Below are 72,089 nucleotides of genomic sequence, written 5' to 3'. Positions count from 1 at the left end.
CTGCTGTTCTCAGCAATTTGAAGTTGTTTAAAAAATAGAGAGAGCGCCTCTGAAGTTGTGACTGCTGTCGTGTTTGTACATTGATCTTACATCAATGATGTCGTTCACAACAACACAAGGAGATGAGATGTGTTGTGGGTGTATGGATTGTTTTTGCTAGTTTTATCTTCGTAGCTTAGTTGTTGTTTCAAGTGGCCACCTCAACATTGTTCAGGACAGGGCGGTTGCATGTTAAGGGTATGAATGAGTGGTCCCAAACGCATTATTTGCCAAACAAATGTTCCTTCTCCTCACAATGACAGCATTTCACTCATATTCATGTACATTTTTGGGATATTCTGCGTTTAACAGCGGATTTCGTTATATTGGCCAATTCTGTTACTTCATGCACTGTTACTCCAACGGGGAAATCATATGCCTTATTTTTTTGTTGAGTTTAATGATTATTGATTAGCGGTGTTGGGTTAGCACGGTGGAAGAGGAGTTAGTGCGTCTGCCTCACAAAACGAAGGTCCTGAGTAGTCGTGAGTTCAATCCCGGCCTCGGGATCTTTGTGTGTAGAGTTTGCATGTTCTCCCCGTGACTGCGTGGGTTCCCTCCGGGTACTCCGGCTTCCTCCCACCTCCAAAGACATGCACCTGGGGATAGGCTGATTGGCAACACTAAATTGGCCCTAGTGTGTGAATGTGAGTGTGAATGTTGTCTGTCTTTCTGTGTTTGCCCTGCGATGAGGTGGCGACTTGTCCAGGGTGTACCCCGCCTCCCGCCCGATTGTAGCTGAGATAGGCTCCAGCGCCCCCCGCGACCCCGAAGGGAATAAGCGGTAGAAAATGGATGGATGGATGGGTTAGTTACTGAAAACCAGTAACTAGTTGCAGTTACTAGTTACCTTATTTCAAAAGTAACTCTGTTACTAACTCAGTTACTTACACCAAAAAGTAATGCGTTACTGTGAAAAATAACTATTTAGTTACTTCTTTTCTTTTTTTTCTCCTTTTTTTATGGCTCCCATTAATGCCCTTTTAGCCTTCATTTCAGTATTGTTATTGCACTGGAGAATAATACAATCTGTTGATCAACTTGGCATGCATTTTCATCACTGAAGTCTGCAAAGCAATGTGGTCTACATACAACACACAAAGACAAAGATATGTTACAAAGGGCCAATTTATTTCAGGCCAGAACAAATTGACAAAACTATTTTAAATAGCTGCAACATAACATACATAAGTAACAAACCGCATAATAACAACATAGCTGTAAAGCTGGCTTCACCCAAGGAAGGCATACATGACATACACAAATCCTAACCAGGCATTTTTCTCTCTCAAGGAATTGTGAAATAAAATCATGTCTTCAGGAGTGCAACACTGTACTGAAGCCCAGAACACTCTACGCATTTCCCCAGTTTTAGTTTAGAGATAGGGAAAGATTGGCCTGGCCCACTAGGATCCCTCTTTATGTTTGTGAACTTTATAGTCTATACATTTAGAGTGATGTGATAATCAAACACTCTAGAAGTCTAGAATGAAAGAGTATATAAGAGAATTAACAGAGTGTGTGTACCTTCAGTGCTGAATGATGAGCAGAGGCAGAGTTTGGAGTGTTTTCTTTAGCTCGCTTTCCATTTTTATGTACTCACTGTCCAGGTGTCATTTGCCGTTTGACGCCCAGTATCATGCTAATTAGCTGCCTGAAAGCGGGTGACTCCACTGTAGAAATAGCCTGCATGTCTTCTAGCACATACGCTGCAATGGCTCTATCAATGTTGTCCTGGCTCGCAGTCCCTCCGTTAAAATCCAGCCACTGTTGCTTAGGTGGAGGTGGAGGTGAAGTGTGTCTCTCTTTACTAGCTTTGTCGAAGCATGTTGCTTTTGTAGGTGTTTCAGCAGATTTGAATTGCTGTTTTGTAAGAATTGATGGAAATAGAAATAAAACCTCATCAATAAGCACTTTGTTAACCATACAAGCAATGTTTCAGGTAACATATTAACATTCTTAATTATCATACAAGTGTAACAATAAGTTAAGGGGCCTCAGAACGGATAGTCTTAACTTTAACAAATGATGAAGTGTACAATCTTTAAATTTCAAAACATTTTCTAAAATAAATAATGTAAATAAAAACAAAATCTTATCATGAAATCTTTATTAATCGTAACATAACACTTTAACATTCCTAACTATTATACAAGTGTACAAATAAATGAAGGTGCAATAAAACAGTAAGGGCCAAATCTACTAAAGCACGTTCACACCCAACAGGGTGACAGTGGACTGATGTGAGAGCAAGTGAGAGTGAGTGACAACAGAGGTTGAAGGGAGATCACCCAGTCGCTCCCAAAAATATGAGGAAATATAAATGCATTATTACATCACTGCCCTCCTCTCCCGCAAAGTTGCCCACTGGGTACCAACAGGCACGCATTTTTACCCCGGAACACGACCGCATGCCTCGCCGTTCTAGAGGCACTCCCGAAAATGCTCCTCCGCGGATCGACCAACAACAAACGCCACTACGAGTTGTACAGCAAAGCTGCTTTGGTGTGCACAATTTAACAAATGATCAAGTTGCAGAGGCTGTCACAAGCTCTGGAACTTGCATGCACATTGCGCGGCCCATTAATCATTTTTTCCCCCGATTATTATATTTTCATAAATGTGAGATACCATAATTGAAATCAAAATTAACATTTGATTAATTGTCCAGCCCTAGTTTGTTGCTCTCTCACACATTTCCGTGGGTACAGTACAGCCATGTACACAAAACCTATGTCCAGCAAAAATGTCTACCTGGCACCCTTAATGCATTGCATAATGATGTGCTCTTTCAAGCCTTATGGTTGGAAAACAAAGTTATGTCGATATCTAGATATGAACTAATGATAGCAAGTTAGAACAGATGTTTTGGGCAAGTCCTCCGGGGTTCGCCTTAGTGCATAACAATTAGCTGTATGACAGCTCTTATCTTAAAACACTTTCAGGCACTTTTAAGTTGAGGTACTACTGTAAAATGTACATCTCTATATTTAATGATGAAAGCTCACTGTTTAACATTATTCAATGTCAATCAATGTTTATTTATATAGCCCTAAATCACAAGTGTCTCAAAGGGCTGCACAAGCCACAACGACATCCTCGGTACAGAGCCCACATAAGGGCAAGGAAAACTCACCCCAGTGGGACGTCGATGTGAATGACTATGAGAAACCTTGGAGAGGACCGCATATGTAGGTAACCCCCCCAGTCCCCCCTCCCCCCTCTAATTATTAATAATTTTAATTATTATTAAAGGGTGATTGGTCAAATGCAGAGTATAATTTCGCTACACCTAGTGTGTGTGTGACAATCATTGGTACTTTAACTTTAACTTAATATGAATGGAACACAAGCATTATAAACAAACTAAAATGGCAGAAACAAAATAATTCTATAAATAAATAGCAAGATGGCACCCTTTTGACACAAGACAGAACTGGAATTTTTGTCCATATAGATAGTGTTCATATATGACAACAAACTAGACTTTATTAACAAGTTGTGGCAACGTTCATGACACATCGCTTGCTGCATGGTAACTAAGTCCCAGCAGCTGACGGAAGGATGCTAGCTGCACGTTTAAAATGAAACTGCAACATAAAATATTTTTCTCCTCCAACAGCATTGCGCTCTTGATCGCACACTGAGACTTCACGGAAGTAGAAGCGATTTAAGAAATGAAACAAAGCGATCGGCTCTGTTAGCTTGGAGGGAACATTTTCAAAGCAAAGTCCATGAAGTCGCCGCCATGTTTCTCGAGCCAAATGGCTCTAGTGAGCATGCGCAGATGCTGCAGCGCTTCAGTATTCAGGAAGTAAGCAGTTGCCTAAAATGCATTAACAAATGTCGGTAATTAAAAATGTAAACAGTATTACAAACCGTCTGGAATTTTACCACGGTTTATCATTATACCGTTTACCGTTACATCCCTAATCCATTAACAAGTAAAAAGTGAAGGGCGATCACGGCATGTTGTTGCTGTGAATGCTGGTCAATTTTTTAGGGCATTACGGCAAGAAACAAGGGCGGTTGTGTCAATTGCTGCGGTTGCCGTGGTTAAATTCGAGCCCTGGTATTAGCAGGCGTATGTTATGGACAACGAACGCAAGTGCATTTTATTGATAGCATTTTCAATGCACAGAGATATTGTAACAAGATCCTGAGGCCCATTGTTGTGCCATTCACCCGAGACCATCACCTCATGTTGCAACATGACAATGCAAAGCCCCATATTGCTAGGATCTGTACACAATTCCTGAAGGCTGAAAACATCCCAGTTCTCGCATGGCCAGCATACTCACCGGACATGTCGCCCATTTAGCATGTTTGGGATTCTGTGGATAGACGTATATGACAGTGTTCCAGTTCCTGACAATATCCATCAACTTTGCACAGCCATTTAAGAGGAGTAGACCAACATTCTACAGGACACAATCAACTCTATGCGAAGGAGATATGTTGCACTGTGTTTGGCAAATGGTGGTCACACCACATACTGATTTATTTTCCGACCCCCCCAGTCCCACAATAAAGCAAAACTGCACATTTCAGGCTGGCCTTTTATTGTGGGCAGCCTAAGGCGCACCTGTGCAATAATCATGCTGTTTAATCAGCATCTTCATATGCCACACCTGGGAGGTGGGATCGATTTTCTTGGCTAAGAAGAAATGCTCACTAACACAGATTTACACAGATTTGTGAACAATATTTGAAAGGAATAGGTATTTTGTGTATATATTAAAAGTTTTATATCTTTGAGTTCAACTCATCAATCAATCAATCAAAGTATATTTATACAGCCCTAAATCACAAGTGTCTCAAAGGGCTGCACACGCCACACGACATCCTCGGCTCAGATCCCACATCAGGGCAAGAAAAAACTCAAACCCAATGGGATTACATAACAGTCAGAAACCTTGGAGGGGACCGCAGATGTGGGTTCTTTGAACGCAGATTTCTTGCCGGGACATATGGTACAATACAATCAGCAAGATAGGATGGAGCTAGACCGTGTAGTATTTTATACGTAAGTAGTAAAACCTTAAAGTCGCATCCTAAGTGTACAGGAAGCCAGTGCAGGTGAGCCAGTATAGGTGTAATATGATCAAACTTTCTTGTTCTTGTCAAAAGTCTAGCAGCCGCATTTTGTCCCAACTGTAATCTTTTAACGAAGTCATGAAAAATGGGAGCAAAAACAAAAGTGTTGCGTTTATATTTTTGTTCAGTACATTTGGCAGCCAAATACGTTCCTATTTTTAACATTCCTGACATGTGTAGGACAAGGGAAAACACTGCAAGTGTAAAAATAAGACAATTACGGTAATGCGGCAAACTAACCAAACACAAGCGAGCCAGAAATTCAGCGCAAACTAATGTGTTGCTCACAATTATTCCATTCATAATTATTCTTCCATTGCAGCCTTGCAGCCTCAGACAAAAGACGGGAGGTTTTTTAGAAAGTGGGAAGGAGACAAGAGAGCGAGGAAGAGCAGCATCAGGCCAGGAGATCTGCAGTGGCTGTATATTTCCCAATGTCTGTTAAAGCAGGCAGACGGGGGTCAGGAAACTTAATTATAGTGTAAGTAGATAGAAACATGCAGACGGATTGGAATGGCAAGACAAGTTTTAATACCCGTCCTTCTCCCACAATGCAAGGCAGACCCTACAATCACGTCGCCAAACAGCACCCCCCCCAACTCGAGTCGCTGCTTGACAATAACACTAATGCATATCAAAATTATATACTCTGCAAATGCGCGGCCGCCATTACTTTCCAATTTTGCCGCTTCAATACAATACATATCCAGTGTAATGGCGATATCACAGCAACTTATTTTCACGCTGCGTGTGTCAGATAAGCCTTCACCTGCCGCCACCTCAACTACAAGTTATTAAAGTGTCGCCAAGCCGAACGCAGACTCAAGGATAAATCTGTTTTTTAGGTCACATTTTTTAAATCTATTTTATTTTGTCCCCTAATATTATAATATATATACAGTATATTATATGTTTTATTGATATTTCTAAATTTTAAATCAGTGCCAACTCAGTGGGTGGACCCCAATTTTTTTTAATTTTTTTTTTTAAACGTCCATCACAGAGAGAGAGAGAGAGAGAAAGAGAAGAGCGCTAACGCAATCTATTTGCGCTGCATAAGATTTGCATATCTGCAGCTCATGAAGCAAGGCTTTAATTTCCTCCTGCAGCAGATAAACATCACCTTGTTGGAGCAGATGGGAGGTGGCAGCGTTTGGGGGGCAGGTGGGGGTCATTGGAGGAGACGTGGCACAATGCCGTCAGATCAGGCATTCAATTGGTCAGAAGTAATACGGTTGTCGAAATTTCCATATGGTGGATAGTTTTATGTTTAGAATTTTTGAAAACCAGCGTCCTCTACAATGGACATTTGTGTTTTCAACATCGGGGCTATTTTTCCCAAAAAAGTTTAACTTGAAGTACTTAAATTCACAAACTAAATGGATAGTTGACCACCTCACAGTGCAAAACATTTCTGCAATGTTAACCGCAAAAACAAAAAATAGTGCAATTATACCAGGTGAAAAATATGTGTGCAATGGTGTCAAGTGCTATAATGAAAAAATAAGTGCAGTAAGAATACATATTTACATTTTTATTACATTGAACAGTGTTCCCCTCATTTTTTATATTTTTCTTTGTTTTGTATTATATATTTACTTTAATACGGTGTATATAACTTCTGTTAACTTGTCTATTTTTACTTTGCACTTTTTTGTACAAATGTCCACTGCGGAGGACAAGTTCTCAGGAGGTTCTGGGTGAATGGTGGCTATCTATTGTGGCTTCAAAACCACTGTTGTATAAATGCTTCAGAGGTTTATACACTTAAATTAGCCTAAAGCCCACCTCTTCGGCTACGAAAACAAGGCCTGACTATCGCAAAATATCAAATAAGCCAACGATAAAGGAAAATGAACTCGATAACTTTGCCAGCAAAAAATGTCCATGTTTGTGTGTGTTTGTTTTCTTCATCTGTCCCTTCCAGTCAGAATGCAAGAGGGTTCACTCCGTGCATCGCCCTCAGCACCCGAGCGGGTTTATTCAATAGCAGAATGATATGACCGCAGTGAACCCTCTTTGTCAGTAATCCACAATCTTTGGCTCAGTGGGCGGAGGCAGGGGCGCTAGTTTACGCACGCACGCACCGCAAAGTAACAAAAATTAGGAGGGAAAAACATGATTGCAAAAGCCAAATGTCCCAAATATTTAAGCTTCTAAACGAATAAGAAAGATGAGCCTATCAACACAGATGAACAAGCAAATATGCCCATTGTGTTGGAAAGTTATAGCTCAGTTACAGCTCATATTATTCAATTCTGTGTTATATGTGTTGTATGTTGCACGATTGCGCCAAGTAAAATTCCTACTTTGTGAACCCGTTCTCAAACAATGTCAATAAAAACTCTTCTGATTCTGATTCTGAAGTGATGGCAACAAACAAGACAAGAAAACAAACCACCCCACCCAGTTTTTCTAACCGGGTAAAATAGTGCAGTTTAAGATGTTTAATGTTTAAAGTGTTTAAAGTTACATTTTTGCTAACAGAGATTGAGAGTCAATTTTATTTATATTATTTACTTATTTAAGGTCATTGATATGTATTAACCTTTGAATTACAGTGGTAAAAAAATAAGAAATAGGTTTATTGCATTAATATTAATATTTTATTTTTGTATTCGTTTGGGACAATGCATATTAATAAATATCTGCGACAATATAGGTGTAAATACGACAAATTATAGCACAACTGTGAATTTTCTTCTATAATCCTCCTGGGAGATAACATAAATAAAAGAACAAATATAGAAGCCCCCCCAAAAAACTAAACATTAAACAATACATTAAAATAATCTACTACGATTACCTTACATATACATTACAATAATTGGTCACAGAATAATGCTGACAATAATCTATAACAATGTATTGGCCAGCAAAATGTGTTATTGGCCCAGGCCTGACCAAAACTACACACAAAACCTATCAAAAGTATACCAACATATTTCATTTTCATGTTTGTAGGTTATGCTACAAAAGTGTATGCGCTTAAATGAGTCGATTTCACACTTAGAGTACTCCATTGGCATATAAAAAAGCCTTTAGGACAGTAAAATATGTAAGTTATCAAAATATTGTCAAAATGCAGTTTCTATTACTAAAGGTTCCCTATTATGCAAAAGTGATTTTTAATGATGCTCTAACAGTCATGTGTGCCCCTAGAGCTTACTTGTGAGCACCAAACATTAGAAAAATCTATCATTTTGAGGGGTGCTCAAACGGTCACACTTGAAGTTTGAGCTTTTTATAACTTCATGAAGGAAAAAAATCCTTCCTCATGAACATGACAACGTCTCTGAACTCAGTTAAATGACCCACACTGTGTGTATAAAAAAAGCAGGCCTCTCTAAAACAACTTAAAATTGAGCTCGAAGCTACGCCAACTGTACGTCAGAGCTGTAAGTTTGATTATTAGTTTTTCTTTAGTAAAAAGGCTAACCTAGCATGATGTTGCTGTTAAAATGTAACACAGCTATACTAGTGTTGCTAACATTTGTGTCCTCTCCCACTCCTTAATGTTACGTTGTTGTATCTGGTATATGGCATCTGTTAAGTTGGACAAGTGCAGAATTACTGTGCATATCTAAAAAGTGGATACATGTGCACAATAGCACTTGTTGAAGACAGGCCAGACATACACACTCATTAGCATTAAAGCTACTGAACTCAAAACGGAATGTTCCCAGTAGGGATTACTAAAAGACAATCAATCAATCAAAGTTCCCTAGAGAGGGGGGGGGGGGTGGGGGGGGGGGGGGGGGGGTGGGTTACCCACATATGCGGTCCTCTCCAAGGTTTCTCATAGTCATTCACATTGACGTCCCACGGGGGTGAGTTTTCCTTGCCCGTATGTGGGCTCTGTACCGAGGATGTCGTTGTGGCTTGTACAGCCCTTTGAGACACTCGTGATTTAGGGCTATATAAATAAACATTGATTGATTGATTGATTGAAAGTTTATTTATACAGCCCTTGGTTACACGTGCCTCAAAGGTCTGCACACACCCCGACGACATCCACTGATCTGAACCCATATCTGGGCAAGAAAAAACTCAGAAAGCCCATTATGGGGAAAAGAAGAAACTTTGGAAAGGGGCCACTGATGTGGGGACCCCCCCTCCTGTTTGACCGGCTGCAATGGATGCTAAGTGGGTACAGTTATTGAACTATTCATGATAATGCTGTAGTCCAGTCCACTTGGGCTAGCAGATGGTCATTGGAGTTCTTTTTCCATGTTGTAGAAGAGTAGTCCAGCCCGGGTTGTGATTTACAACAGCTAGCTCATCCTCCAGACTGGTACCTCTGCAGGGATTATCTGTCGCCCCCTGGTAACCTCTCCGTGCAGGAGAGAGGGGGGGCAAAAAAAGAGAAGCGGCAGGTCAACCGGTCTAAAACAGTCTATTTAAAAGCTAGAGTATATAGATAAGTTTTAAGGTAGGACTTAAAGGCCTACTGAAATGAAAATGTTTTATTTAAACGGGGATAGCAGATCCATTCTATGTGTCATACTTGATCATTTCGCGATATTGCCATATTTTTGCTGAAAGGATTTAGTAGAGAACAACGACGATAAAGTTCGCAACTTTTGGTCGCTGATAAAAAAAAGCCTTGCCCCTACCGGAAGTAGCGTGACGTCACAAGCTGGAGTGCTGCTCACATTTCCCTATTGTTTACACCAGCAGCGAGAGAGATTTGGACCGAGAAAGCGACGATTACCCCATTAGTTTGAGCGAGGATGAAAGATTTGTGGATGAGGAAAGTGAGAGTGAAGGACTACAGTGCAGTGCAGGACGTATCTTTTTTCGCTCTGACCGTAACTTAGGTACAAGGGTTCATTGGATTCCACACTTTCTCCTTTTTCTATTGTGAATCACGGATTTGTATTTTAAACCACCTCGGATACTATATCCTCTTGAAAATGAGAGTCGAGAACGCGAAATGGACATTCCCAGTGACTTTTATCTCCACGACAATACATCGGCGAAACACTTTAGCTACGAAGCTAACGTGATAGCATCGGGCTCAAATGCAGATATAAACAAAATAAATAAACCCCTGACTGGAAGGATAGACAGAAAATCAACAATACTATTAAACCCTGTACATGTAACTACACGGTTAATGCTTTCCAGCTTGGCGAAGATTAACAATGCTGTTGCTAACGACGCCATTGAAGCTAACTTAGCAACGGGACCTCACAGAGCTATGATAAAAACATTAGCGCTCCACCTACGCCAGCCAGCCCTCATCTGCTCATCAACACCCGTGCTCACCTGCGTTCCAGCGATCGACGGAAGGACGAAGGACTTCACCCGATCATCCGTGCAGTCGGCGGCTAGCGTCGGCTAGCGTCGGCTAGCGCATCTGCTATCCAAGTCAAAGTCCTCCTGGTTGTGTTGCTACAGCCAGCCGCTAATACACAGATCCCACCTACAACTTTCTTCTTTGCAGTCTTCATTGTTCATTAAACAAATTACAAAAGATTCACCAACACAGATGTCCAGAATACTGTGGAATTTTGAAATGAAAACAGAGCTTTTTTGTATTGTATTCAATGGTGTACCAATACTTCCGTTTAACTAGTGACGTCACTCGCATAAGTCATACAAAGACGTTTTCAACCGGAAGTTTAGCGGGAAATTTAAAATTGCACTTTATAAGTTAACCCGGCTGTATTGGCATGTGTTGCAATGTTAAGATTTCATCATTGATATATAAACTATCAGACTGCGTGGTCGGTAGTAGTGGGTTTCAGTAGGCATTTAAATGCTTCCACTGGAGGTGGCATCTCTAACTGTTGCCTGTAGGCCATTCCAAAGTGCTGGAGACCGAATAGAAAACGCTCTATAGCCTGCAGACTTTTGTTTGGGCTTTGGGAATCACTAATTAGCCAGCGTTCTTGGAACGTAGATTTTTGGACGGAACGTCAAGTACAATACGATCAGCAAGATAAGATAGTGCTAAACCGTTTAGTATTTTGTACATAAGTAATAAATCCTTAAAGTCACATCTGAAGTGTACTGGGAGCCAGTGCAGGTGGGCCAGTTTAGGCGTAATATGATCGGAAAGTGCTTTTAAACTGTTTAAAATCCAACATCAAGGCTATGTGTTTGACAACAAACTTTTAATACAGTAGTAAATGCGTGTGTGTGCGTGTGTCTGAAACGTATTTAATATTGCTGAAAAATAGTAGCTTCAGACGAAGACACATGTTAGTTTGAACAAAAGCATCCAATTTGGCCAGATGTAAATCATGCAACCAGTAATTAAATTTGCTTTCCAAACAGTAAATCCCCTCCACTAGTGCGCCTCTTGCATCACCACCTAGAGATCAATTGATCAGATTGATCCACTTGAAATGGAGTCAAACAGTAGCTGTTTTCGGCCGCGTCTGTTGCCGCCCGATAGCTTCGACTTATTTGACTTTCCCGTGACATGGAAAGATGGCCGCCGCCTGCTCTTTGAAGCCTCTGGAGATACACCAGCCGTTGTTAAACCCACGATCCCACGGCTCATCATTCCCCCACTGGGGCCACTCATAGAACGGCCCGTCCTGATGGACTGATGGAGGAAATCAATAAGCAATGATAGACTTGTGCTGTCCACTCAGCTAATCCTGTTAGTGATAGCTGTGGCTTTAATCGAATGCTTGTACACAGTGCAGAGACTGAAACAAGTGTGTGCGTGTGTGCGCGCCCAAACACACACACCTCTGAGAAGCAGCCTCTTTTAAAAGACCTTTTCAAACATTCGTGCTCTGTAGTGGACATTTGTTTTTGGTCTATTTCCTTTGTCAGATTTAAGCATTTCTGAAAAAGTACCCCGGACGCTGGTCCTCAGGAGGCTATACTATACAGAAGGCTTGTCACTGTGCCACAATTTCAGTAGTCGATACTGATACCTACCACGATTTTCCATACTAATTCGATACAACGATAAAAGTTACATTAAAAAAAAAAAGACTGAACACGTGTAGTTTTAAATCTACTACTCTATTTAAAAGTGTTTTAAAGTGTCAAGTACTTAAGGTCATTGGGCTTTAACATCTTTTTACACAGAATTTTATTTAAATTGCGAAATCAGATTAAAAAAATAACAGCAGAATGTTGCCTAGCCTCCCACTATATCAAAACAAAAAACATTCTTATAAATATGGTCATGAAATTATTATTTTACTTTAAAAAAGACCTTTAATTACATAAAACAAACAATATTGTTCTTAATACTGCTAATATGGTGGTGGTGGGACGTCATCAAGCAGTTTGTAATGAAAAGGCTATAACATATATTTAAAAACATATCTCAGTTTTTAATCATTATTAGTATTTTAGCCTTTTTTCATTATGTTATTTCTGTTTGCTCTTTTGTTGTGTGTTTATTTTATTTCTATAATCTTTTATGTAGTGGTGTGCCTTATTTTTAATTTTAATTTCCTTTCCATAAATGTACTGTATAAAAGTATTCATCATATTCTCCTCATATAATTTTAGGCCCCAGTGTTGCTTGTTTTTACGTTAGAGCTTTTATCTAATCAGAATTCAGCTAGCTTGTTGCCAGCGTGGTATGAATTCTGTCGGAGGCCTTCTGAATCAACATTGGCTGTGGCTGTGCAGTGTAAACGAACGGAGGACAATAAATTGATGGACATTTGCTATAGCCAATCAGATCACGAGTTGTTGACAGTAGCCCATCTAAAAGTTAAAGTACCAATGATTGTCACACACACACTAGGTGTGGTGAAATTATTCTCTGCATTTGACCCATCACCCTTGATCACCCCCTCGGAGGTGAGGGGAGCAGTGAGCAGCAGCGGTGGCCGCACCCGGGAATAATTTTTGGTGATTTAACCCCCAATTCCAACCCTTGATGCTGAGTGCCAAGCAGGGAGGTAACGGGTCCCATTTTTATAGTCTTTGGTATGACTCGGCCGGGATTTGAACTCACAACCTACCGATCTCAGGGCGGACACTCTAACCACAAGACCACTGAGTAGGTCAGGTAGCCCTACATTAAACATGACTGTGATTGGATACTCACTTGTCACTCCCAAGTAGGGATGATGTTTGATAAGAAATTATCGAGTTCGAGTCTATTATCGAATCCTCTTATCGAACCGATTCCTTATCGATTCTCTTATTGAGTCCAGATAGGTTGTTGTATATGGAAAAAAACACACAATATTTGGTTTAACAAAAGCTCACTTTTATTATATAAGAAAACAATTTAATCTAATAAATAAATAAATATTGACTGTTACCCCCCTAAAAAAAAAAAAAAAAAAAAAAAAAACATTGACTGTTGTTACCCAAAGTATATTAAGTGGGATTTTTCAGAAAAACAAATATATACAGTAACACAAAAACAACCTGTCTCTGTGATCACTGTAGGTGTATAAATAATAATATAGTGTTAAATAAAATCAGTCCCTTGGGCACAAAACTGGAAATAATACAGCTCTCCAAAAAGTGCAATTCTGCTGCTATTTGACATAACTGTTTATGATGCTTTGATATTTTTGCACTTTAAAGAAAGAAAGAAAATTCTATGAAGAGAAAAGTTGTTTGCAAATGTGGTTACAATGCTAAAAAAAGAAAAGTTAAAGCTAAAAAAAGTAATACACTTTGAGTTAACATTATTTCTTTATGAGAGCAGAGCAGAGCAGAGCAGCTTTATTTGTCCATTCTTTACATGTACAAGACACATAAGAACTGAAATTACATTTTCGGCACAATCCCGCTAAGAGCAGACATACGTTACAGGGAGACAAGACGGGACCGCCAACGGATCAGCCACTTAGGGCGCTCCTTAAAAAGGTGGGAAAAAGGTGACATTGGGGAAGGGGGGAAGAGTAAAAAAAATATCAGTCTGAGGCTGGACCCTCAGGAATGGTCCAGACTGAGTCCGAGGAAAAAACCTCACATAGCATGGCACACATAAACATGGTACATGAAATCACAACAACTCGCAACAGAGTCATCCAACAGGACCTTGGAGGCCGGCAGCTGCTGTTGAGCGCTACTCAGCCCCCACAACCCCGGAGGAATTAAGCAGTGGTGAAGGCGTTGATTTGGGGAGGAGTGTGTGCGTGCATGTATGCCCAATTAACTTGGGTGAGATGTTGGAATTGTCTTTATGGGCCGAGGCCGGCCCCAAGAGTTCAAGAGTTCAAGAGTCCGACCCAGGTGCTTTTGAAAAAAAAGGGAAAGGTCAAAAGCGTCCATCTTTGAGGAGTCCTCAGGGGAGTGTTTTCAAACAGCCTGTTCCTCAAGGCCATTCGAGGGAGTCAAATCGTAGATTAAGATGTTGTTTTTTCTTCGAGCAGTCAAAACAATGACATTCCTGCTCTGTATGCTGGCTCTGACAATTCCAATTTATTCTTTCTCTAACTTCATCAAGATGGAATCCACCTTGCGATTCAAATCAGCAATCGCTCCAGTCTGTGATCCCACAGCACGACCCAATCCTTCCATTGCGTTGAACAGCCTGTCGGCCCCTTGAGTGGCTGCCATCGTCTTCCGAATTTGACGATACACCAGAGCAATGCCCAGCCCAATCAGCAAATGCCCTGCGATCACAGCTCCAAATAGGTAGATGTCTTCCACGTCCTCGATGGAAAGGACTGAGAGGCACATGATTTTCCAAGTATTCCAGGAATCTCTCACGTACCCCGCAGCAATGGTTCCATCAGGGCAGCCAGGCTCCCCCGAACCTCTTTTCCTTGTCGAAAAGACTGTGTCAATTACGTCGAGAGTCCAGTTGATCAAATTCATTTTGATGTTTAGATTTGAGGACAGCTCAAGAAATATATATATTATAGGGGGAAAGATGTTATGAGCTAGGGAATATAACAACTACACTACCCATCATGCAACGGGAGTGACGAGCATGCGCGGTAGCCCCGAAAAGTGTTGTTGCATGTCGTCACCCGTGAAAGTAAACGTCAAGAACTCAGCCTACACGCCTCGTCTGCATTATTTATAATTAGACAGACAGCACATATACAGCGTGAAAAACAAAAGTTAAAAAAGGGAGATGTGTTGTATATATATATGTATGTGCTGCGGTTGCTTTAAACGTTGCGCCAGCTGCCGTAAAGGAGGTGCGTTGCTAGCCTGGTTGCTATGTTTCCGGTGGGTCGTAAAAGTGTTCTTCATGAGTTTGTACCCTGCTCAAATCTCTCAGTAAAGTTATTCATTGGATTATACCTTTTGTTTTGAACTTTATTACACCTTGGAGCGCTTTTTCCCGTCCATTGTTTTCCTGCTTTCGCTATCTGCGCCTAATGACTGAGCTACATGATTGATTTATTGTGATGTCACACGGAGCATTTCTGGTCGGGACGGGATTCGTTCCGAGGGATTCGAATAAAGAACCAACTATTTTCTTTACTATAGTGGTCTCGATAACGGGTACCGGTTCTCAAAAAGGGATTCGAGTCCGAGGACTCGGTTATTTTCTTATCGAACAACCGGGAAAACCGGTTTCGAGTATCATCCCTACTCCCAAGTGAGTATCTACTCACAAGTTGTGATTTACAAAAGCAGGAAGTGGCACCGAAGCCACTCGCGGCGAGCAAAGAAATCACCGGTACTCACTTTGTTTACCCACAAAGAAGGAGAGCAAAACGTTGATGAGGTGGCGGATCTATATTTGCGAGGCCATCTTAAGGAAGGATATTTAAAGAAAGTAGATCTTGTGAGGTCGGCCAACCACCGGAAGCTAGCTAAGCTGTCCCGGCGGTGAAATGGTTTGCTCACCACTTCCACTCAATCAACTAACTACGAGCGGTACTACTTATATGGCGTCAGATGGGTTCTAATCTACAAATTGTGAGTTCAAATATTTAATTTCTTTAGTATTTCACGTTTGATAAGTTTTTAAAAAAATTTTTTCAGTTTTGACAGTACCACACAAGATATGTTTTAATAGCTGATGTAAATTTATTGATTTTCAAATGTGCCGAAAAAACCCCACGTTTTGTACACTGTTGAGGTGGTTCAATGTGAAGTAGTGCGCAAGTGTGTTTTTGTATAGTATTTTTTCAGCCGTGGTCACGTGGTAACCTATATTATGATATTTTGAGAGGTATTTATTGCAGTCGGAATATGTAGGACATCACTGAAGGCCTCGGTGGCAAACGCACGGCCCGCCACTGGTTGCACGGGTCCATTAAAAAATAGTTGCGTTCGGCAAACGGCCCTCATTTTGAACACCACTTGTTAGCGCTTATGGAATATGTAATATATATAAGTGATACAAGTTTGGTGGCAACTCTGTGGAGGTTTTCTGCACACGTAAAACACACTCCCTGGGCTTGTGGTGGCCGATCTCTGATCTCACTCGTGTGGCAAATACTTGGTCTTACACAGACCCTTGTATTTGATTAGTGAATATATGCATGATGTAGGACACACACTTTGTCACTTCTTTCTCTGATTTCCCTTTTATTGTGAACCTTGATAAAGTGAAAACACAGATCTCTTCTGCTGTGTCTTTTTCTGGTAAAGCAGGTATGTATTAGGTGTGTTGTCTAAGCATATGACGCATACGGCTACAGTTCCGTTATCATTTTTTTATGAGCAAGGGAAAGACAAATGCGCCAAATCTGCATTCGTAACTGGGGATGTATTGATCAACGGGTTTACTATTTACCGTGATTAAAGGGGAAGTGCAATTTTTTATTTTGCCTATCATTCACAATCCTTATGTAAGACAAGCACAAGTGTTTTTTTTTTTTTTTAATGCATTCTAACTCGTAAATAAACGCAAGCAAGTCAGCTAACAATGGAACCAATGTGAGCTGTCTATTCCGCCTATACACACTCTAAAAAAACATCCAAACACCTTCATCATTGTTTTATATACACACTGTAAGTATACATTTGATGTAGTAACAGGCACATTCATAATAACATGTCATATTTACGTAATTTACTCATTTTAAGCCTACAGTGGCTATTATTTTTAACAGACACATTACACCGTTCGCTTTTCCTTTCAAAAACTACTACTACTGATGGCAGACTTCTTAAGCGATAAATACGACTATATAAATTATTTTAACTATCATTTTAGCCAAAGTCAGCTAGTTAAACTTTGTCCACATCAATTCAAGTAAATTTTAAAGCAGTGTCAATTTGCAATGCCGTAAAAAAAGGTGCTTTAACAAAAGCCAAACCACACACACGCACGCATGCACGCACACACGTACACTCACACACACACACACACACACACACACACACACACACACACACACACACACACACACACACACACACACACACACACACACACACACACACACACACACACACACACACACACACACACACACAGAGAGAGAGAGACAGGCACCAATGCACAGGTATCATAAGATTAAACATACAATTGATTAAATAGCCAACATTTTAAGAATATAGAATTATACACATTGAGTCTATTAGAGTGCTAAAACTGCCAAGACTTATCCAATAGTCAATATATCAGTGTGCAGCTTTTTAAACATCACAAAAAGCTTGTCTTTTTGAGGAAGTTACATTTTGTTTGTTTTCATTGCTATCTTAACCGTTTTTAATACATAAACAAGGTTAGTTGTTTTTTTAGCACTTTGCCAGCACAGTTACAGTATAAATAAATAGTTATGAATGAATTAGTCATCTCTGTTGTTTGTAAGCACATGCCTAAAATAACTTAAGTAGCATTTAGAAGTCGATGGAAAATTAGAGTCATTACATATGTGTGCGCTTTGTTAGCCGATTAATCAACTATTCGTTAAGATAATCGTTGACTAATCGACTATCCAAACATTTGTTAGTTGCACTCCTAGTGTAAACAAACAGCAACAGGTACTCCTGTAATGGCCTTTTTATTTTAGAAAATTGCTTCTTCCTGTTTGTGTTGAACAAACTATTGCAAATTAATATTGCAAGTTTAAACCACTACCACAACATCAGGAATTTGTAAAATAACATCATGGGATCTAATGATGTGCATTCCAGTTATTATGAGCATACATTCAATTATTTAAAATGAAAAAATAGGCATGAATGACAGTTAATGACGAAAACACTCGAGTTCATTACCCACATGAGTAATATTTTCCCCTGGGGCATCAATAAAGTTAATATTAGTCTTATGTTAATAATACAATTATGAGTTAATATATTATTAATATTACTTTGTGTTTATATTTATCATCTTGTTCTGTTATCATATTATTTGGTTAATGTTATACCCGACACCAATAAACAACAGATCAAAATCTCTAAGGCATATCTGTGATTTTAAAAATGTTTTGTTTTTAAAATAATTCATAAAAATTGTGAAACCGTGATTATACTCCGACCATAATTGTACAGTCAAAATCTGTAATCATCTCTCAGCTGACACAATAGATGAATACATGAAAACACTGGTTAATTTTATAAAAATAATTTAGCCCTCATTCGGTGCTCACATGCCGAGAATTGTCGTGGCTCGCCGAGAAAAAATTGTTGTACAGTATACGATAAACAACACAAACGATACTGAAAAAGCTGGTATCGATGTAGTTTTTGCGTATTGGTATCGACTTGGTAACATAGTATCTATACTTTTGACAACCCTACTATATAGTACAGAGTATATATTTTACTATTGATACAATAAGGATTTAGTTCAGTCAGGCTGGGTTTAAACTGCAGGTGTAAACTGGACACATTTGGTGTCAATACAAATACAGGTTCATTGCATCAGCATAGTCTGTACATTTCTAAGGAATGATACACGTACCACATTTAATGCTGTGTGATTTTTTGTTGTTGCATCAATGTGGTGTAAATCCAGCTTCAAATAAACAGGACTTTCACTGGTGCACCATTTTGCTGATCAGTCGATAAAGATGTTTTTTATATGGATAAAGGGCATATCAATATCAAAGCACTGCAACTTCTCTCCTGTGTCGCTCCGGCCTTAGTGTTTCTGGGTTAATACTTTAACCCCTTCCCCCGTGTAAAATAAGGCGGGGCCCCCGGTGGCACATGTTTAAAGGTACATTAAGGGAGCACATCAATTGTATATGACATAATCTCCAGCTCCTCTTTTCAGGCGCGCTCTCTCACTTCCTTAATCTCTCTGTTCTTGAACCCTCATCTTCTAAAAAAGCCTGAAAGCTCCCTTCATCTTCTCCTGCGAGCTAGCAGGGAGAAAAAACGCAAAGCTGTCACGGGAGCGAAGATGTGGAGGAGGAGGAGGTATTACTGAAGTCTGATTAAATTAACACTGGGATGCGGATTCCTCTTACCCACTCGTCTTTGAAAGTGAGCTCAACTTGTTGCGCGTACATCTTTGCTTCCCGTTAATCATCTACACCACCTTCAACTTGGGGCTGCTGATTTGGCATAGTGAGATAAATAAATGCAAGATGAATCCTGCTAATCAAAGACTGAGGTGTTCCCCACCTCCCTCCGCGCCCCCCAGACACGCAGTAACCTCCACCTTGCTTCCTCGTAGGCAGAAAGCAGAACAATTCCTCCTGGAAGGGCTTTAATTACAAGGTTGCTACATCCAAATAACAAGAGGTTTACATAAGTGCCGCATGAGCCGTTCATTATTCAGGAACTCATCTAGCTATATAACCCCCGATCCCCATACAAATGGTGCGCAACAATGAGCGAAATCCCATCATGAACCTGCTCTAACTAAGTTCACTTTGTCAGACCACTTAGCTCAACGCGAGCAGAGTTCCTGCAATCCTCTTGAAGCTGATGAATTGTTTTCTTTCTGTTTATCATAACAAAATAACTTGATTGATGCAAATTTATGGGAAAAATACTTGAGTAACCATACCATGTGATAACAATTGATTATAGGCTCTAGCCACCCCGCTACCCTGAAAAGGACAGCAGTAGAAAAATGGATGGATGGATAGATTTTTATATACATTAATACTAGGGGTGTGGGAAAAAATACATTTGAATTCAAATCGCGATTCTCACGTTGTGCGATTCTTTATTATTTTATTTTTTTTAACATTTTTTTTAATTAATCAATCCAACAAAACAATACACAGCAATACCATAACAATGCAATCCAATTCCAAAACCAAACCTGACCCAGCAACACTCAGAACTGCAATAAACAGAGAAATTGAGAGGAGACACAAACACGACACAGAACAAACCAAAAGTAGTGAAACAAAAATGAATATTATCAACAACAATATCAATATTAGTTACAATTTCAACATAGCAGTGAATCAAAATCCCTCATTGACATTATCATTAGACATTTATAAAAAAGAAAAGAAAAAGAACAATAGTGTCACAGTGCATCACATCTCATAAGCTTGACAACACACTGTGTCCAATATTTTCACAAAGATAAAATAAGACATATTTTTGGTTCATTTAATAGTTAAAACAAATTTACATTATTGCAATCAGTTGATAAAACATTGTCCTTTACAATTATAAAAGCTTTTTACAAAAATCTACTACTCTGCTTGCATGTCAGCAGACTGGGGTAGATCCTGCTGAAATCCTATGTATTGAATGAATAGAGAATCGTTTTGAATCGGGAAAAAAATCGTTTTTGAATTGAGAATCGTGTTGAATTGAAAAAAAAAAAAATCGATTCTGAATGGAATCGTGACCCCAAAAATCGATATTAAATCGAATCGTGGGGCACCCAAAGATTCACAGCCCTAATTAATACCTTAATTTACACGCTTAATTGGTTCTGTGATGGAGCTCTTAACTCAAAACACTTGTATCTCAAATCAACGTTTCTCATTTAAATTCATAGAAACAAATGTAATTGTTACTTGGCTCCCCCAAACAGCACAATTTAAAATGTAACATGCCTATTAAAAAGAAAAACAAACGTTTAGATAATATATGTTGTATAAAAAAAAATACAGTGGAATGTACTACTAACAACAGTACAGTAGTTTATGAAGTAAGATACTAGTAATGTACAGTGTTAACCTTGTAAAGTGGACTTATTGGGTATCTCCTTCCAGCTGGTTCTCGGTCAAATACACCATCAGCAGTTTTTTCATGGTTTTTTTGGATAAATGTCTGCTGTTTAGATATAATTTTAACATTCTTGACTGGCATTAGACTCATTCTCCTTCAGTACGGTGCAGACTACCAGTGCTACGCTCTAACTGCGTCACCAATTTTGTGACATGCTCTGCCATTTTTTAATGATTTCTTTTTTTAATTCAATTAATATAATCTCTATGAATGTTCTCATCCATTTAGGTCATTGTCATCTCAGGGCATTCAATCGATCGCAGCTGGACTGTTTGGTTTGTCTTAGAAGACGTTTCGCCTCTCATCCAACTAGGCTTCATCAGTTTGTGCTCATTGATTTAGATTGGTCAGATCTAGTATAGCGGCTGGTGCCAAAACCCCAAATATTTATACTCCAAAACCTTTTCAACGACGTGTTAGCTTTGAGAGTTAGGACTGCTCGTCTGCATTAAAACAGTTGTTTTTCTCACTGTGATAGGGCGAAACCATCCTTTCCCAGGCACACCCTCTTGGTTTTGGAGTATAAATATTTGAGGTTTTGGCACCAGTCGCTAGACTAGATCTGACCAATCTAAGTCTATGAGCACGAACTGATGAAGCCTACTCGGATGAGCTGCAAAATGTCTTCTCAGACAAACCAAACAGTCCAGTTGCGATCAATTGAATGCCCTGAGAAAATTGATATCATCCACTTCTTCTTCTCAGCACTGTCCGTCACACTCACTTTCTTCCTTCCTTTGCTTGGAAAACAAAGTTATGTCCATCTCTAAGCTAATGTTAGCCAGTAAGACTGCACATGCTTCACTGTGACATTTGCTTATTAATGGCAGCTATGTTTTATAACTCAAATTTTTGCTTGCAACTGGTAGGAACACTATCAGCTCTGTTGTAGGGTTCTGATAACGCCCAGTTTGTGTTCCAGTGGGTGGTGTGAGTTAAAAAGTAGGTATTGATCGGTATGTGTGGGTTTTCGGTAAACCCCGACATGGAGGCTCCTGTTTTTTCCAATGTGGACATCACAGTCCAAAAAAGGGGTTCCTGGGGATTTTGTACGAGGATTTGGAAGATTTTTTGCCATCTAAAGATGTATGTTATAAGAAAGACGTCTTAAATGTTAATACAAAATTACAAAATTAACCATGAAAGTTTAATATTTAAGTTGTATAATTTAAATCTAAAATGTATGTGAATGTGAGTTTGAAAGTTGTCTGTCTATCTGTGTTGGCCCTGCAATGAGGTGGCAACTTGTCCAGGGTGTACCGCACATTCCACCCAAGTGCAGCTGGGATAGGCTCCAGCACCCCCGCAACCCCGAGAGGGACAAGCGGTAGGACTTTAATCTTTAATCTTAAATGGATGGATGGATGGATGTATAAGACTACCTACCAGTGGTGGGACCAAGTCATTGTTTTGCAAGTCATAAGTTTAGTTTAGTTTAGTTTATTATTTCTTTGGTCAATGGTCAATAAAATAAACAAACAGTTTTACATAAATTAACAGATGTACATTCATAAACAAACAGTTGTACATTCATAAATTAAATAAAAAATGTTGCAGACCGAAAGGGTTTAGGCTAAAGTTGAACACTTATTGCGCCTAACCCTATAAACAAAGTCAAGTACGAGATAGGCTTCCAAAAAAATATAACATTCCCTTTTCACAACATATAAATACGTAATAAGTAAGTCTCAAGTCTTTGCCCTTAAGTATCGAGTCAAGTCCTGAGTCAAGTCCAAAGTCTCAAGTCAAGTCCCAAGTCCAGCATTTTGAGTTTCGAGTCCTTTCAAGTCCTTTTAACCACCAACAAATATATTTACACAGATTGTGTATGCTTTTAAAATGCTGTATTTATTTATTAAAACAAGTGCATTTGAAATTGCAGGAAAAAAATAGTGCTGACATTGCACTTCATAATAGCACTATTTACCAGTCATCTTAAACATTTAACTCATTCCTTTACAGAATAAACACATTTGAAAAAACAAGTGCAACTGTACTAATTTGTACAAAAGTGTTAACAGTGTAAGCCATACAAAAAATATTTCCATTGCTTTATCTTGCTGTCAAGACAGCCCATTCTGTAAAGAAACTGAAGTTATATCGCTTGTTAATTCACCGTCTACAGCCCTGCAACTCACGTGTGTTGTGAGGTAAACAACCAGCAGTATGTCGGAAAGCTAGCTAAAACGGTACACATATTCTTAATATAGTGTACATTTTAACTGACCTTTATTTTACTATGTTTGTCTTTTTGTAGGTGGCTAAACTACGCGGTGCTGCTGACCGCCGTCTAACGTTACGTTACTGTGTGTGATACATTGACTAACGTAACGTTATGTATAGGTACCTCATGCAACCCTACTTTAAAAAAATCACTTAACAAAAAGTATGAATAAGGTAGTGAACTGCAGTGGACGCAACAGATTGCCGTGTTTGCAATAACGTTATAACGTTAGCAGTGAGTTTACAGCCTCACTGATTTAACTACACAGCAAATAAAAGTTACGTTAGTTAGCCAATAAACGTTAGCTTACATTCTAAACTTACCGTTCTTTGTGCAACTTCAAATGTCGAACGAAGTCGGAAGTTGTTGCGTCTCCGTCTGTAATCTTCGAACCGCATGTTTTGCATACTGCAATTGTTTTTTTGTTGACTACCTCGTAGTTTTTATACCCGAACGAAACTATCTTTGGTATAATTTTTTCTCACTGCCGCGTTGTTTGACAGCTCTTCTTCGTTGGTTGTCCTGCAATTTAATTGGATGAATGCTGTCGGATGAAAACAACGTGGATCTAATTCGATTGGATGTTGTACCGACAGCACACGCACTGACAGACACACGTACACAATGAAAGATACAGAGCGCTCCTGAATACCTTTTTAATCTTTGGGTTTTGGGGAAAGTAGCAAGTCTTGTCAAGTCAAAAGACTCAAGTCCAAGTGAAGTCGCAAGTCATTGATGTTAAAGTCTAAGTCGAGTTGCAAGTCTCTTTACATTTTGTCAAGTTGAGTCTAAAGTCGTCAAATTCATGACTCGAGTCTGACTCGAGTCCAAGTCATGTGACTCGAGTCCACACCTCATCTACCTACAACACTCCCTATCAAAAATGCAAAATGGTTTGTTCCCCCTAAATAGCGGCAAAGCTAACTTTGAACACTTAACTCAACACAGACGTCATAATGTCATCAAAGTTCACCTTTAAGCATTCACACACAGCACCAACATTTTGGAACAAGAATGAGGTGATAGAAGAAAAGTAAAGTATAATAAATGTGTTTGTGGCAGCATAGGAGAAATTTGTGTTCAAGTGTCACTTTTGCATCTTAATACCCACAGTTGTGGTGCGTTCAAAGACCCTCAATTAAAGTTAGGACCAGAGGCGTCACTAGTTTTTAAAGACAGCAGGAGACTTAACTCCCTGGAGATGCACTAATAATAATATGATCATAATAATAATGATAAATTATTATGATTCGTAAGACACACTGTTGATAATGATGATCTAATTTACACTCTGAAGTCAATCAATCAATCAATCAATGTTTATTTATATAGCCCTAAATCACAAGTGTCTCAAAGGGCTGTACAAGCCACAACGACATCCTCGGTGTCGAGTGGGTCTGACATAATATTGTGAAAGTCCAACACATCAGCGAAAGTCCAGTCCATGGTGGGGCCAGCGGGAACCATCCCGAGCGGAGACGGGTCAGCAGCGTAGAGATGTCCCCATCTGATGGACAGGCTAGCGGTCCACCCCGGAGCAGAGTAGAAAAGAAAAGAAAAGAAACGGCAGATCAACTGGTCTAAAAAGGGAGTCTATTTAAAGGCTAGAGTATACAAATGAGTTTTAAGATGAGACTTAAATGCTTCTACTGAGGTAGCATCTCTAACTTTTACCGGGAGGGCATTCCATAGTATTGGAGCCCGAATAGAAAACGCTCTATAGCCCGCAGACTTTTTTTGGGCTCTGGGAATCACTAATAAGCCGGAGTTCTTTGAACGCAGATTTCTTGCCGGGACATATGGTACAATACAATCGGCAAGATAGGCTGGAGCTTGACCGTGTAGTATTTTATACGTAAGTAGTAAAACCTTAAAGTCGCATCTTAGGTGCACAGGAAGCCAGTGCAAGTGAGCCAGTATAGGCGTAATATGATCAAACTTTCTTGTTTTTGTCAGAAGCCTTGCAGCCGCATTTTGTACCATCTGTAATCTTTTAATGCTAGACATAGGGAGGCCCGAAAATAAAACGTTACAGTAATCGAGACGAGATGTAACGAACGCATGAATAATGATCTCAGCATCGCTTGTGGACAAAATGGGACGAATTTTAGCGATATTACGGAGATGAAAGAAGGCCGTTTTAGTAACACTCTTAATGTGTGACTCAAACGAGAGAGTTGGGTCGAAGATAATACCCAGATTCTTTACCGAGTCTCCTTGTTTAATTGTTTGGTTGTCAAATGTTAAGGTGGTATTATTAAATAGATGTCGGTGTTGAGCAGGACCGATAATCAGCATTTCCGTTTTCTTAGCGTTGAGTTGCAAAAAGTTAGCGGACATCCATTGTTTAATTTCATTAAGACACGCCTCCAGCTGACTACAATCCGGCGTGTTGGTCAGCTTTAGGGGCATGTAGAGTTGAGTGTCATCAGCATAACAGTGAAAGCTAACACCGTACTTGCGTATGATGTCACCTAGCGGCAGCATGTAAATACTAAAGAGTGCAGGGCCAAGAACTGAACCCTGGGGAACTCCGCACGTTACCTTAACATAGTCCGAGGTCACATTGTTATGGGAGACACACTGCATCCTGTCAGTAAGATAAGAGTTAAACCAAGACAAGGCTAAGTCTGACATACCAATACGTGTTTTGATACGCTCTAATAAAATATTATGATCAACAGTATCGAAAGCGGCGCTAAGATCAAGAAGCAGCAACATAGATGACGCATCAGAATCCATCGTTAGCAATAGATCATTAGTCATTTTTGCGAGGGCTGTCTCCGTAGAGTGATTTGCCCTGAAACCGGATTGAAAAGGTTCACAGAGATTGTTAGACACTAAGTGTTCATTTAGCTGCTGTGCAACAATTTTTTCGAGAATTTTCGAGATAAACGGAAGGTGGGACACCGGCCGGTAGTTCACCATGAGGTCAGGATCGAGGTTAGGTCTTTTGAGTAGAGGATGAATAACCGCTTTTTTGAATGCTAGAGGAACAGTACCAGAGGAAAGTGATACGTTTATAATATTTAACACTGATGGACCTAATAAAACAAAAAGCTCCTTGATAAGTTTCCCAGGAATTGGGTCAAGTAAACATGTTGTTTGTTTTGTCCCATTTACACATTTTAACAATTCCTCCAATGTTATTTCATCAAAGAGAGAGAAACTATTTTGGAGGGCAATGTCCGTCGTATATACAGTCGTATTTGTGTTAATAGAACCCAGTTGTAGCTGAGATGCATTGTCTTTAATCTCTTTTCTAATGACTTCAATTTTCTTATTAAAGAAATTCATAAAGTCATCTGCTGAGTGGGTGGAGCTACTGGGAGGAGTCCCTTGTTGGGTTAGCGATGCTACTGTACTAAACAAAAATTTAGGATCATTTTTGTTGAGGTGGATGAGATTTGAGTAATATTTAGCTTTAGCTGAGGTAAGCATGCGTTTATAAGTTATTAAACTATCACTCCACGCTTGATGGAAAACCTCAAGTTTAGTCGCACGCCATTTGCGTTCCAGCTTTCTACATGATAATTTCTGGGCTTTAGTTTCTTCTGTAAACCATGGGGTACGCCTTTTAGGGGCCCTTTTTAGCTTTAGCGGTGCTACACTATCAATGGTGTCGCGCAGGGCGTCGTTAAAGCTGTTAGTGAGGTTATCAATAGAGCCCACATAATTTGGGAAAGGTGCCATTACTGAAGGCAGTAGGTCAGTAAGAGTCGTCGTTGTGGCAGTATTAATGTTGCGACTGCTATAGTAGTTATTATTATTATTATTAGTTTGTTGACAATGAGTCAGAACTTCGAATTTTACAAGGTAATGATCGGACATTACTTTAGTGTACGGGAGTATCGTAACTTTAGAGGTGGTGACACCCCTGACAAGCACTAGATCTATCGTATTACCGTTGCGATGCGTGGGTTCATTTATTATTTGTGTAAGACCACAGCTATCAATTATAGTCTGGAGCGCCACGCATGGAGGGTCCGATGGGGTATTCATATGGATGTTAAAGTCTCCCATTATGATTATATTGTCGGCGTGCGTCACTAGATCAGCAACGAACTCTGAAAATTCATTGATAAAGTCCGAATAGGGCCCTGGGGGGCGGTAGATGACAGCCAGGTGCAGAGGCAGCGGTGTGACAAACCTCACAGTAAGCACCTCAAACGAGTTATATTTATTATTTAGGTCCGAGGCAAGGCTAAAGTTTTTGTTGTATATTAGTGCAACACCCCCACCCCTTTTAATGGGGCGGGCAATATGCGTTCCCGCATAGCCAGGAGGAGACGCCTCACCCAGCGCAAAAAAATCGTCTGGTTTGAGCCAGGTCTCGGCTAGACCAACGACATCAAGATTGTTGTCTCTGATGACTTCATTAACTAATAACGTTTTGGAAGACAATGACCTTATGTTTAAAAAGCCCATATTATAGGTAGTGGGCTGTTTTGAGGAGTTTTTGTTGAAAGTATCCGTAGTAGCAATATTAATAGTGTTACGTTTATTATGCATAGTGCACTTTAAATAATTTCGACCATATCTAGGAATTGATATGACAGGAATTTTTAGATTGTTTGCCACCTCAGTAAAATGCATGTCCACCTCTGACGCAGAAAGAACATTATGTGAGTTGTATATTATTCTAGAAGAATTGCTATGTGTGCAGGGATTATCCAGCCTGGCGCTGGCTAGTTCTATCTTAACAGACTCCTTATTAGCGCTTCTTTGTGGATTAGCATTTAGCTTTTTCGTTAGCCCCGCTAACAACAACGCATTTAGCTTTGTTGTTAGCCCCGCCCGACACCCCCGCTTCTGCTTCCGAGCGCATCGCTTACGTCTCTTTCGCTGACGGTCTCCGCTGGTAGTGGACGCCGCTGCTTCAAAGGCCACTGCTGGATGTAGCTCGCGAAGAATTCCCAAGCTAGCGAGTAGGTCCATCGTACACGCATCTTTCAGCCCAAAATGGCCCGATCTCTCCACATCCAGAATCGTAAGTCGGTCGTAAGTGATCACGGAGTGAACACGCAGTGAGCCAGCCATGAAATTGACTGAATTGAGGGGTATTTTTGCCAAATCGGTCTACACTTCCAGGAGCACTCGCACGAAGCCGCTGCTCTGAAGCGCAGCCATCTTGGATATATAAGTAAATAAAAACTTGACACTAAATCAAAGATTGCATATTACTGTCTAGAGGATTCATTCCATTCATTAAATGGAAATAAACATGCACAGGTGCTGAGTGCGATGCACAGAGTGAATCCCCTTGCACCGTGATTGAAAGCGAAAGACAACGAAAACAAACAAGTACATACATGGATATTTATCGATGATAGCAAAGTTATCAAGTTAATTTTCATTTATCGATTGATTTATTGGCTATTGTATAGCGTCAGAACAGTGCCAAAATCCTTGCGCACATAAAACACACTCTGCTAGCGCACAGACTCATTTTACGCTTGCGTGACCTTTCTGTACGCCTGTGCGCTGTGTCTTTTAACTCACACGTTGACTCTGTTTACGCTTGCAGTGTCTCTTCCTTTACGCACGCACCTTTCCATCCTTTTGTCACTTAGGGACAATCATTGAATACGCAGCACAGTAACTCCCCTCCTTTCTAATTGGTCACTTCAAATGCCTACTGTCTACAAGTCGGAGCCTATCCGTGGCAGAGTAAGGGGGTAAATTATGACAATTACTCCCAAGCTGTCGAACAAATTCTAAATGTATATATATGTCTGTTCATCAACTTACTTCTAGTTCCTCTAACCTGTGGATCCTCACACAAACCCTCGCGCCATGGTGACCCACCTTACTATGCCTCGGATTGGTTCTGACCAGGAGAAAGTAGGCATTTAGAGTGACCAATCATAAAGGAGGGGAGTTGCTGGGCTGTGCATTCAATGTCCGCCCCTAAGTGCCAAAATTATTTAATGTTGCGCGCATAGAGAAAGACACATCGTGAGAAGCTGTGCGCGAGAATTTTGGCACTGTTTTGACACCATACTATCAGCCAACGCTTAAGTCCTTCACTTGAAAACCGAGCATTTAAAAGCCTTCTCTCTCAAAATCAAAATCGGATGATGGATTTTTTTTTTTCGAAAACAGGCTCAAGAGACACATGACTGTTGGAACTTCATTAAAAAATACATTTTGCATAAAAAGTGACATTTTAAGGTGTGTGGCTTTAGGATTAGTGGACGTAGTAAACAATGTACAGTGGTTGGGACACATTACATTTGCAGTCTTTTTACATGACTTTGTACGAGTGGTTTTGGGAGTATTTTAGTACATTTTTGAAGGCCGAATTCTGTTGGAGTTAATTGCAAAGCTGTAAGACGAGCCTTCCCCAAACAGTTCCCACAAAGTTGGAAGCACGGAATTATCGACAAGGTTTTAGGATTAAAATTCAGGGGGAATCTGACAGCAGTTCACCCCTGAGCCGAGTGACTAATATAAGTTTTGCCAAGTTAATAACACCCTAAAGTGTGCGAGGCCTTTCTTTAAAAGAAAAGTCTTAGCTGCAGCCGTGACAGGATGGTAAGATATAGACCAATTAAAAAGTGGTAATTGCTTTGCTAATTTCCCATTAATTTTCTCAGAGTGTACTAAAGGGTAGGAGCATAATAGGTGAAATGTTTTTAACCCTTTGTCGCTTTGATTTCCTATTCCCCACGTCTTGCTTGCTGTCCTTGTATTTTAATTGCTCATCTTTGCTTTCCGCCTCCTTTGCACCCACTTTCTTTCGCTTTGCTTTGCTCTTAAACCTGCACTTGCTGTTGGGGATGATAGAAGCGTTAGTCGTAACTTTTAACCTTGATTTATATTCCCATTAATCAACATGTTGTGACTATTATCATCATGGGCTTTCCTGGTGGATCCTTTCGATTACCCGGCCATAGATGTGTCAAAAACGTTCAAAGAGCAAATGAATCTTCATCTTTTCAAGCTAGTTGACAAGGTGTCCAGCCACGTAATTTGTTCCCTCCTCGTTCAAACTGTGCTCAAGAAAGGCAGTCCATTGAATTGTCGTCCGTCATGGTTAGTTAGACGCTTGTCAGCTGCCCAGTGGCGCAGCGGTCACCCCTGACCTGGAAGCATTATATCCAAATCGCATTACACGGCCTTGTGTTCTTTATTCCCTGCCTTTTGAAGTCGCCCCAGTGAGACATCTGTCCGGCCCGGTTTGTGTTGACTTCCCACTCCGCCGTCGCGTCTTAATTAGCTGATCTGATTTTCCGTGGGCGTGCGCCTTTTTGTTGCGTGTCTTTGCTTGTTTGCGTATTGAAGGATTTCACTAGTGTCTGACGAGCCTATCAGGGCAGATAAGACGCATCAATCAAGTAGGACCTGCAGTTCATTAATTGTGACAATAAAGAATTGAAGGTTAGAAATAGAAGATTGGTGCATGTGGAAAGAAGTTATGACTTTCGGTTACTGCTTGATTGTTTGTTCATTAGCCATCCAGTGCTGGTTGACATGGCCTTCTTGGCGCTGTCATCAATCGACGTCCTTTTCTCACGTGTTTTTACAGCACCTGAGTCCTTTGCCACTTCCAATGTTGCAGAGCACCAGCGGGAAGCATATCCTCAAACATGTTTTTTAATTGTATCTTTGAACTTTAGTATATCTCTTTAAAATCAAATGTCCTTTGGCTTCACTATATAACATATTTTTAAAGAACATATTATACATATTTTGGCCTTAATTAATTATTAGCAAGTATATAAATGGCTAAATGAACACAAATATAAATACTACAGTAGTATTAGCCACAAAATGAGACTAAGACTCCTATGGTATTGTTGAATGTGCTCAAAAAGTACGTATACACACCTGGAAATCTTTTGACTAAGTTATAATATTTTTAAATACATAAAATAGATACACTGTTATAAAACACACTGTTTTGCATATTTTGTGTTTTTTTGTGCTTCACTGATAGTTTTAGTCCTTGTATTTTATATATTTTAATAGTTAAGCTTGTATTGTTTTAAATATTGGTTTGTACTGTAGCAATTTAAACTGTATTTAAATCAAAATGACTTTGCAAATAAAAGCTATTATTAATATTTACCAATTCTGGCAAGTATTGTGGCGTCTGACTTTATTCTTTAAACGCACTGTAAAAACACCTGCTGGGTTGCAATCACGTGACCTAAAGGCACTTCCGGGTTTCAGGCGATAATCAAAAGTCCCATCAGGCTACTGTTTATTTACCTGCATCAATGCAAATTTGGGCCTATTTTAAAAGGGTTTAGAAGCAAATATACAAGCGATTAATATTTAAAATGGGGGTTTATACACTCTTAAAAGGAAACTGCACTTTACAACTAGATACACCGTCGAGCTAGTTGTGTACAAACAAAACATGAAATGTGAGCTATTACTATTACAAATACTGTAGTATGATTGTTCATGTTTTTCAGTCAGTACAGATTGGTGTCCTATTGCATTGTTGTGCATTACAAACTCAAAAGCCATTCAGCTGCTGACGCAAAAGCTACCTTACCTCTTGCCATAGCTATCTTACGGCTAATGCCGTAGCATGCAAGACAATGTGTTACTATGCTAGCAAAAAAGTGCAGTTCCCCTTTAAGCCTATGAGATATATTAGACTTAGACTTCCTTTTTATTGTCATTTAAATTTGAACTTTACAGTACAGATAAGAACAACATTTTGTTGCATTAGCTCATGGTAGTGCAGGATAGAAGAGCAATAAGGTGTAGATATAAATAAATTAATTACCGTACAGATAAATATATTGCGCTTTTGCACATGCATCCACGTCTATGGATGTATGTTATATTGTTTTTATATTCCAGCGAGTTAATCCGTTTTTTCGGGGGAATTCAGGGGATTATTATGATGCGTTCAAGAATCTTATTAACAATTAATCAACATTCCTACAAAAAACAGTGAGCTATTTTTTGTTGGGTGTTCCTCATTCCGCAATAGCAAATATCTAAAAAAAAATATATATATATATATATATATATATATCTAAATGGCCCCGTCATCCTTAAATTTTTCAGTTTGCGGCTCTCAGTGGGAAAAAAATTTGGACCCTGCGCCATAGCGTGTTTTCCTTAAATGACTTTCTTCCGGCCTATTATTTTCTATTAGCGTCTCAGTGTTTTTCTCCCTTAACAGCATTCACTTTTGCTTTGGCTTACTCTTGTGTCCTGAAAATGCTTTTTTATGTGCACTTTTTTATTTTTAATTTTAAAGTACCAGTATCATCCGCAATTGTATTAGGCAAACGAGCTGAGTAGAGCTAGGTACATGGCGGGGTACAATGTATTCACTTCCTCTGAGAGGAGTGTGAAATTAACTTATGCACGGTGCTTATACTTGTATATGAATATTGGTATTTAGTTAACATGAAATAATGAAAATGGAACATAAACATGTATTTGACGCTCAAATCTTAACACTAAGAATGTAATGAGAACTGCTATAATATATAGTGTTACACTATTTACATACACAAAGTTGTATACATGAACTGTTGGCAATTTGGAGTGAATAACTTAGATAAATCGTATTTTAACTATTATGTTCAATAACATTGTAACTATTTTGTGTTAATCATTAAAATATAATGTGCACATTTTATTATGTAGGTCTCCTATTAATTTGGACAATTATGACCAAACAAAAATATCACTGATCTATAGTTTGTTAAAAAAAACACAAAAAAAACACTCTTAGTGTACAGTGCATGAACATAGGTGTGCATTGTAATTGGCATATGAAGAAACAAACATGTTTTATTCTATATTGTGTATAACTACACTGAGCATGCACATTAATTGGCATCTTGGCTACTGTCCTGTATAGATACAGCAACAAGTGTTATAAAACTAACATACAGTATATTCAGGAAATCTCACGTAGCTGTCTTTCTTTGTGTGTTAGCTTGAAAAATTACAAATCAGGTCTTTTGTGTTGTCAAGTTGTGCAATTAAAAGCTGAACAGAACATCAGCTGAACATTGATTAAAGTGCACTGTACATGTATATGTATTGGCAGGTAAGCTCGGCTCGCGGCAACATGGTCAACTACAAAAGTAGTTGGTTTTTAAGTACGTATTTATTTTTGGACATGTGATCAAGTAAGCGGTCTTGCTCCTGCTCTACCGTCTTTAATAGTAACAGTAATTCAGTACAGTTTGAGTCACTTTGAAATATTAGCTTCGGCCAGGGCCAGTTCTAAGATGGCATATATGATGTTGTAGTCAGAAATGTGAAGGGGGCATTAAGTGTACACACTGCTCTATCATTCTCTAGCAATATTTTTCTGTCCTAATACAGTAGTTACATTGCCTTCTTTGTTGAATTTGGTTGTTAACGACAGTAAAGACTAAGGCTGCAGCTAACGATTATTTTTCTATCGATTAATCTATAGATTATTTTTTTCGACTAATCGGTTAATCTATAGATTATTTTTTTCGATTAATCTATGGATTATTTTTCCTTTTACCGATTATTTTTTTATTCAAAATGAAGATGAAAAAATAAATGTAGGCCCGTTTTTTCAAAAGGCATGGCTTTTATTTACAAAAAAAAAGAAGTATGGCCACTCAGTCAACATTGACTGAGTGAGCTGAGCTGCAGTTTAAGTTTCTAGTAGGTCAACGGGCTCATAGTGATGTTACTAGTAGTTGACTGGGAGGTGTTTGTTATCATTTGGGGAGAGTCCGCTGCCTGATGCTCACCTGCTAAACACCTATCTGCTCCACGCTGAAGCGCTGACTACATGCGCTCTGAATACACACTGCTGATTGGCTGATAATGCTTCGTGTGTACCAATCAGATGGTTGTGTGGGTGGGACAATGCTGCGTGCTGAGACAGAGGCAGAGGAGCGAAGCAGCTTGTTAAGACTTTAGCAGCTAAAGTTAGCTTTAGCTTAGAAACTCGTTCGGTACACCCCCGTGCCGAACCGAAAGCCCCGTACCGAAACGGTTCAATACAAAACACGTACCGTTACACCCCTAGCAGATACAAATGACACATTCATGTTTTTGTGTAATGATGACAACGTATGCTCGCGCGGACGATTGACTAGTTGATGGTTTTCTTTTCAAATGTTCGTTCATAGCCGTTGTGCTGCTATGATAGGCCATTTCCGCTCGACACAGTGTGCATACAACAACATTATTAGGCCGTTTATTGAAATACTCCCACACTTTTGACCACTTTTGGCATGCTTTTCCCCCCTCGCTCGCACCGCTCGCATCGTCTGCTTTGATCGTCTGCTTTGCGGTCCGCCATGACGGTAGTGTGACGTAAATATGCGACGCGTCGACGCACAAAAACGGCGTCGACGTATTTACGTAACCGATGACGTCGACTACGTCGACGCGTCGTTTCAGCCTTAGTAAAGACCTTATTTACTAAGATTCAAATACCAAGCACTAGTGTGTGCAACCTACAAAATAGTGTGTTCTATTAGTCTAGGCTGACCATACGTCCTCTTTTCCCCGGACATGTCCTCTTTTGCAGGGGTGACCGGGCGGGATTTCTTAAATGCCTCAAATGTCCGGCATTTTGAGTTAGGGTTGCGTGTATTTTCAATGTACATCCAGGGTTAAGTTAAGAAGGGGTTAAACAAAACAAACTGTGAAGGTGCGCACGCAGAAACATTTGTGAGGGAGGGGCAGAGACACAGAGCGAGAGAGCTAGTGAGTGGAGAGACAGACATGAAAACAAGAAATGCCGAAAAGTAAATGCAACTTCACGGATGATTTGCGGAAAAAGTATTTGTGTTTTGGTCCTGGCTGTGACACATGGGAAGCAGAATGCACTGTGTGCAAAGCAGGAACGTGTATATCAGTGGCAAATAAAGATCTACAAGCCCATATCGACACTACAAAGCACAAAACAACTGTTACATTTAAACTTTTTGTTTAAATGTAATTAACTTCTTTTGAGGAATTATTTATGTTTAGATTATATACAAGACGTTATTTTGAATATTTCTACCTCTGCACTTTTTTTCCAAAACTGTGAATGTTACAGAATATAAGTGTGACTTATTTTGTTATACTGTCAAGCAGTTTTGGCGTGAACACACTTTTTGTGTCTTTTTAACGCATTGAAATAAGAAAGGACGCAGATTTTTTTTATTTTACCATTTGCGGCCCACAGCTAATGTTTTAAAGGCCCACGGCACATTCTAAAAATACTATTAAATTAAACAAAAACATAACAAAAGTGAAATAAAAAAGCTTACAGGTGAAATGTAATTTAGAAACAGTTGCAATGTTGACTAATAAAACAAAGCTGTTTGTTTTTCTTTCAAACTGTCATTGCTCAAAACATAATATTGAATCAAAATCAATGTTATTATGAATTATTGACCTATCAAAGGTTCCGATTACTTCACATCAAATATTCCACTAAGAAAAATATTTTTGGTGTAAGATTTTGTATATCTGTGTTTGCCATAAAAAACATAGTTTTGTTTGACAAAAAAGGGCGGAAAACAAACAAACAAAAAACACAACATATAAAAACTAAAACATTTTGAAATGAGGAATAGATCTGAAGTTGATGTAGACTCCAGAGATTTAAGCGTTAAATATAAAATGTATGTATGCCCTGACACACCATTATCATCATTTCATGACCGAAGCAAAACACTTTTTACACTTTTATACTGAAATAAATACACCTACAACTTATTGAATAAAAACATAGAAAAAAAACAGCAGCAGTGGTAAAGTTTAGATCCATGAAGGAAAGAAGAAAGTGAATGAATGTTTATAACTGAATACATTTACATATGTATACACATTTGTTTTCTTTTGTATTATTTTTTTTAATGATTCAAGTAACGTTTATGACAACCTTTTTCCAAAACACAATATAGAATGTGAGATATAACCGGATAATGCATATGTTTGTCATTTATTTTCAAAACGCTTACAAAAAAGTGGTACCCCAAAAATTTACTGTGGGACCCCAATTTTATGACTTCATGGGTCCCTGGGACCCCATTTTGAAAATTCCTAGCGCCAACACTACTGTCAACATAGGAGAAAAAATGCTTTATTTAAATAAATATATTACTTATGAAGCAAGTTCGAGTATCATTGGCAAATTTTCACCTAGTCCCGGCCTTGGCGTGCTGCCCGCCTTGGCACGCATATATGTGTCCTCTTTTTGGGATTTCACAATATGGTCAGCCTATATTAGTCGGCGTGTTGCGTGTGATTTACTAAGACTGTGTGTAGTTGAAAAGTGCTGCAGACCGCCTTATTTAAATTAGGATTTTGCATGAACTAAAATGGGGCTTCACCACGGAGACACTCTTATTTGCTGCACATTCATGTCATCATGCTCCTAGCTGGGGCATTTTGTTCTGTTTTCAAACAAGCGGGAGACATTTACCACTTTTTATGGGCATTTTAGAAGCAGTCGTGCAGTGCATCTACATTGATACCATTTTCTTTCTTTTCTTTTTTTTTCACCGCTGAAGGTGCATGGAAGAGAGGCTGCACTTACTCCACTCAATATGCAAAAATGCATACTTCAAGAAGTTTTTTTCCTTTAAGGAATATTTTAATGATATATTTTATGTGAAATAAATCATTAAAATTACTAAAGGACAGCAAAACGCATCAATTGAATTTGTTTTAATCAGCCGTTAAAGGGGAACTGCACTTTTTTGATTTTGCCTATCGTTCGCAATCATTATGAGAGACATGACGATAGATGTTATTTTTTTCATGCATTCTAAATATTTAACAAATACACTCAAAAGTCCGCATTTTTATGCATTCTAAATATTAAATAAATGCGATCAAAAGTTTGCTTACAATGGTGCCAATGGAAGCCGCTAAATTCTGCCTATAAATCCTTTAAAAACATCCAAATACCTCCATCGATGTTTTATATACATGATGTAAGTATACATGTAATGTAGTAACGGGCACATTTATAATAACATTTAAAGGCCTACTGAAATTAAATTTTCTTATTTAAACGGGGATAGGAGATCCATTCTATGTGTCATACTTGATCATTTTGCGATATTGCTGTAACGACCTGGTCGCATCGTGGTGCGAGGTGTTCTCCCAAGGATGCAGATGGCTCAGACACAGCTTGCAGGTAGGAAAATGATTTATTCAGGAACTAAATCGGACAGGAAAAAACAAAAACGACTAGCGTGGGAGCTAGCAAGCAAAATAATATAGCATGAGAGCTAGCAGGAAACAAAGTGGTCGTTAGCTGTTGCGTGAAAGCAAATTAGGAAGCCAGGCAGAGTGCTGCCCGGGCGAAGACTAAATAGCCCTCTGATCAGCGCTCGGGCAACAGGTGCGCGTCCCAAACGCTAACCAGAGGCAGGTGAGCAAAATCTGCCGTCATGGCAACAGAAACAAAACAAGGTGCTGAAAACACATGTGACTTGAAAACGTAAAACTATGATCCGGGCAGCGGATCATAACAGTACCCCCCCCTAAAAGGACAGATTCCAGATGTCCCTTGAAAACAAAAAAACAACTGGAACCCAAAAAAAACAAGCAATAGTTCACAAGTCAAGGGCGGGCGGGGGGAGGACTTGGTGGTGGGTCGCCAGGCCACGTGTCCCCGAATCCACCGGGGAAGGGTCAGGTGGCGGCGGCGAATGGAACGCCGAGGTGGGCGACCACGGAAAGGCCACATTCGTGGCCGCTGAGAAGGTGGGCGTGAGTGGCGCCAGAATTTCAGCAGCCTCTGAGTCCTGCAACAAAGTCTTGAATGTCGCTGCTGTTTGCGCCACTGGCGTCCCTTCACTGACCTTGAGGGCTGCATGCGGGGACCTGCTTTCCGCTTGTGCCGCCGGACCACTCGAGGTCGCTGAGATGTCGCCGTGGAAGCGGTAGGAGTCGACGTCGCCGTGGAAGCCGGAGGAGTCGACGTCGCCGTGGAAGCCGGAGGAGTCGACGTCGCCGTGGAAGCCGGAGGAGTCGCTGTCGTGGCAGCCGGAGTCGCTGTCGTGGCAGCCGGAGTCGCTGTCGTGGCAGCAGGAGTCGCTGTCGTGGCAGCAGGAGTCGCTGTCGTGGCAGCAGGAGTCGCTGTCGAGGCAGCCGGTGCTGGTGCGAGAACCAGTCGTGGTACAGGTGCTGGTGCGAGAACCAGCCGTGGTGCAGGTGCTGGTGCGAGAACCAGTCGTGGTGCAGGTACTGGTGCGAGAACCAGTCGTGGTGCAGGTACTGGTGCGAGAACCAGTCGTGGTGCAGGTACTGGTGCGAGAACCAGTCGTGGTGCAGGTACTGGTGCGAGAACCAGTCGTGGTGCAGGTACTGGTGCGAGAACCAGTCGTGGTGCAGGTACTGGTGCGAGAACCAGTCGTGGTGCAGGTACTGGTGCGAGAACCAGTCGTGGTGCAGGTACTGGTGCGGGAACCAGCCGTGGAGCAGGTACTGGTGCGGGAACCAGCCGAGGTGCAGGTACTGGTGTGGGAACCAGCCGAGGTGCAGGTACTGGTGTGGGAACCAGCCGAGGTGCAGGTACTGGTGTGGGAACCAGCCGAGGTGCAGGTACTGGTGTGAGAACCAGTCGAGGTGCAGGTACTGGTACCTGTGGTGGAGCTGGTGCTAGCCTTAGCCTTGGCGCTAGCTTAGGTGCAGGTGGCCTAGCTGGCGGTTGCGGCTTAGCAGGCCGTCGGACTGGTGGCGGTGGCCGACCAGGAGGTTGCGGCTTAGCACGCCGTTGTGCCACCCCACTCGCACAGCTCCCAGTACTAGCCCCCCCCCTCAAAAAGCGGATCCCAGACGCGCTCCTTGCGGATTGGAACCGTCTTCAAGGGTGGGTGGAGGGAGGTCAGGGGGAGGGCAGAATCCTCTCCTCTAAATTGTCCAAAATGGCTATTGTCACCCCCCACTTGAGACTGGGACTGACTAGATTTAGTCCTTAAAAAAATGTCCTGATAATGATTAATCGCAGAATTAAAGTCACTTGAAAATGGCTGGCAGGAAGAATTGACATAATGTCTAAAAAAGTCTTTGTCTATGACGTCATCCAAAATGGACGGGACAACGTCATCAAGCGGCGTGTCATCAGGGGGTGCCGACGGAATGACGTCATAGCTGCAGTCCCAGTGATTGACAGGCCAGTCATAACAATCTTCGGTAAGGTAGTTGATGGGATTAACAGACCTTTGAAGAGGGGAATCTTGGGCTGAATGTAGCTTGCTGTGTACCGGTGGAGGAGTTTGAGGGAGTGGCGCGTCTTGGCAGCGAAGTGAAGACCTCTTGGGTGGCTTCCGTCTTCGCTGACGCGTCCGGTGGTGCGGAGGTGTGGCGATGTCCTCGGGCCAAACGGAGTGGATTGGGACCAACCTTCCGTTAGGACCCCATATCAGGTCCTGGCGCTCCGAAGGGGAATAGCGGAGAGTCTCCGCCTCCATCGCTCGCAACACCATCCACGCACCTTCGTCCATCTCCTCCGACATGCTCGCTGCGAGAGAACTTCTTCTTGCTGGCTTCCTACTGTAACGACCTGGTCGCATCGTGGTGCGAGGTGTTCTCCCAAGGATGCAGACGGCTCGGACACAGCTTGCAGGTAGGAAAATGATTTATTCAGGAACTAAATCGGACAGGAAAAAACAAAAACGACTAGCGTGGGAGCTAGCAAGCAAAATAATATAGCATGAGAGCTAGCAGGAAACAAAGTGGTCGTTAGCTGTTGCGTGAAAGCAAATTAGGAAGCCAGGCAGAGTGCTGCCCGGGCGAAGACTAAATAGCCCTCTGATCAGCGCTCGGGCAACAGGTGCGCGTCCCAAACGCTAACCAGAGGCAGGTGAGCAAAATCTGCCGTCATGGCAACAGAAACAAAACAAGGTGCTGAAAACCCATGTGACTTGAAAACGTAAAACTATGATCCGGGCAGCCGATCATAACAATTGCCATATTTTTGCTGAAAGGATTTAGTAGAGAACATTGACGATAAAGTTTGCAACTTTTGGTCTCTGCTAAAAAAAAGCCTTGCCTGTACCGGAAGTAGCGTGACGTCGCAGGTTGAAAGGCTCCTCACATTTCTCCATTGTTTACACCAGCAGCGAGAGCGATTCGGACCGAGAAAGCGACGATTACCCCATTAATTTGAGCGAGGATGAAAGATTTGTGGATGAGGTCGTGAGAGTGAAGGACTAGAGTGCAGTGCAGGACGTATCTTTTTTCGCTCTGACCGTAACTTAGGTACATGGGCTCATTGGATTCCACACTCTCTCCTTTTTCTATTGTGGATCACGGATTTGTATTTTAAACCACCTCGGATACTATATCCTCTTGAAAATGAGAGTCGAGAACGCGAAATGGACATTCACAGTGACTTTTATCTCCACGACAATACATCAGTGAAGCACTTTAGCTATGGAGCTAACGTGATAGCATCGTGCTTAAATGCAGATAGAAACAAAAGAAATAAGCCCCTGACTGGAAGGATAGACAGAAGATCAACAATACTACCTAACTCTGGACCTGTAATCACGGTTAATGCTGTACCGCCGGACGAAGCCTAGCAAAGCTGTTGCTAACGACGCCATTGAAGCTAATTTAGCTAAGGGACCTCGACAGAGCTATGCTAAAAACATTAGCTATCCACCTACGCTCATCAACACCAGTGCTCACCTGCGTTCCAGCGATCGACGGCGCGACGAAGGACTTCACCCGATCATCGATGCGGTCGACGGCTAGCGTCGGATAGCGCGTCTGCTATCCGACTCAAAGTCCTCCTGGTTGTGTTGCTGCAGCCAGCCGCTAATACACCGATCCCACCTACAGCTTTCTTCTTTGCAATCTCCATTGTTCATTAAACAAATTGCAAAAGATTCACCAACACAGATGTCCAGAATACTGTGGAATTTTGAGATAAAAACAGAGCTGTTTGTATTGGGATACAATGTGTCCGAATACTTCCGCTTCAACCATTGACGTCACGCGCAAACGTCATCATACATAGACGTTTTCAACCGGAAGTTTCCCGGGAAATTTAAAATTGAACTTTATAAGTTAACCCGGCCGTATTGGCATGTGTTGCAATGTTAAGATTTCATCATTGATGTATAAAGTATCAGACTGCGTGGTCGGTAGTAGTGGCTTTCAGTAGGACTTTAATATTTACGTATTTTGATCATTTTAAGCATACGTTAATTTAAAAAACGGATCACAATGTTTTTTGTTTTTTTTCTTCATCACTGATTATTACTCACTGCAGACTTTATGAGAGCCAACAAACATAATAAAACATCACTTACTGTATAAGGTCTGCTGTCATTAGGGTGTCGACTGCTAAGGGATGTTCATATATTCCCATTCAGATGAAGAATGTCTCATAATCCTCACCTGTATAACTTGGGTGTCCCACTTGAAGACTAAGCTCCTGCTGGTAGCTTTTAACCATAAGAAGATGGCAATCTCTCAATAATAATAATAATGGATTAGATTTTATATCGCGCTTTTCTATCGTTAGATACTCAAAGCGCTCACAGAGAAGTGGGAACCCATCATTCATTCACATCTGGTGGTGGTGGTAAGCTACATTTGTAGCCACAGCTGCCCTGGGGTAGACTGACAGAAGCGAGGCTGCCAGTTTGCGCCTATGGCCCCTCCGACCACCACCTATTATTCATTCATCATTCATTCACCAGTGTGAGCGGCACCGGGGGCAAGGGTGAAGTGTCCTGCCCAAGGACACAACGGCAGCGATTTTGGATGTCAAGAGGCGGGGAGCGAACCTGCAACCCTCAGGTTTCTGGCACGGCCGCTTTACTGTAAGGTCGGCCGCCGCCTCCTCCCTGAAGCTTCTTTTTGGAACTACCTCAGGTTGAAAAATGTTCCCAAGAAGAATGTTGTCGATTTTTCTCAGTAGGACTTCACACACAATAGTCAATATTTACAAAACTGAAAAGTACAGTAGTCTTATGAATGACATAAACAAATGATTCTCAAACAGCTGCATCATGCCTCAAACTTTCTGTATTATCCAATAATTTACACAGAGAAACTTAACAGCATTGCCCACACTCTAGACATAGTAATGTTTTTTCCAAGTTGGGTTTTACTGTACCAACTAATTGTGTGCTCTGACCGGTGAGCATGTAGTCACTTGCAGTGTTGTCATCACCGTTTAAAACGGAACGGCAACGGACTCTTTTCGACAGAACACCTGAAGCAACAAATACACATAGCTTTAACTTGCAGTTGTGTCGATGTCGCGATCGATGGCGAGCCTGCCGATGGCATCATAAAACATATAGCGTCAACAATAAAATGTGTCCTATTGATTTTGTGTTCACATATGATGTAAAACACATTAAATCTACACAATTTAGTTTTGGCGCTGCTGGTGAGACGTTCAACTTGAACTTCCTCATCTCAGAAGGAAAAGCATCCGATTAGCCCACCTTCGTCGCTAACGCCCACATTATTACGTTTTAAAAATGATTGGATTCTGTTTCTGACAACTTTGAGGCCATGTCCAGATGAGCATCGATACTTAATAAACACATACTTGTCTCTGAGTTTAGGCCTCTTGTCCACACGCAGACGCATACTTTTGTCTTTAAAAACACAGACTTTTGCAACGCTGGCCAAAGTGTGGAGTTCCAAAACTCTCCGCTTAGCGTATGTGTATAGAAGGCACAAACCTGCTCAGTGGCCTTGTGGTTAGAGTGTCCGCCCTGAGATCGGTTGGTCGTGAGTTCAATCCCCGCCCGAGTCATACCAAAGACTATAAAAATGGGACCCATTACCTCCCTCTTGTCACTCAGCATCAAGGGTTGGAATTGGTTGTTAAACCACCAAAAACTGCTCACTGCTCCCCTGTGGGGATGGGTCAAATGCAGAGAATAATTTCACCGCACCTAGTGTGTGTGTGACAATCATTATCACTTTCACTTTAACTTTAAACAGAGACTTGTGATGACGTCACGGTCATTTCCAAAGCTCAACAACACTGCCTTGCTGGCTTTAAACACACTATAAGAGGAATTATTGTATGTTTGAACGTAAACATGCTGCTATTTTCACTCAACATTAATAAAAAAGACACATTAAAATGGGCTTTTAAAAGTTGTTTTGTTGTCTACTGTGGCAAAGGTGATGTGTGTCCATATTTCTTCTCTTCTTTTTCTTCCCGGTGTAGAAAACATATTGTATTGAGGTCCTGTATTGATTCTTGCTTTTACGGGTGAAATTTCAAAACCCTGTGCCTTACAAAGACGCTAGTTCTGATTGGATTGGATACACTTCGTGCTTTTCCACCCGCCCCTCTCCCACATGCAAATGTGATTGGATATTTTGACCCACCCGCCTAAAGAAGTTATTAAATATGATTGGATTTCGTCTCTGTCAACATTTTCGTCTCGTTTTAATTGGTTGACTACATTGTCAATTAATTTTCATTAAACATTGTTTAAGTCAACATATGTTTGTTTTCATTCATTAGCATCCTAATTTCATCAAGGGAAAATAGGTCATTGATGATAAAAAAAGACGAAAAATGTCAGTCAAAACTAACACTGACTGTGTATAATGTTACAGTGGCCAACAAAAAAATGATATACTTGTTAAATAAAACCTATATCTTGTTTTTAATGAATATTTAGGCCTACTACACTACTTCATATGGTCGTGGTTTTCTGAGGTTGTACTTGGTAAATAAATGATAAATGGGTTATACTTGTATAGTGCTTTTCTACCTTCAAGGTACTCAAAGCGCTTTGACAGTATTTCCACATTTACCCATTCATACACACATTCACACACTGATGGCGGGAGCTGCCATGCAAGGCGCTAACCAACAGCCATCAGAGGCAAAGGGTGAAGTGTCTTGCCCAAGGACACAACGGACGTGACTAGGATGGTAGAGGGTGGGGATTGAACCCCAGTAACCAGCAACCCTCCGATTGCTGGCACGGCCACTCTGTGAAAAATGTTTGGGAACCACTGTTCTATACTTCATCCATCCATCCATTTTCTACCGCTTATTCCCTTCGGGGTCGCGGGGGGCGCTGGAGCCTACCTCAGCTACAATCGGGCGGAAGGCGGGGTACACCCTGGACAAGTCGCCACCTCATCACAGGGCCAACACAGATAGACAGAAAACATTCACACTCACATTCACACATTAGGGGCAATTTAGTGTTGCCAATCAACCTATCCCCAGGTGCATGTCTTTGGAGGTGGGAAGAAGCCGGAGTACCCGGAGGGAACCCACGCAGTCACGGGGAGAACATGCAAACTCCACACAGAAAGATCCCGAGCCCGGGATTGAACTCAGGACTTCTCAGGACCTTCGTATTGTGAGGCAGATGCACTAACCCCTCTTCCACCGTACTAAACACTGTAAATGTTTGTAAAAGCTAACTCTTCTACTCATGGACAAGTGCACACAAAACGGTAAAATGTATTCAGAGTTTGTACGTCTTTTTTACAGGGCTCTTCTGAAACCTTAGTTAGACAGTAAAAGTCAGATTTACTTCAAATTTCACATACAGCTCAATGCTCTAAAAAGACGCCATTAGAACTTTAGATACCTTTAGGGTGTTTAGTCAAATCACCATCAAATTGGTACAGACCTTCTGAGGACTGACAAGCACTTAAAGATGGACGCCATCAATTAAAACGTTTTTACAGGGACTTAGGCGGGACTTCGTAACTAATTGTCCATAAATTATTTACTGTTTGTCTAATATTTATGAACATTTTTAAGAAATCGGTATTATGTGTGTACTATCATGTCTCCTAAATCTGTGGTCCGCAACCTTTTTGTAACTGCGGACCAGTCAACGCTTGAAAATTTGTCCCACGGACCGGGGGGGTGGTATTTATTTATTTTTATTTTTTTAATTTTTTTTATTATCATAAAAAAATACAATCATGCGTGCTTACGGACTGCATCCCTGCAGACTGTATTGATCTATATTGATGTATAATGTAGGAACCAGAAATATTAATAACAGAAAGAAACAACCCTTTTGTGCGAATGAGTGTGAATGAGTGTAAATGGGGGAGGGAGTTTTTTTTATGAGGGGCCGTTAGGGACATTATTCAGAATTACCTCTTACATACACTACTGAAATGCTCTCACATAAACAACTGAAATCTTTTTCTTTTATACACACTACTGAAACACTCTTATAAACACTACTGAAATGCTCTTACATACACTACTGAAATGCTCTCACATAAACAACTGAAATCTTTTTCTCTCACACACCCTACTGAAACACTCTTATAAACACTACTGAAATGCTCTTACATATACTACTGAAACACTCTTATAAACACTACAGAAACACTCTTATAAACACTACTGAAATACTCTTACATACACTACTGAAACACTCTTATAAACACTACTGAAACACTCTTATAAACACTACTGAAATACTCTTACATACACTACTGAAACACTCTTATAAACACTACTGAAATACTCTTACATACACTACTGAAACACTCTTACATACACTACTGAAATACTCTTACATACACTACTGAAACACTCTTATAAACACTATTGAAACACTCTTATAAACACTACTGAAACACTCTTACATACACTACTGAAACACTCTTATAAACACTACTGAAATACTCTTATAAACACTACTGAAACACTCGTATAAACACTACTGAAACACTCTTATAAACACTACTGAAACACTCTTATGAACACTACTGGAACACTCTTACATACACTACTGGAACACTCTTATAAACACTACTGAAATACTCTTACATACACTACTGAAACACTCTTATAAACACTACTGAAATACTCTTACATACACTACTGAAACACTCTTACATACACTACTGAAATACTCTTACATACACTACTGAAACACTCTTATAAACACTATTGAAACACTCTTATAAACACTACTGAAACACTCTTACATACACTACTGAAACACTCTTATAAACACTACTGAAATACTCTTACATACACTACTGAAACACTCTTATAAACACTACTGAAATACTCTTACATACACTACTGAAACACTCTTACATACACTACTGAAATACTCTTACATACACTACTGAAACACTCTTATAAACACTATTGAAACACTCTTATAAACACTACTGAAACACTCTTACATACACTACTGAAACACTCTTATAAACACTACTGAAATACTCTTATAAACACTACTGAAACACTCGTATAAACACTACTGAAACACTCGTATAAACACTACTGAAACACTCTTATGAACACTACTGGAACACTCTTACATACACTACTGGAACACTCTTATAAACACTACTGAAATGTTTTTGTCTCACGCACACGCACACACACCTGGAATTATTTTTCACTAGTATGTATAAACGGATTTCACCTGTGTGTGTGTGTGCTTTTTACACGTGTGTGTAAGGGACAACAATTTCAGTAGTATGTGTGCAAAGAGTTCAGTTATGTGTATGAGCGCATCTTACCATTGTGTATACGAGCATTTTACCACTATGTGTAAGAGCATCTTACTAGTGTGTGTGAGCGATGTTGCATTCCGGTTCCGGTATAATCCCCGCCCCTTTTCAGACAAGTTTATTTTTATTTTTTTTAAAGCCAAGTTGTGGACAAAATGTCTGCCGACCAGCAGCTTAACCGAGGCGGGAGCTCCACTTCATAATTTGAGGGCTTCAGCGGAGAATATAAGAACACTTTCAATGCAACAAGGGTCGGACTGCCGCCATGGGTCTCCCCCGCAGGACGCGGCACCTGAGCGGCCACACAGCGGTGCCTTTCTCCTCCCGACAGCCGCAGCCTGGAGCACTCGTTCCATTGCGAGTTTGCACCGCACACATGCAACGTTTCAGTTCATGGACATCAGGGCAAAAGGAGGAAAAGGTAATTAGACATTATTTATTTCTAAATGATTGTTGAATCACACGAAATGTAAGACAACATGGCATTGTAGTGAGCTACAATGGTAACATGTCGAAATGTGAGTCACGTCGTGTTACGTCAGTAGCTAATCATATACTAATGATAATGGATTGCATTTATTTAGCGCTTATCATCGACTAGATAAGGGGTCCCCAAACTACGGCCCGCGGGCTGGTTACGGCCCTCCAAAGTCCAACATCCGGCCCGCTGGGAAAAACAATTTTTTTGTATTATTATTTTCAATCTGTCTTTTCTAATCTAATCCATTTTTTGGTGTTCCCTAGCCGCTCAGGCAAATCATATTGTCTACAAATGCATTTCCCTGTATGACGTATATTGTCTTAGCTGTTTTCATGTGATCTGATTGTTACATTCTTATTTCAGAGTCACCACACAGCTGCATGACCATTTCAACAAGGACGGAGAAAACAACCTCTGGATTCATGGAACTTCTTTGCACACAAATATATTAATTGGAATATTCAATAAATTTCACATAGAAACATTGTAAATATTATTTTCAACAGTGTGTTGAAAACAACCTTTTTTGGCTCAGAAAGGTTCCTTATGTCTCATTATTCATATCCTTTCAATACTTGTCGGTGTGTAATTCCAGACATAGATGTAAACATTAATGAGACAACAATGAACATTTTTTAACAAGTGAACCCACTTGAAAATGATGGCAACTATGGAATAGACATTTTCACTTCAATTCTGCACTTTATTCAGTGGACAACATGGGAATAATAAGGTTTGTTAAAATGTTTTCTTCACTTGTGCAGTGTATACTGCAAATTAACATTTTGTTTAAACATTTTGTAAAAAATAAATAAATAAGGAACCTGTTATACAGACCTGTATGAAGTTGCCCACTTTATTATTGCAAATATCAGAATAACACCGCAATACGTTTGTGCTGTGAACATTTATGTTTGTACGGTTGATGTTTTTAAGTTATTTTATGTTCTGACTAGTAATGTCATCCAGCCCCCACCACCACACACACTTTGTCAAAATCTCCCCAAACTTGTCCCAAACGCTTGTGATACACAATTTTTTTGTCTCATGATTATTGTATTTAGGTTAGGGGCTAGGTGTAAATATTAACACATTAACTTAAACTATAATTTTAGACAAACAATATCTATTGTCTGACTACAAGAAGCATTGAAAAGCATATAAATAACAAGGCATAGGGAACCTTTTTTGAGAAAAAAAAAAAAAAGATATTTAATATGTTTATGAGAAATGTATTGAACATTCCAATTAATATATTTATGTGCAGAGAAGTTCCATGAATCCAGAGGTTGTTTATTCCATCCTTGTTGAAATGGTCATGCAGCTGTGTGGTGACTCTGAAATAAGAATGTAACAATCAGATCACATGAAAACAGCTAAGACAATATAAGTCATACAGGGAAATGCATTTGTAGACAATATGATTTGCCTGAGCGGCTAGGGAACACCAAAAAATGGATTAGATTAGAAAAGACGGATTGAAAATAATAATACAAAAAAATTGTTTTTCCCAGCGGGCCGGATGTTGGACTTTGGAGGGCCGTAACCAGCCCGCGGGCCGTAGTTTGGGGACCCCTTATCTAGTCGATGATAAGCGCTAAATAAATGCAATCCATTATCATTAGTATATGATTAGCTACTGACGTAACACGACGTGACTCACATTTCGACATGTTACCATTGTAGCTCACTACAATGCCATGTTGTCTTACATTTCGTGTGATTCAACAAATCATTTAGAAATAAATAATGTCTAATTACCTTTTCCTCCTTTTGCCCCGATGTCCATGAACTGAAACGTTGCATGTGTGCGGTGCAAACTCGCAATGGAACGAGTGCTCCAGGCTGCGGCTGTCGGGAGGAGAAAGGCACCGCTGTGTGGCCGCTCAGGTGCCGCGTCCTGCAGGGGAGACCCATGGCGGCAGTCCGACCCTTGTTGCATTGAAAGTGTTCTTATATTCTCCGCTGAAGCCCTCAAATTATGAAGTGGAGCTCCCGCCTCGGTTAAGCTGCTTGTCGGCAGACATTTTGTCCACAACCTGGCTTTAAAAAAAATAAAAATAAACTTGTCTGAAAAGGGGCGGGGATTATACCGGAACCGGAATGCAACATCGCTCACACACACTAGTAAGATGCTCTTACACATAGTGGTAAAATGCTCGTATACACAATGGTAAGATGCGCTCATACACATAACTGAAATCTTTGCACACATACTACTGAAATTGTTGTCCCTTACACACACGTGTAAAAAGCACACACACACACAGGTGAAATCCGTTTACACATACTAGTGAAAAATAATTCCAGGTGTGTGTGTGTGTGTGCGTGAGACAAAAACATTTCAGTAGTGTTTATAAGAGTGTTCCGGTAGTGTATGTAAGAATGTTTCAGTAGTGTTTATAAGAGTGTTTCAGTAGTGTATGTAAGAATGTTTCAGTAGTGTTTATAAGAGTGTTTCAGTAGTGTATGTAAGAATGTTTCAGTAGTGTTTATAAGAGTGTTTCAGTAGTGTTTAAAAGAGTGTTTCAGTAGTGTTTATAAGAGTGTTTCAGTAGTGTTTATAAGAGTGTTTCAGTAGTGTATGTAAGAGTATTTCAGTAGTGTTTATAAGAGCATTTCAGTAGTGTTTATAAGAGCGTTTCAGTAGTGTTTATAAGAGCATTTCAGTAGTGTATGTAAGAGCATTTCAGTAGTGTTTATAAGAGTGTTTCAGTAGTGTTTATAAGAGTATTTCAGTAGTGTTTATAAGAGCATTTCAGTAGTGTTTATAAGAGCGTTTCAGTAGTGTTTATAAGAGCATTTCAGTAGTGTATGTAAGAGCATTTCAGTAGTGTTTATAAGAGTGTTTCAGTAGTGTTTATAAGAGCATTTCAGTAGTGTATGTAAGAGCATTTCAGTAGTGTTTATAAGAGTGTTTCAGTAGTGTTTATAAGAGTATTTCAGTAGTGTTTATAAGAGTATTTCAGTAGTGTTTATAAGAGCGTTTCAGTAGTGTTTATAAGAGCATTTCAGTAGTGTTTATAAGAGTGTTTCAGTAGTGTTTATAAGAGTGTTTCAGTAGTGTTTATAAGAGTGTTTCAGTAGTATATGTAAGAGCATTTCAGTAGTGTTTATAAGAGTGTTTCAGTAGGGTGTGTGAGAGAAAAAGATTTCAGTTGTTTATGTGAGAGCATTTCAGTAGTGTATGTAAGAGCATTTCAGTTGTGTTTATAAGAGTGTTTCAGTAGTGTGTATAAAAGAAAAAGATTTCAGTTGTTTATGTGAGAGCATTTCAGTAATGTATGTAAGAGGTAATTCTGAATAATGTCCCTAACGGCCCCTCATATTTTTTGGGTTGGTGCACTAATTGTATGTGTATCTTGTGTTTTTTATGTTGATTTAATAAAAATAAAAAATAAAATTTTTATTTTTATTTTTTTTTGTATTTCTTGTGCGATTGTACCAATCGATCCACGGACCGGTACCGGGCCGCGGCCCGGTGGTTGGGGACCACTGTCCTAAAGCATTTTGACCACAAGCCACAACGGGCACCGTAAATGTATGTTACCCACAAGGTGTCCTAATTTGTTGATTGAACTTTACAATACTTTACAATATATTTTACAACATCAAATCTTAGCATGGATTGATAGAAATGTCCTAGAAATATATTGGCACTTGTTTTTCTGAATCTGGGAATGGAATCCAGGTCTTACTGTGTCCTAATAAACAGAATATTCGCACCAACCAGGCATACGCACTGCTTTTACCTCCTTCAATTGTGATGTTCTCAGTCCAAGGCCAAGCATGCATTCATGTGCTCACACAGCTACCATTCCGACGCACCACTGCCTTCAATTAGCATTTAACTCATGAGTGTGAGTGAGTAGCTAGCTCCTTGTTCTCCCAATGTATACCGGGAATTCACTTTATCCTCCGCTTCACACAATAGACACCGGAGGTCGGTAGGAGACAACCTCAGAACAAGTTGTCAGTTCTTCGAATTATCTGCTCCCCTTCTGTTTACCTGTCTTTCATCATTCTTCTGTCTGTTTGCTGTGCCGTCTATACAGAATGTGTTTTATATGTCTTATATGTTTGGTTCTCTCAGATGTTGCACTTCGGAAGATTTGCAGGGGAATTTTGACAAAGTTTGACGCTTTGATAAAGCGATGGCGCATTAAATTAACATTCGATTTTTTAGCATCATAAAAAAACTGGTTTTGATCATAATTTCAGAGCGATTCCGCACAAGGCTTCCATCTGTTATCTGTACTGTTCATCCTGTTCAATATTGCAGAAAAGCGGGAAACTATCTGAGCTGTCACAGTACGTTTACATGCACTACAGACAACCAAATTATTGCATGAAATGGCTCAAAATTGCAAACATCTTAACTCAGTCTTGTCAGTCTTCGTGGGGACTTGACTGCAGCTTTTTACAATTCACAGACTAAGAAGATCAGCCAGAAGGGAGTTGGGGTGCTGTTTACACCAACAATCATACAAGTTAAAGATATAGAAGCTAAAACAAGTCAATGTTTTTAAAGTATATGAGGAAACAAAAACCTACCCTTTTAATAATTATTAAAATTATTATTCAATACATTTAATTTAGAAGACGCTTTAAATATGTGACGTGACATAAGCACCTCCCTAAAAATAGCTGTATCTTAAAGGCCTACTGAAATGATTTTTTTTTATTCAAACGGGAATAGCAGATCCATTCTATGTGTCATACTTGATCATTTCGCGATATTGCCATATTTTTGCTGAAAGGATTTAGTAGAGAAAATCGACGATAAAGTTCGCAACTTTTGCTCGCTGATAAAAAAAGGCCTTGCCTGTACCGGAAGTAGCGTGACGTCACAGGAGCTAGTATTCCTCACAATTCCCCATTGTTTACAATGGAGCGAGAGAGATTCGGACAGAGAAAGTGATGATTACCCCATTAATTTGAGCGAGGATGAAAGATTCGTATATGAGGAACGTTACAGTGAAGGACTTGAGAGACAGTGATGGACGTATCTTTTTTCGCTCTGACCGTAACTTAGGTACAAGCTGGCTCATTGGATTCCACACTCTCCTTTTTTTTTTGTGGATCACGGATTTGTATTTTAAACCACCTCGGATACTATATCCTCTTGAAAATGAGAGTCGAGAACGCGAAATGGACATTCAGTGCCTTTTATCTCCACGACAATACATCGGCGAAATGCTTTAGCTACGAGCTAACGTGATAGCATCGTGCTTTAACTGCATATAGAAACAAAAAAATAAACCCCTGACTGGAAGGACAGATAGAAAATCAACAATACTATTAAACCGTGGACATGTAAATACACGGTTAATGCTTTCCAGGCTGGCGAAGGTTAACAATGCTGTGCTAACGACGCCATTGAAGCTAACTTAGCAACTTAGCAACGGGACCTCACAGAGCTATGCTAAAAACATTAGCTCTCCACCTACGCCAGCCAGCCATCATCTACTCATCAACACCCGTGCTCACCTGCGTTCCAGCGATCGGCAGAAGGACGAAGGACTTCACCCGATGCGTTTGGCGGCCCGGAGACGTAGGAAGTCAAGGTGAGGTCGGCGGCTAGCGCGGCTAGCGCGGCTAGCGCGGCTAGCGCGGCTAGCGCTCCAACAAAGTCCTCCTGGTTGTGTTGCTGTAGTCCGCTGCTAATACACCGATCCCACCTACAACTGTCTTCTTTGCAGCCTTCATTGTTCATTAAACAAATTGCAAAAGATGTCCAGAATACTGTGGAATTATGAAATGAAAACAGAATTTTTTGTTATAGGGTACCATAACTTCCGTTACTCTGACTTCGTAACGCGCATACGTCATCATACCGCGACGTTTCAGCCGGATATTTCCCGGGAAGTTTTAAATGTCACTTTATAAGTTAACCCGGCCGTATTGGCATGTGTTGCAATGTTAAGATTTCATCATTGATATATAAACTATCAGACTGCGTGGTCGGTAGTAGTGGGTTTCAGTAGGCCTTTAACACTGAAACTTTTCTGTATACAAAATGGAATTAATACAGAGTAAAATAATACACATGTGTTTTGTAACTCAGTGATAAGTAGACAACAATAATAAATATCAATAGATCACATGAAGCATCACTGCCTTGATCTGATTAATAAAACATCCACAACATTGATATTTATACTTGATTTTGTGATGTAAGAATGAAACATGCATATACAACAATTTACAACAGGGTTTTTTTTTACCTTTTTGACCTCGGGGCCCAATTTTTCACTGCAGAGAAGCCTGGGCTCCCCTCACATATTAACACTGAATAGTCGTCTTACTCTTGATTTTAGTTGTGTTCAATAACTATATATGACCTACCTACAGTTTAAAACTTTGTCAAATGATATGTTAATCACAAAGATTATTATTTATTACATAAACCTTAGGCTTAGGTCAGGCTGATTAGATAAATAAGTACTAATCAAATATACTGCATAAGAAGGGACTCAAATAATTGACAAAAAATAAATTTAAATACGAATATGTTGTGCTAAAACAAGCTGATTTAATAATGAATGTTTCTTCACTATATTGTCAGTAAAATTAAAGTGCAAATGAAAAAACATCTTCACCTCTTAAGTCATAAATTTTGCGCTTAAGAAAGAAAGAGTGTTTCTGCTTGTTGGAAATGGTCATTATTGCTACAAGTGGTGGAAAAGTGTATTACAACTGAGTACCGCTGCGGCCTATACGAATTACAGCTGAGAAACAGACATATTATTTGTTGGCCCCTAGGGGGTGCTTGCGGCCCAATATTGGGCCCCGACCCCATGGTTAAGAAACACTGATTTACACCATGTTATTGACATATAAATCAGCAATTAACTGCACAGTTTGTATTGACTGTAAATAGTAAGAGCAGTTCACCTCACTGGCGATCTTTTTCTCTTTCTGATGGTCAAAAATAACCAAAAGAACCAAAGCATATGTCATGTAATCACATTACCAAAGACCCCAAAAAGTTGTGGAAAGTTGTATTCATCAGTTAGATCTTGAGCTTCTGCTACACTGACAGCTACTAGCTCTATTTTATTAGCATGTATTATTCTCTTCCTCTGCTTACATCCCACATAGCTAAACGAGCTGAAATGACCACAATCAGCCCTTACCGTAAAAGAAGCACACTAGATCTGGCAAAGATAGAGATGGAGTGTGTAAACTAATAATACAAATAAAAGATTAGAAATTATTTTAGAAATTAGAATAATTTAGTGCATGAAAACATACTAACAGTATGTATACATGCTCTAAATTGCTATACTTAATATTCTCATGTGTATGTGAAGTCCGTTTACAACTTCTAACTCCATCGTTTGACTTATGCTGTGTGCCTCAGAAACGCTAGATAGCGACTCTTTCAGTTGCAAGAGCAACTAGGTGGTCTTCTTTTCACCCCACATATGGGTATCCTGCAGATGACCTATTGAAAGTAGTGTTGGTCTCTGTTGTGCATTGACAGGGATCCGCTTCCGGGTTGTATCCCGCTGTAGACCCTGGCGCTCATGAAGATTCAACTCATTAATCAGGAAGCAACCAGCTCTAGTATAAATCCCCATTGACGACAGCACAAGGATTTCCTTAAGGATGACAAGTCTTGGGGGTGGTGGGCTGTTACCGGGAGCGAAGCCAACTATCTTTCAGTTGCTAGACGGCCACCCTATTCCCTCAGCCACGTCGCCCACAAGACTTCTTCTCCACAATTGAAATTAATCCCCTTTTTTATTAATCAACTCCTCCTCAGTTGGCCTGTTGTCTTACTTTTGCTTGCTCATGTCATCAGGGCCACTTATTCTTAAGAGGATTTATTTGGAAATGATACAAAAAGTAAAGCGCTACTTTGCATTAATAACTGAACTGCCTTCCACTGGCAGAAATGTTGTCATGCCTTTGCAACAAACCCACTCCTCATATTCTCATTGATTAAGTTTTGCTGCAATGCAGTACTGCATAAACTACAGAAATACACAAAAATGTATTTACTTTATATATGTACCTAATTTTTAATGGCATTGCTCAAATTGTACTGAGCAGCCAATGGTTTTCTACGTCCAAATAAGGGACATTGCTCAATACTTCCATTTTTGGCCCGCAACTAATTTTTTATTGGCTCTTGTAATTTCTAAACATACAATTAATTGATAATTAATCAGATATATTTTTGAATATTGTTGCGATTGAGATATTTTCTTTAGATCGCTTAACATGTCTTGGTTATGGTTATATGTTTCAGACATTTTTTACATAATTAAATATATAGGAGAAACTTATATTTAATCCTCCCCTTTTTCTGTCTGCTACTGATAAATCATTCACATCAATACTTTTAATTAACTTCATTTCTATTTCTTAGCATCTTTAATGTATTAAGTGTATTAAAGTGCCCCTCATCCTTCAATTTGTATGTATGTAGCACTCTGGGGGAAAGGTTTGGTCTCCCCTGATATAAAGTACAGCAAAAGACAGAAAGTGAATAATTAAATGAATATAGAATATGCTTTACCCACAAAGCTTGTGCATGCACAATACAATCCCTAGTATGTATACATATCAAGCAATATTCTTGCTCACTGCTATTACTGGCCCACCTTTTGTTGTTTTACCTTCTCAAGGCCGTATTCCACTCACGGTAAACTCATTTATTATCTGCAATATGCATGTGGTTGTCAAACACAAGCAATTATCATATTGTCGGGTGGATTTTTACAGCTTTTTTTCACATGTGCTTAGAAAGCAAAAAAAAAAGCAAAAAACACACACTAAATTTGCTTTGGTGCATGAAGCAGCGCTCCATCTGTATATCCAAGGGTGTCCTGCAACCTTGGTCCAGACAAGGGCAGTGGACGTTCATGCGCATTTATTCAAAGGGACGCATCTCATTCAATTTTCTCCATATTCATAAGCAGGCTTCGCACCCCCGCTCTCGTTTTTTTTCTCCCTTTCAGCTTTAAATTAAAGGTACAGGAACGAGCCGGGCCTTTCATCTCCAGTTGAGGGGTGGAAGGTGGAGGAGGGTGCAGAGCGAAGGTGTGTGTGTTTTTGTGTGTGTGTGTGTGTGTGTGTGTGTGTGTGTGTGTGTGTGTGTGTGTGTGTGTGTGTGTGTGTGTGTGTGTGTGTGTGTGTGTGTGTGTGTGTGTGTGTGTGTGTGTGTGTGTGTGCATGGTGTGGAGGGAGGACTCTCTCTGCTCTTTATTTAATAGTCCCCCCTCCTCTTGTACTCCCCTCTCCCCTTCCTAAACGACACCTGGCAAAAAATGATTCATTAATTCAAAAAGCTGTATTTTTTTTGAAAGCCATATTTCAAAGGCGTAGACAGGAAGGGATGAAGAGGAGCGGCGAGGAGGAGTGATGGTGGGAGAAGAGGGCGGCTCGTCGGAGAGTACTCTTCAAGTTTTAGGTAGCTCCAAAGGAAGATAGGGTGAGAAGTAGGGTTGGGTATCGAGTATCGAGTATCGATTGGAACCGGGACTAACTTTCCGATTCTCCCGGAATCGTTGAAAAGATTAAATTTCGATTCCTAATTTCGATACCCAGTCTGCCGACCGGAAAAAAAGAATAAGTCCGCCGACCGGAAGAAGAAGCTGCTGAACACCAACGAAGAAGCGCCCACCTCCGGAAGTGTTAGCATAGCCGAGCCTATGTAGCCGAGCAAGTCAGTCAAGCATGGATAGCGGGCGTCGGCGGTCGAAAGTGTGGCTTTATTTTACTAAAAAAAATGAAATATCGGCGAAATGTAACACGTGCGACAGGACTGTTCCGTGCTTAGGAGGGTGCACGTCGAACATGATGAAGCACCTCCGAGTTCATGGAGTACAAATAAATGCGTGTCCCGTCTTCGACGCGCTGCGCCGACCGTCCTCCTCTGGCTCCGACGCCCAGCCTGGCACCTCGGTGACTGCACTGCAGTCCGAATCCGGTAAGTAAAACAATATATATGCAATAAATAATGTGTTTTGCGCCAACATTGAGGCAGCTAACAAATTAGCCCGCATATTTTTTCATAGACAATTTACAACCTGCTAGCCAGGCTCCGCGATGTGCTCAGCGTACTCCGTTCACCGTAGCGGCAATGGGGAAGATGTCGGTGCCACAGACGGAAGAGTGCCACAGAAAGGTCACTGCATACATAGTCAAAAGACTGCATCCCTTTTTAGAGGTGGAATCTCCAACATTTAGGTTAGTTAAGCAATAACGTTAGAGCTAAGCTAATTGATACTGGGCTAAACAGTAACAGCAACATTACATGTTTGTTTTTGTTTGCAGGGATGTGGTGAAAACTCTCAACCCAAATACATACCACCTTCCAGGGACTACCTGTCAAACACATTGATCCCGGCATGGTACAAGAAGAATCGGAATCGAGAATCGTCAGGGATCGGAATCGAAACAAAGAATCGGAATCGGAATCGTACGAATTCAAACGATACCCAACCCTAGTGAGAAGCACCCTGGAAACCACAACACAACTTTTTACAGTGGAACCTCAATTCACGAACGCCTCTATTTGCATCCTTTTTGGTTTACAAACGTGTAGATCGCGCCAAATATGCCTTTCTGTGCGAACCATGTCTCAGCGTACGAACGCTTCATTCATTCATTTTGCATGCCGCCTTAAGCCATCGGAGGCTACCATATTGATGACATCGCTTTCCTGTACACGCGGGCACGGTCATTTTGAAGAGACGAGGCTCCCTACGTCACATCCTGTTTTTGGTGTGGTATGCTCTTTATTGTCATTGCACAAGTACAACAAAAGTTAATTTTCACCACAAACCTGTTCATGATTAGACAAACATTTTACAGGTAGACAGAACAGGAACGGTGATGGGTCGCCACTCATACTTGCCAACCCTCACGATTTTCCCGGGCAACCATTCTCCCGAATTTCTCCCGATTTCCACCCGGACAACAATATTGGGGGCGTGCCCTAAAGGCTCTCTCACCTGAAAAGGAGACTGTTATACATGTCTCCGTTATCCATATGTTTATCTATAACCCATAAAGTAGGCAGTCACGGAGCTATTTCTCAGCGTGTGTTTATTCCAGCCGGCACGTTAATACACTGACACACAACATCCGGATTCCCATCATGCATTGCTTCAAAACTACGGCAAGTAGTAATGTCCAAAAACATAACAGAGACGAAGCAGAAGAACGAAGAAGAGACATGGCGACGACGAGTAAGAAGAAGAAGTACGCTTGCAAGCTCCAAAATAATTGGAAAAAATAATTTCAGTTCATCCAGGACAGCTCGAAGGGGAAGGGGTATGCTGCCTGCAGGGGAAGGGGTATGCTGCCTGCAAATTTTGTAGATCAGACTTCTCCATTGAACACGGTGGCCGAACGGATATACTCATTCATGAACGGATTATATATATATATATGCATATATATATATATATATATATATATATATATATATATATATATATATATATATATATATATATATATATATATATATATATATATATATATATATATATATATTAGGGCTGTGAATCTTTGGGTGTCCCACGATTCGATTCAATATCGATTTTTTTTCAATTCAACACGGTTCTCGATTCAAAAACTATTTTCTCCCGATTTAAAACGATTCTCTATTCCAGGGGTGCTCACACTTTTTCTGCAGGCGAGCTACTTTTCAATTGATCAAGTCGCGGGGATCTACCTCATTCATATATATAGTTTATATTTACTTATTTATGAAATATATGTTTTTGTTAACAAGTTAAAGGTGTTTAATGATAATGCAAGCATGTTTAACACTTGTAGTTAATATTGTTAATAAATTAAAGGTGTTTAATGACAATACAAGAATGTTTAATACATATAGTTAATATTGTTAACAAGTTAAAGGTGTTTAAAGATAATGCAAGCATGTTTAACACATATAGTTAATATTGTTAACAAGTTAAAGGTGTTTAAAGATAATACAAGCATGTTTAACACATATAGTTAATATTGTTAACAAGTTAAAGGTGTTTGATGATACTACAAGCATGTTTAACACATATAGTTAATATTGTTAACAAGTTAAAGGTGTTTAAAGATAATACAAGCATTTTTAACACATATAGTTAATATTGTTAACAAGTTAAAGGTGTTTAAAGATAATACAAGCATGTTTAACACATAGTTAATATTGTTAACAAGTTAAAGGTGTTCAATGATAATACAAGCATGTTTAACACATATAGATTCCTTTCTTTCATGAAAACAAGAATATAAGTTGGTGTATTACCTGATTCTGATGACTTGCATTGATTGGAATTAGACAGTAGTGCTGATAACGTCCGCATTTTCAAATGGAGGAGAAATAAAGTCCTTTCTGTCCAATACCACATGAAAGTGGTTGGTTTTTGGCATCTTATTTGTCCAGCTTCCGTACTCCTTTGTATACACTTTACAAGAAATACATTGGCGGTGTCACGCCAAATTTCTTCCCCCCTACAAACCCCCCCCCCATTTACTTCCGGTCACATCATCCCATTGCTTGTGTTTGTAAATTGTTTTTTTTGTTTTTTTTGTTTTTTTATAATATTGCGTTAACAAAACGTCTGTATTAATCGGACAAATTAACTTGAGGATATTCTTGACTGAATGCACATTTGACTCGTGGACATACGCGGAAATGAATAACAGTAAGTAAATGGAGGGGGGAAGGTTTTCGTAGGGGGGAAGAAATTTGGCGTGACAGCGACAAACTCCGTAGCTCGCCAGCTTGTGCACGCCAGCTTTTTGAGACTCTTATTTTGTGAGCGCAGGCAGGATGAAGCAGAGCTTTTATTGTGCAACTGTGCAGTCGGTCTTTGGAGTATTGACGACAGGTACGGCGCCATAGTCTGTTGAAATAAAAACTGTTTCTCGCCTTCCTGTCTGTAATCTTTTGTTAATAATGAGCTGGCAGCAGCCAGCGTCATCTCAGAAGACCCTCGGGTGCCGTGAATGTCAATCAAGTGACGAAAGTGACGTCATAGTGAATATTTATGATCGCTCATTTTTAGGACTATTTTTTTAATGCCTGGATGGTGATCGACTGACACACCCTCCGTGATCGACCGGTAGATCGCGATCGACGTAATGAGCACCCCTGCTCTATTGATTCAAAACATAGGATTTCAGCATGATCTACCCCAGTCTGCTGACATGAAACAGAGTAGTTGATTTTTGTAAAAAGCTTTTATAATTGTAAAGGACAATGTTTTATCAACTGATTGCAATAACGTAAATTTGTTTTAACTATTAAATGAACCAAAAATATGTGTGTTGTCAAGCTTATGAGATGCGATGCAAGTGTAAGCCACTGTGACACTATTGTTCATTTTATTTATTTTTTACAAATATCTAATGATAATGTCAATGAGGGATTTTTAATCACTGCTATGTTGAAATTGTAACTAATATTGATACTGTTGTTGATAATATTCTTTTTTTTCCCACTACTTTTGGTTTGTTCTGTGTCGTGTTTGTGTCTCCTCTCAATTAAGCTTAAAAAGTAGATGTGTTTCTGTCAGGGGGGTTCAACTGTGGAACAGCTTGGATGATTCCTTAAAATGTTCCAGTTCCATTCACACATTTAAAAAACAGTTTAAACCAATGTCTTGAAAAAATATATCACTCTTGAATCAACACTGTAGTTAATACTATGATCAATGTTAATTAAAAACTAAATGTGAGATATAAATAATAATGGAAGTTTAATTGTTTGTATATAGTATATAATTGGTGCAAAGGTTTAACACGTGTACAAGGATATTTCACATGCCTTTACTGTGTATATATTTTAACTGTGTTTTTTGTTGTGTATAATGCGTATTTATAATATGTTGTACAAAGGACATTTCATAATTTTCGGAAGTTCATCTTGTACTTGACATTGTTTATAGGGATAGGCGCAATAAGTGTTCAACTCCAGCCTAAACCCTTTCGGTCTGCAACATTTTCATTTTCAGTCTATGAATGTACAACTGTTTGTTTATTTTGTTGACCATTGACCGAAGAATAATAATAAACTAATAAAAAAATTTTTTTTTTAAAGTAATTGCTCTGTTTGTTGCAATTCTGAGTGTTGCTGGGTCGGGTTTGGTTTTGGAATTGGATTGCATTGTTATGGTATTGCTGTGTATTGTTTTGTTGGATTGATTAATTTAAAAAAAAAAAATTTTTTTTAATTAAAATAAAAAAAAATTTTAATCGATTTTTTAAAGATTGGAATCGATTCTAAATCGCACAACGTGAGAATCGTGATTCGAAATCGAATCGATTTTTTCCCACACCCCTAATATATACAGGTATATAATACTTGAAAATATATATTCAGTTGCCTTTCGACTAGAAATTAAGTATGCAACCACCACATATTTGGAAGTGAAACATTTCACAGTCTCCCCTTGGCTGCCGTGGTCCATTTCCTTTCTGCCTGCAATCTCTTCTTGGAGAAAATTAGGTCAATAACAACCAAACAACTAGAAGTAATTACAGAGGTATACACCGCATTTTCCTGCTGCAGCGCTCTGTTTTCCTGCTTTCCCATAAATAAAAGTTAGTCTCCAATAAGCACCAACCTTATAGGGAAGTACCGGACTCCAGAGTCTCCACTTTGGTGTCGCCGCCTGTTTTCTTTCTACCTTCAGTTGCCTCCTCTTATAAAATAATGTTTACAACAATCACAAACTTAAAGGGAATTGTATACTAATTTTTCAGTTTGTTGCACCATTTCCTTCATGCCCTCATTATCCACTTGGATAAAATGGGTATTGGAGTGAATAAAGAACAGCCTCATCATCTGTTGTTTTTTTTCGTGTTCGACTGATGCTTTAAAGGAGTTTTGAAGAGGAAACAGAGTGGGGTAAAAAGTGGCCTAATCAAGCATCCTTTCATAAGTTTCGAAGTTTTCGTGGGATATCATCAATTTACAGTATCCCCACACAATATAAGATTGTTGCTTTCTGCTATCATCCCACCTGTTGTACAGTAATCCTTGTCCCCGTGGCGCTTAACAGTTTATCCACATGAGCAGCAAAAGGCTGCGGTGGCACGATCGTGTGTCGGCCGCTCCCCGTCGAGCTGAATCTTTCATACGGCCGCAGATGATGTGCTTAATTATAGATGGCAGGACAAGGCGGGATCCTTAGCCTCAATTAGACAGGGCTATAGGGTTAGTGACCTGCACCACGACTGTCAGTGCCTATTACACACTACACATGGCCAGTGACAGCGAGGCTGGGGGGGTTGGAGGGCAGGGCTGGGTTACAAGGCCTTCTACTGTATTCTTTTCACCCCTCCAGCTAATCGTTGCATTCACTTGTGTGTGCGAGCACAATTACAAACTCGATTCAGGTACCTTAAAACACTGTTTACATTGTTTGCATGATTGTGTCCGATTCTGTGAGCTGGCCACAGACAATTGACGCTACGCAGCCATTCATTACAGTTTCCTTTTTTTTATATATATAAAATGCAAGACTGAAGACAAACCCTGCAAAGATTACCTTTCTGGTACTACAACAACAAAGGTTAACAATTAGAGAAATGCAGACTGTCCTGTATTTATTTCGAGTTTAAATTGATCCAAGAAGAGACTGAGGGCAACAAGAAAACAGAGCGCTGCAGCAAAGTGGAGATTATAGAATATAATACCATAATTCCTTCTACGCTTGTGGTTGTTAAACTTGATTTAAAACTATGATAAAACAATGTGTAATTGTATAATATTCAATCATTTATAACACATGAATGAATATACAGTGTTATCTAATTGTGCGAACTTAATTGGTTCTTGAACAGGAATAAAAAAAATTCCTATATTGAAGCAAATTTCCCCACAAGAAACTGTGAATATAAATAATGGTTACCAGTTTTGACAAAAGCACACTTTGAACATGATATAAAGCGCTATACAGTACTGTACATAAAACTAACATAACAATCATGAAGAGTTTGTACACAGAGAAAAAGTTTGTGCACAAAAGCATATTTTTACTAGGTCTGTGGTTCATACATTTAAAAGTTCATCAAATAAGGGGTTCGTAAAACGAGGTTCCACTGTATGTGAATTAATTGTATTTTTTCAAATATTTTTTTAAAATTAGGTTAATATTGTTGTGTTTAGCTAACAAAAACAGTTGATATGTCAATTATCTCATGCATTTGAAGCCTGTTGCCCTTATTTGATGTTGGTGGCCCAGTGTTCATCATCACATCCTGGGGCGGTCGGTGGTCAGCACAGAGCTCCCAGTGTGTGAACCACAGCCGCCCAGCGTCCCTGTAAGATGACCTCATGGAAAATAGGCCTAATTATTGCCGTGACAGGCCCGGTGCTATCATATTCTGCCAGATCAGTCGCTACATAGGAGAGGGAGGGCTTGATACTGGTTGTTGTCAGTGGTGGTGGTGAAGCGAGGTAGATGGCTGAGAAAAATTAACAGAAATATGAGAAATATATACCGCTGTGCCACCAACCCCCCCAAACTGTTAGCTGTTTAATTTCAATGCCCCTATTCAACAGATCCCAAGGGAGGGGAGAAATGGTGGGCCCAGGTGTGTTAACCGGTGGCATGCTGAGCACTGAACAAGGACCTAAGTGATATTTTTTAAGAAATGCTCAATCTCTTCTGGTGATTTCATGTACATGATAAAGGGTCGTCATTCCATCACACAGTGTTTCTATCAAGGCTCGTCTTTTTCTCCCCTGTAGCCACAGTCATTAAGTCTGGATCATTATATGATACATTTCAGGGCTATTTGCCTTGGTTTTGTTCCAAGGAGACAGTAGGCTTGCATGGGACGCTCCTGGGAAAGAGACACACAACACCAACTAGATCCTCCGTGAGAAAATCAGCTCGATGACACAGATTAGTTTGAGTTTTTTCTTACCGAGGGCTCTTCAATGCACTTTGGTTTGTTGTTGAACATTCATGTCGGTTGTCCTCTTATATCATTCATTTATGTATTGTCAATATGAGGAATGTATGTACAGTATTTCACTAACATTTCTTCTCATAAAATGAAAAACCTTGCTTGTTACCAGAAGTGGTTATGCTATTTGCTTCTTGCCTGATTTAAAAGGACCACAATTACAGTGGCATACTCCGGAGTCTCCTTTTTCCTGCAGAGCTCCATTTTCTTGCTGCCTTTATTTAACCTGACTCTCGCCAGACCCTTGTAGTACGCTGTGCTCCACACAAGGGTCTGGGCTCGAAGGCATTGCAAACTACTTCCAGATAGCAAAAAATAATGAACCAATCAGGATCGCCGGGCGGGATTTCATAGATGTGACGTAGCGCCGAAGCGACTGTTTGATTCAAACAACAATGGCGGCACGCTGCGTCGTGTGCTGACATTGATTCTGCTATTTCAACTGTTTTGTCGAATTTATCGAATATTAAATCTTTAAAGATGAACAGCGAACGGTTTTGAAGGCATTTATTGGTGGCAAAGATGTTTTGGCTCTTCTTCCGACCGGGTTTGGATTTCCCAGCGTCGCTCTCATCAACGTCACGGGTTGATTTCGATGTGAGTGGTTGAAGTAGCACGTCATTCAAGATAACGGACAATTGGTTTATCCAATCACATACAATTTTTTTTTTAAAAGGCCCCGCCTTCTGAAATATATCTCCTATTGAGAACTCCCAGATCAATGTGTGGAGGTCAGCGAACTACAAGGATCTGGTGAGAGTCAGGTTAGCCTTTAGTGTCCTCTTCGATAAAATTAAGTCTACAACTACCACAAACCTCAAAGGAATTATTGTGGTATACCCCCAGGCTCAATATGGCTGCAGAACTCTGGTTTCTTACTGCCCCTTTTTTTTGCTCTTTGATAAAATCCAGCCTACAATATTGCAGTGGTATACTCCTGAATCTCCACTTTGCTGCAGAACTTAATTTTCCTGTTGCTCTCCACCTTCTTTCAGATGTAATTAAACCCACAGCAACCACAAACTCAAAGGGAATTATAGTGGCATATTCCCCACTCTCCATTTTTCTGCAGAGCTCAATTTTCATGCTGCCCTTATTCTCTTCATTGATAAAATCAAGCCTGCAACAACCACCTCCCCAGTCTCCATTTGGCTGCGGAACTCTAGTTTCCTATTGCCCATTTTGTCCTCTTTGATAGAGTTAAGCCAACTACAAAGTAATCCCCACTCTCAAATTTGCTGCAGAAATGCAGTTTCTTGCTGCCCTTATTCTCCATTTGGATAAAAACATTAAGTACAGGAGAGCCTGTCCTATTATGACTGATGTGTTCAATGCAGTTTGTTTTGACACATTTTTCTCCTCCTCTTCTCACATTTGTTATTCTCCTACCACTGTGGTCCGTTTGAAGTTTCCCAAGTTGCACTTGTTTGAACATCAAGGCCTTTTCTCTCCCAAAACCTTGGTAAAACTCAAAATTGTGCCTTTTTTACATCTTTGGAACATCAAGGTACCAGTTTGTGTCTGAAACTGATTACCGGTAATTCAATTTAAAAAAAAATCTATGGTGGAGACCATTATCTTGGATCGGGTTGTGTGCGACGTTTTAAAGGCCTACTGAAATGAATTTTTTTTATTTAAACGGGGATAGCAGATCTATTCTATGTGTCATACTTGATCATTTCGCGATATTGCCATATTTTTGCTGAAAGGATTTAGTATAGAACAACGACGATAAAGATTGCAACTTTTGGTATCTGATAAAAAAAAAGGCTTGCCCCTACCGGAAGTAGCGTGACATAGTCAGTTAAACATATACGCAAAGTTCCCTATTGTTTACAATGATGGCCGCATGAAGTGAGAGAGATTCGGACCGAGAAAGCGACAATTTCTCCATTAATTTGAGCGAGGATGAAAGATTTGTGGATGAGTAAAGTGCAAGTGAAGGACTAGTGGGGAGTTGAAGCTATTCAGATAGGGAAGATGCTGTGAGAGCCGGGGGTGACCTGATATTCAGCTGGGAATGACTACAACAGTAAATAAACACAAGACATATATATACTCTATTAGCCACAACACAACCAGGCTTATATTTAATATGCCACAAATTAATCCTGCATAAAAACACCTGCGTGTTTGTTACGCTAGCTCCTAGCTCCTCTGCTAGCTCCTAGCTCCATAGAACACGCCAATACAATTCAAACACCTGATCAACACACACAATCACTAACCCAAGGTTCATAAAGCTTATATATTTTTAAAAAGTTACGTACATACGCAAAAAAAAGTTGCGCACATACGGTCAAGCGATCAAATGTTTAGAAGCCAAAGCTGCATACTCACAGTAGCACGTCTGCGTCTTTGTCATCCAAATCAAAGTAATCCTGGTAAGAGTCTGTGTTGTCCCAGTTCTCTACAGGCGTCTGTGTATCGAAGTCAAAAGTCCTCCTGGTTAGAGTCTCTGTTATCCGAGTTCTTCCATCTTGACTGCATCTTCCGGGAATGTAAACAAAGAAGCGCCGGCTGTGTACTGTTGTTGCTGACTACGTTCGAAAAATACGTCCATTTCGCACCGACAACTTTCTTCTTTGCTTGCTCAGCTTCCTTCTCCATAATGCAATGAACATGATTGCAACAGATTCACGAACACAGATGTCCAGAATACTGTGGAATTATGAAATGAAAACAGAGCTTTTTCGTATTGGCTTCAATGTGGAAGGCATACCCGTGTTCGCCGGGCTACGTCACGCGCATACGTCATCCTCAGAGGGGTTTCGAACCGGAAGTTTAGCGGCAAATTTAAAATGTCACTTTATAAGTTAACCCGGCCGTATTGGCATGTGTTATAATGTTACGATTTCATCATTGATATATAAACTATCAGACTGCGTGGTCGGTAGTAGTGGGTTTTAGTAGGCCTTTAAGGTTCTACTACTAATGTTAAATTAATCATCCGAAGGAAGATGAAGCAATAAAAAGCATCGTACATGGTGAATTTGTGTGCCTGCTTTAAGATCAAGGCTTTAACTGTCAAAACTTTGCATCCGGCGTCAAAATAAAACCCTTTAAAGTGTGACGTAGGCGTGACAGGGTTTGGTTAGCGGCGCCGCAGAGCCGACAGTGCCAAGTTGGAGCGCAACGACAAATTTTCAGCACCATTCATTGGGGGGAAAGGGAAAAAAACACTCACTGGTTGGGTCAACAGCTGCAGGCTAGAATTAGAAATCAATTATTCAGCTTTCGACAAGCTCATTAAGTCTGTGAATAGGATTTTCTGTTCGGAGTCTGCCTGCTCATTTCTCCTAGCTTGCAGTTTCTAATTAGTATTTCTTTTCATTTTAAAGTTTGATGGGAGTTTCGGCTTTTTTTAAGGTAGCAATCGACTTAACTCTGGTGCGAACCTCCTCTGTGAACTCTGTCATTATCTAACTATGTGTGTGTGCAGACCACTCGCCTTGTTTGGGCACTGTCTAATGACTAGGAGTCATCATGGCTAAATTAGGCATTAATAATCTAAGAGGTGTAATCTGGGGATATTAGGCATTAATAATCAAAGGATGAAATTATCCCACAAGGCTGTGAATGAAGCGGCACTAATCAGCGGGTGGTATTTTTTTGCTGGAAATGTGAGAATGTGGTCAGTCAGGAGGATAGAATGGGGAGTATAGGCGTCCACGTTGCTATGGAAACCTCCATCAATCAGCAGCATCAAAGTAGGCTTGCATTTCCTAAAACTGTTACAGTGCGGGACGGCTTATTAGCAAACGCTGCTCGTACACACACACGCACACACGCACACACACACACATATAGTCTCCTCCCTCTCGCTCCCTTTCTCCCCTCTTCCTCTCCTCCTCCTCTCCACATTGTGTGTGTCTATCTGATCCCGTGGCCTTTTGTTGCGCTATGAAAGGCCCGATGCCACACTCATTATTTTCTCCTTTATCTCTCTCCCCACTGCTCTGATTAGAACAGTCGCCCCTGACAGACGCCCTCAGCCGGCTCCTATCCATTACATTGTGTGTGTGTGTGTGCGCGTGCCTGTGTGCGTGTGTGTGCGCAACACATGTGAAGCTTGCCTACCTATATAAATCATAAGTGTTCTTCCCACAGAGCGAAAAACATGACTATTAATGGCTGAGATTAGATGTGTCCCGTTCCAATTTAGACACACACAAGGGCCACAACATTAGGTAGGCATACCCCACCCAGACACAAAGTATCCAAGATTCTGCCTTTGCAATTCCACTCACTTTTGGTTGACACTGACACGGACATATTCATTAATTCAGCAATTGGATTGTTATTGTGGTTGTTCCTAATATTTCAGGACCCCCAAGTTGTCCAAATAGAAATAATCTGTCTCAGGGTCAGTTTTTGGAGTACATTTTGACATCCTTAAGTGTAAAAAGAAGTTAACCACTGTGTCATAAAATCAGAATAAAACTGCACACACAAAGGGAGGTAATGTGCGTGTGTGTGTTGGTCCTCCATGTTGTTGCTGTGCTGACATTTTCCTATGTATGTTGCTTTTTCTGATTCTACAGTGCATCCGGAAAGTATTTACAGCGCTTCACTTTTTCTACATTTTGTTTGTAAGCTAAACACTTAACACGGACTATGGCATGGAACAAACAAGACTTACTGTGGCATGAAACAATTAACACTTACGTGGACACGGCATGAATCGAACAACTAGCAAAACTTGGGATTGGACATGAAAACGAGCAGCATGAACTAAGCATGAAACAAACAATCGCATGACACAAACAATGACGCCAGGACGACTAACTGGCAAAGACAGGATTAAATAATAGTCTCTTGATTAGAACAGGGGTGTGTCCCGAACACATGAGGCAGGTGAAACTAATCAGTCGCCATGGAAACTAAAACAAACAAGGATGTACAAAAACAGGAACTATGGAGTCTTAAAACTAACCAAAAATAACAAAAACATGATCCAGACCACAGATCATGACACCACTCTTCTTTGCAGCACCTCTCAAGCTCCATCAGGTTAGATGGGAAGAGTTGGTTTTCACCCATTATGTCTCTGTACATTGCGGCATTTATTTTTCCCTCTAACCTTGACTGGTCTCTCGGTTTCTGCCAGCTGAAAAACATCCCCACAGTATGATGCTGCCACAACCATGCTTTACTGTAGGGATGGTATTGGCCTGGTGATGAGCGGTGCTTGGTTTCTTCCAAACATGACACGTGGCATTCACGCCAAAGTGTTCAATCTTTGTGTCATCAGATCAGAGAATTTGAATCTCATGGTCTGGTCAGAGTCTTTCAGGTACATTTTGGCAAACCTTTTACAAAGAATAGCTTCCATCTGGCCCCTCTACCATGCAGGCCTGATTGGTAAATTGCTGCAGAGAGGTTTGTTCTTCTGGAAGGTTCTCCTCTCTCCACAGAGTAATGCTGTAGCTCTGACAGAGTGACCATAGGGTTCTTGGTCACCTCCCTGACTAGACTAAGATGAATGCAGCAATGTACAGAGACATCCTGGATGAAAACCAACGCTTCTCATCCAACCTGATGGAGCTAGAGAGATGCTGCAAAAAGGAATGGTAAAAACTGCCCAAAGATAGGTGTGCCAGCTTGTGACATCGTATACGAAACTACTTGAGGCTGTTATTGCTGCCAAAGGTCTATCAACAAAGTATTGAGCAACGGCTGTGAATACTTGTTTATAAACATGTGATTTTGTTGTTTTTTTATTTTTTTATTTTTAATACATTTGCAAAAATTCTACAAAAAAAATACTTTCACATTTTGGAAAGTTGTAACATAACAAAATGTGGAAAAAGTGAAGCACTGTGAATATGCAGTTTATGGTTGTCACTGCCCTTGTCCTCTTTGATGGCATCACAAAAAAGATGCCGCTCACTGAGCTGAAATCTCACACGATTTGTTTGGTATTTCAGGGGTGTCAGACACATTTTTATTGATGGCGATATTGCAATTATGGCCACCCACAGAGGGACACTTGTAACAGTGAATGCATACAGTATATGAATATATACTAGACTAAATTATAATTTTATTTGTATAGGGACAATACAATTCAACCAAGTTCCAAAACAATGAATATGCTGTATTCTGAGTTTTATTATAAGCATATACTGTAATAGCCTTGTTACACTATTTGCAGTAGCAATTCAGTTTGATTGTTATACGTCTGTAGATAGGTTGATTGGCAACACTAAATTGGCCCTAGTTTGTGAATGTGAGTGTGAATGTTGTCTTCCTGTGTTGGCCAAGCCATGAGATGGCGACTTGGTCAGGGTATACCCTGCCTTCCGCTCAAGTGCAGCTGGAATAAGCTCTGAGAAGAACAATTGGTAGAAAATGGATGGATGTTTTTACCAACAGATTAATTGATCACTTGCTTTGAAATTCAAGGTGACAAGCAGATTTCTAAGTATTCATGTTTGATGATAACAAAACCTTGTTGTAGAATCAGATAATATCCAAGTTTAAAATATATGCAAATGATGCAGTACATTTTTTCTGTCAAAATTGTAAAATAATTTACTTAGCCAGACAGTGCTTTATTGATACACATTATTTCCAGCCTTTGGCAGGCCACATTAAATGATGTGGCGGGATGATTTAAATTATGCTACTAAGGCCACATTAAATGAAGTGGCAGGACGATTTAAATTATGTTAAAGCCACGTTAAATGAAGTGGAGGGCCTTTTTAAATGACGTGGCGTGTCAAATTAGATGACATGGTCTGGCGGGTCAGGTTAAATGACGTGGTGGATCAGTATAAATGATCTGGCGGGCCATTTTAAATGATGTGGCGGGCCAAGTTAAATGATGTGGCGGGCCACTTTTTAAATGACATGGTGGACCACGTATGGCCCTGGGTCTTTGAGTTGGAAAATTGTGGCTTGTCTGGCATGATAGATGATTGTGTTGAACAAACATGCTTCTAATTTCGTAATATTTAGATTCCTAACCAAGTAGGAAAATACGTAAAATGATATAACAATGTCTAAAGATAGAATTAGATGTCTTTAGGTGTACCTAATGAAGTGGACGGTTTGTCTCAGGTGTCATCACACAGCCTGTAAAGGATTTCAAACTGGCTAATCTCCATAAGCCCGTAAATAAGTCACACACACACAGAATTATGGACAACACGTTTAAGTTTAAATATCCATCAAAAAAAAGAACCAAAAAACTTTTTTTTTCCCCCATAGGTGCTTTGCCTCTGCGAGCCCTTTGAATATGTCATTTGCTTTTAAATTGCATTATCATGCAAAACGAGAGAGGAAATTTGATGAAACTGGGATGGATTCACCTGTGAGTTAATGGAATATGGCTTTAAGAGGGAACTAATTATGCCCGTTTAGCAGGAATTGAATGGTAGTCCTTTGGAAGGCCTGATTTTGCCAATGTAAACATTAATGGCCTCCTTGATTAACATAAGAATAGTGTGTTATTGTGCTGCAGCCAATTGGATATGCATCTGTGCTGCACACACACACGCCACACACACACACACACACACACACACGCGCACACACACACACACACACACACACACACACACACACACACACACACATACACACTCTGTCTGAGTGGAACCTGTGATATACTTATTACCTGCCTTATCTGCTAACGAAGCCATCTTTGTTTTATTGTTTAACTAATTCATACAAAATTCATCTTCCAATTAGAGTTTTAAAGTGTTGCTGTTTTGCAGAGGCTAAAAGACGAGCATTGTCTTTTTCTCTTTCTTATGCAGAAAGTTCCTGTGAGTGAAATGCACCGGGGGGTAAAAGATGGCGGAGGCACACGTGTGTGTCCAGTCGTGATGGGCGAGTGAA

Source organism: Entelurus aequoreus, linkage group LG14 (assembly GCF_033978785.1).
Source record: "Entelurus aequoreus isolate RoL-2023_Sb linkage group LG14, RoL_Eaeq_v1.1, whole genome shotgun sequence".
NCBI lineage: Eukaryota > Metazoa > Chordata > Actinopteri > Syngnathiformes > Syngnathidae > Entelurus > Entelurus aequoreus.
The sequence above is the reverse complement of the archived record's forward strand: the minus strand, read 5'-3'. Positions refer to the sequence as shown.